This window comes from Eptesicus fuscus, chromosome 5, assembly GCF_027574615.1.
Source record: "Eptesicus fuscus isolate TK198812 chromosome 5, DD_ASM_mEF_20220401, whole genome shotgun sequence".
NCBI lineage: Eukaryota > Metazoa > Chordata > Mammalia > Chiroptera > Vespertilionidae > Eptesicus > Eptesicus fuscus.
In genome coordinates this window covers 76,021,616-76,093,704 of record NC_072477.1, presented here as the reverse complement: position 1 = coordinate 76,093,704, position 72,089 = coordinate 76,021,616, and the positions used below count along the sequence as shown (strand labels likewise).

Below are 72,089 nucleotides of genomic sequence, written 5' to 3'. Positions count from 1 at the left end.
CCCTGAGCACAAAGACTGAAGCCCCACCCACTGAATCCACCACACCCACCAAAGAGATATCCCAAAGGAAGGTCATGGCTGCAGAAGGACAGTCTAAAGGGGCTCCACGAGAACACCGAGTTAGGGAATTAACTCCTACAAGGTCAGATCTAAGAAAAAAGACAGAGGTTCAAAAATTAATATTCAGATAGGAAGAAAAAAAGGAAAACTGTCAGAGATGAAGCATTAAGGAGAAACTTAGATTTATAGAATGGAATGAAACTAAAATTAAGATAATTCTATAGCATAAGAAAGCCAACTGTTAATAACAACTTCTACATTTTTATCAGTTGTCCCTCAACCTTCATTCTTTTACAATTCAGAATCTTTTATGAACTATTTCCAAACATTCATTTCTACACCCTCTAAAAACACATTAAAAGAAGATGGGAAATGCTCATCATCAAAACTGTGTCGGCCTGCAGACTGAAAGGTCCCAGGTTCTATTCCAGTCAAGGGCATATGCCCGGGTTGTGGGCTTGATCCCCAGCAGGGGGTGTGCAGGAGGCAGCTGATTAATGATTCTCATCATTGATGTTTATATCTCTCTCTCCTTCTCCCATCTTCTCTGAAATCAATTAAAAAAAAACCTTAAAAAAAAACTATGTGTAATAATTTTGTGCTCAAGGACTTAGTAAAAAGTTGAATCAAGGCAGGCTTTAACTGTCTTCCTTATAAACCTCACATTTATTTATTAGGAGGGCCATTTTTAATATCCTATTATATTAACTGTATCACAAAAAGAAATGTAGAAACATACCAATACGTATAATATATATCAAACATTTAAATAATTTATTATTTTTATTTTCAGGTTTTAGTGCATTGTTTCCTAAATAAAAGCCTTCCTTTGTCTTAGATATCCCTGTACATATGGAAGTCTAATTATCCTAACAACTCTATTAATGTGCATAAAATATTGGAAATTTTTATTAAATGTACTTTGTATTTGATATTTTATAATAAAATCTGCCATGGTGATCAAACCGTCACAGACACTCAGCAGCCAGGCTCCTTGCTCAGAGTTTGTGCTCAGCTCCCCCTGCAGTGTCTGTCACTATGTCACCCAGCACACAGTAGTACATGGCAGAATCTGACTGGTGGACTGAGGTTTTCTCCAAGTGGAAGGCATTTGGTTGTTTTTGGTGTGTGACTACAAATCCTTTGCTGCTTCCGTTCTCATTGATCCTTGAGGCTTTCAGGAGGAACTGTGGACCTTCTCCGGGATACTGAACATATCAGAAAAGAGCGGGGTACAGTGTGGTTTCATAGGAGCAATTCACAGTCAGGGGAGCCCCTTCTGAGAGACTCACTTGGCCTTTTGTCTGGGTCACCGAGTCGCCATAGGTTTGTCCTGAAGAAAAAATAAAAGAGAACTCTGTCACCGTGGGCATGAAGCTCTTCAATAAAATTAAAGTTAAAGAATTTGCTGACATAATAGAAGAAATAATTTATATTTTAAGAGGTGTGTTACTTACCAAGCACTAAGAGTATCACAGCCACTAAGCCCAGAGAAGACTTCATCTCTACAGTATCAACTAAATAATGTTCTTTACTCTTAACATGAAGAAATGCTGAAGTCACCGCGAAATTATAAATCTTAAACCTGCATTTCACACAGGAAATGTGTTTGTGCTGGGAAGTTGCACCCCCTGGTGGACAGGGACTGAAATGTTTCTTAGGTTACTGCCCAAATAGCAATTCTCATCTGTGACTTTAAGAGGCACATGTCAGTTTTCAGCTGCGTTTAGAGATCTAAACAATGACTATCCTAAGCTCTCAGGTCATTTTTTTTCCTTAGGACAATACCTGTCATGGTAGTACTTTAACAGAGCATGCAGGGTATTCCTGCAGTTGGAAGATAGCAACTTTTTGGAGCATTTTAATACATATATTCTCATGACCTGTTGTGGGCCTGTCTAGAATCCAGTGAATGAGAAACGATTTGGGGTTGAAATCAGAGGAAGCAATACAAAGTCTTTATTGAATGAGTCTTCACTTTTCAGTACTGTACCCCAATATAGAACAATGACTGACATTTATTACATGCCTACTAAATATTTGCTAAATTGAACTGAAATAAGCAGTCTTTCATTGAAAATTCACCACTACATCACATACAATATTTCCTGAGTCTTAAAATATAAACAATTGTAAGATATGCTATCTTTTTAATAAAAATTTTCAGGAGAAAAAAATCAAATGAATTTCAGAATCATTTTTTTAAGTATGAATCCTAGACAGAAGAAACATCATAATTGAAGTTAGAAAATCAATAAAGAGTGATCTCAGATCAATATCTTAATCTCCCACTATTTTGTTCATTCCAAGATAAGATAACTAAGCAATGTGAGTCAGACCAGGTGTACAAACCCTATAGCCTTGCTGCAGATCTAGCATAAAAAAGGCTTTCTACTTTGGAAATTAACCCCTTATCAGATGTAACCTTGGTGAATATGTTTTCCCCTACACTGGGTTCCCTTTGCATTTTGAGGATGGTTTCTTTTGCTGTGCAGAAGCTTTTTAGTTTTATGGAGCCCCATTTATTTTTTTATGTACCTGTCCAATTTTCTCAACACCATTTATTGAAGCACTTGCATCCATTGTCAAATATTAATTGATCATATTGGCGTGGGTCTATTTCTAGGGTCCCCATTCTGTTCCGTTGGTTTATATGCTTGTTCTAGTGCCAATACCAGGCTGTTTTGATTACAAAAGCTTTGTAGTATAACTGGATATCCAGAATTGTGATCCCTGCAACTTTCAACTCATATAACTTAACAAAAGACCAACAATCCAATTTAAAAATGTGCAACAGACCTGAATAGACACTTCCTCAAAGAAGACATACAGATGACCAATAGACATTTGAAAAAAATGCTCAAAGTCACTAGTCATCAGAGAGATGTAAATTAAAACTACTATGAGGTATCACCTCACACCTGCCAGAATGGCTACCATCAATAAATCAACAAACAACAAGTGCTGATGAGGATGGAGGAAAAAGGGAACCCTAGTACACTGCTGGTGGGAATGCAGACTGGTGCAGCCACTGTGGAAAACAGTATAGAGTTTCCTCAAAAATTAAAAATGGAACTGCCGTTTGACCAGGGATCCCACTTCTGGGAATATATCCTACGAATCTCAAAACACCAATCAGAAAGAATATGTGCACCCTGTGTTCATAGCAGCATTATTTATATTAGCTAAGATCTGGAAACAGCCCAAGTGCCCATCAGTGGATGAGTGGATAAAAAAAGTTGTGATACATTTATACCATGGAATACTATGGGGCTATAAAAAAGGATTTCTTACCCTTTGTGACAGCATGGATGGAGCTGGAGAATATTACGTTGAATGAAATAAGCCAGTCAGAGAAAGACACATATCACATGATCTCACTTATATGTGGAGTCTAATGAACATAATAAACTGACTAACAAAACAAGCCCAGAAGCATGGAATCATGAAACATGCTAACATATTTCTGAAGGGGTTGGGGGACAGTGTCATGGGAAGAGACTAACCAAAGAACTTTTGCACAACCTATCTAATAAAGAGGGCATATGCTAATTAACCATCACTCTGTCACAAAGATGGCTGCACCCACAGCCGAGGCCAAGTTCCCATAAGGAGCCTTAACAAGCAATCAGCACGGACCTGAGGTTACACCCTCACCTGCCCCCATGGGACTTGACAGGGGACCTCAGGCCGAGTCCCCCACCTGGCAGAGTTTGACAGAAGATCTCAGGCCATGAGTCCCACCTGGCAGGGCTTGACAGGGGACCTCAAGATGCACTTCCCATCCTGGTGCTGGGCTAGGGGACCTCAGGCTGCTCCCCCAGCCCCAGCACCAGGCCAGAGGACCTCAGGCCGTGCCCCCCACGAGGTGGGGCTTGACAGGGGACTTCAGGCCATGCCCCCTACACCAGCACCAGGCTGGGGGACCTTAAGTCGCACCCTCCGCCCAGTGGGGCTTGACAGGGGACCTGAGGCTGTGCCCCCCTTCCTGGCAGGGCTTGACGGGAGACCTCAGGCCATGCTCCCCACCCAGCGGGGCTTGACAGGGAATCTCAGGCCGTGTCCCACACCTGGCAAGGCTTGACAGGGGACCTCAAGGCAGGCCCCCCCATCCTGGTAGCGGGCCAGGGGACCTGAGGCTACGTCCCCTGCCCAACGGGGCTTGACAAGGGTGGGACTGGCCGGGTCAGGATCTAGCCCAATGAGGGAGGCCGGCCGGTTCTGGGTCTTGCACAATTTTTAGGTGCATGTGGGTGGGCGGGGACTTGATGCTGTGTCCCATGGTGTGCCCAAGACTCTGACAGGAGGAAGGTTTTCATATACATTTTACTAATTTTCTTTCATCTCTGACACTTCTATTATAGAGAAAGGACAAATAACAGTATTAAATTATTTCCTCTAATTGATCCTCTTTTCATGTGCACGAATTTCGTGCACCAGGCCACTAGTATATACATAACAAACAGACACAGACAATAGTGTGGGGAAGGCCTGGGGTGAGGTAGGGGCTTAGAGGAGGGGGACTAAAGAGTGTGGGAATTGGAGGACATCAATTTTTATTATTTACAGTAAGTCAACAATAAAAATAAAATAAATTTTAAAAAATGTTTTCTACTACCATCTATCTGCCACATTTTGTGGACTTTAACTTTAATCAAATAATGTTCCCCCACAGGTAGACCAGGAGTTGAGGATTTGTATCAAAAGCCTGGAGCATAAATTTGAACTATCCTCTTTATCAGTTATCAAATTGTGGAACATATACCAGCTGATATTCATACAACAGCTGATAATACAATCAATGTGTGAGTGATTTAAAATGGCAGATTCTGGGATCAATCTCAACACTAATTTCATGAAACATTTCCAGGACTGAGACCCACTAATATGAAAATTTTAAAGTTCCCGCAGGTGATTTTGCTGCAGCCAGCGTGATACCTATTTCTAAGATTTCATTTGTGGTAACTGTCCTAGACCAAGGTGGTTCTCAAAGACCAGAGAGAAAGCTCTGGAATCAGCATGGGGAAATGTCCCTATGACTACACAAGTTTTTTAAAACTAGTCATTTTTGTCCAGCAGTGTGGCTCAGTTGGTTGAGCCTTGTCCCATGCACCAGGAGGTCGTCTGTTCAATCCCCAGTTAGGACACATGCCCAGGTTTCAGGCTCAATACCCACTCGGGGGCAGGCAGGAGGCAATCAATTTTTCTCCTTCATAGATGTTTCTATTTCTCCTTCTCTCTTCCTCTCTCTGAAATCAATAAAAACATATTTTAAACAAATAAATAAACTAGTCATTTTTATGAAGTGCCAGCAGCAAAAGCAAACACTTTTTTAGTTCTCTATTTATGACCATTCATTTTATAAAACAAAACAAAAAACCTCTGAGGGTTATTAGGATAAAGTTCTAGAGAAAGCCACATCTTCTGCAAAGCCCTGCAAACATTTATCTGTAGACATGTAGATGGAAGCTTAGCTCAAGCTGTTCCCTGGAATTCTCTCTACACAGGTTCAGGTCAAGGGACTTCATGAGTCATCTGAGTGAACATGTGAATAGTCTCCCAGATGTGGACTTAAGCAATTCAGGCCCATCCCTGCCTGGTAATCAGTTAGTTAGAGCATCCTCCTGATAAACTAAGGTTGCAGATCCCATCCCCGACAGGGCACATACAAGGATTAACCAATGAATGCATAAATTAGTGGGACAATAAATTGATCTCTTTCTCTCTCTCTCTCTCTCTCTCTCTCTCTCTCTCTCTCTCTCTCTCTAATACACACACACACACACACACACACACACACACACACACACACACAAAAAAATCAATCATAAATCAATTTCTAAAAAGAAATTCAGACCCCGATGCATAAATTCTTCTCCACCTTCTAAGATATAATGTCAGAACCTGCCACAAAACTATGCTTGAAAGGAATTTGAAAAAGCAGCCACAAACTTCTATTCTGATATACAAGGAGAAAAACAAAATAAGTTGAGAAGATGTTGGGTTGAAAATAAACAGTACAGCACATGGATATAGAAAGTTGTTATGTATATTTTAAAAAAATGTATTTTAAAGCAAATGAGAACCTATGGGAGATTTATTTTGCATTTTGTGTCACACAAGAAAAGTTAAAAGAACTTTAAGGGGAGATATTTGTTACATTTTTATTTTAATGGCTTTTTAAATGCATGATTTTCATAAAAACAAATTGTACCTGTTTAATGTAAACAATTTTATAAGATTATACATTTATAGAAACCTGTGAATCCATTACCACAACCAAGATAATGAACATACGCATCTCCCCCAGAGTTTCACCATGTTTGTTTGTAATCCTTCCCTCAACCTTGTTCCCACTACCTATTCCTGTTTTCAGGCAACATCTCTGTCACATATTAGTTTGCATATTTTATAATTTTGTATAAATGGAATCATTTGTACTCTTTTGTCTGGCTTCTTTCTCTCTGCATAATTATTTCGAAATTCTTCCATGGTCTCATGAGTATCAATGTTTCATTCCATTTTGTTGCTGAGTTACAAGTATTCCATCACAGAAATATAAAACAAAAAATAATAAACAATTGTTTATTTATTCATCTATTGATGTACATTTCATTAGCCCCTGTTTGGGGTTGTTACAAATAAAGTTGCTATGAACATTTGTGTATACGATTTTTTAAAAACATATGCTTTCATTATTCTATGGTCAATATCTGAGAGTGGAATGACTAGATCATATGATAGGTGTACATTTGACTTTGTTTAACTTATTTTAGTAGCATTTTTGTAGATGCCATTGGATTGTCTCCTGGACAATTATGATTTCTTTTCAAATTGTATGTCTTTTATATTTTTCTCTTGCCTTATTGCACTAGCTAGAACATCTAGTACAATGATAAATACAAGAGGTATGAGCCAAAATTCTTGAGCTTAAATTCAGTCTTTCACCATCAAGTATGACATTTGATGTAGGTTTTTGTAGAGGTCTTTTATGAAGTTGGAGAAATTGCCTTGGATTCTGGATTCACTTGGAATCTATAATGAGGAACAGATGCTGGATTTCTCAAATTCTTTTTCTGTGCCTACTGAGATTACTCTCATTAATTGATCAACTGTTGATTATCGGTCTCTTTGTATACATTATTGATAAATTGTCACAACAAAATATTAAAGACGATATAATTCTTCCATTTACCAAATAATGAGACAAAGTTCCCAATTGCTTAGAAAGTAGTTTTTAATACAGTTTCCTCTGATAGCAACAATCTGTTTCCTGGTTTTTTCACCACTAATTATTTTCAGAGAAAATTTGAGAGAAAGCCTAGAGGGTAGAAAAACTATTTCTTCAACCTTTGAAATATCTTAAGTCAAAAGAGAAACCAAGATGGCAGCATAGGTAAACATCTAAACTGCTGCCTTGCACAACAATTTCAAAACTACAACTAAAAGACAAAACGGACACCATCCAGAACCACAGGAAAGCTGGCTGAGTGGAAATTCTACAGCTAGAAGGAAAGAAGAAAGCACACGGAGAATCAGAGGAGCTGAAAAAGGCTGAGGTACAGAGACACGCACGCAGGCAACTGAGTGCCTGGCTGGCTTTCTCTAGTGGAAAGGAGACAAAAGCTACGAACTGCACTGAACCCCAGTTCTGACTGCACTGAACCCCAGTTCTGACTGCACTGAACCCCAGTTCTGGGCAAGACCCTGGGGACCCAGGCTTATAGGGGGGGAATCTGGACTGTCAGGCAGAAACTCAGGGGAGCCACGAAAGGCAGAGGTCTGGAGGCGCACACGCAAGGGTGCGAAGAGAGGACTGACTGCTGACTGCACTGCTGGCTTTCTCTAGCAGTTGGGAAACAGAAGCTTCCCCACTACGCTTAACTCCAGTTCTGGGCAAGAATCTGGGAATCCAGATTCATTGGGGGAGACACTGGACTGTCTGGCAGCGGGCGAAACTCTAGGGTGGCTTACTCTTAGAGGTGCTTGCAGTGACTACCGAGGGACACTGAGACCCAGGAGCATCATAGGGCAGGGCTGACGGGAAGCCAAGACTGTCTGCTCAGCCCTAAGACTCCTCCCCACCCAAGCTGAGCACAGAGGCTTTTGCAATTTTGCAAATCTTGTCTCATAAGTCTGTCTACATCACAGAAGTTCTCCCAGGATAGACACAGCTGATTCTCAGAGCCAATTGGCCTGGAGGTCAATTCCTCCCAGTGATACCAACAACAATCAAGACTAACTACAACAAGGCTGTGCACACAGTCCACAAAGGGGTGCCCTAGGAGTGTCCACCTCAGGTAACAGGGGAGGCCGAGCCATGGGGCCATATAAAACACCTAGCACACAAAGCTACCTTACCAACGCAGGGAAGCAGCGAAAATGCAGAGACAAAGAAACAGATCACAAATGAAAGAAATGGAGGAAAGCAAATGACTGGATATAGAGTTCAAAACCACAGTTATAAGGTTTTTCAAGAATTTCTAGAAACCACCGATAAATTTAGCGAGACCCTTGAGGACATGAAAAAGGACCAACTAGAAATTAAACATACACTGACTGAAACAAAAAATATTATACAGAGACCCAAGCAGACTAGAGGAACACAAGAATCAAGTCAAAGTTTTGAAATACAAGGAAGCAAAAAACACTCAACCAGAAAGGCAAAAAGAAAAAAGAATCCAAAAATTTGAAGAGAGTGTAAGAATCCTCTGAGACAACTTCAAGCGTACCAACATCAGAATAATGGGGGTGCTAGAAGAAGAGAGAGATCAAGATACTGAAAACCTATTTGAAGAAATAATGACCGAAAACTTCCCCCACCTGGTGAAAGAAATAGACTTACAAGTCCAGGAAGTACACAGAACCCCAAACAAAAGGAATCCAATGAGGACCACACCAAGACACATCATAATTAAAATGCCAAGAGCAAAAGACAAAGAGAGAATATTTAAAGAAGTAAGAGAAAAACAGTTAGTTACCTACAAGGGAGCACCCATACGATTGTCAGCTGATTTCTCAACAGAATCTATGCAGGCCAGATGGGAGTGGCAAGAAATATTCAAAGTGATGAATAGCAAGAACCTACAACCAAGATTACTTTACCCAGCAAAGCTATCATTCAGAATTGAAGGTCAGATAAAGAGCTTCACAGATAATAAAAAGCGAAAGGAGTTCATCACCACCAAACCAGTATTATATGAAATGCTGAAAGGTATTCTTTAAGAAGAGGAAGAAGAAGAAAAAGATAAAGATAAAAATTATGAACAACAAATATGTATCTATCAACAAGTGAATCTAAACATCAAGTGAATTAAAAATCTGAGGAACAGAATAAACTGGTGAATATAATAGAATCAGGGCCATAGAAAGGGAGTGGATTGACAATTCTCAGGGGGAAAGGGCTGTGGGGGGTGCGGGAAGAGACTGGACAAAAATCGTACACTTATGGATGAGGACAGTGAGGGGGGAGGTAGGGGCAGAGGGTGGGATGGGAACTGGGTGGAGGGGAGCTATGGGGGAAAAAATAGGAACAATTGTAATAATCTGAACAATAAAGGGTTATTAAATTTAAAAAATATAAATTAAAAAAAGAAATATCTTAAGACAGTATTTTAACAGGTTCTTTATTTATGCAAAAGGAACTAACAACAAAGAATTAAATAATTACAGGTTTGGCTTTTTCACACACACAAAAAAAAAAAAAGAGAGAGAGAGAAGAAAAAACAAAGACACAAACTGCAATTCAGGGGCAGACTACTAGGTTGTTTCTTGACAATTCCTTTTAGACCAAGTAGTAGACACTTGATTGAGCAATGCACTATAGTAAAGGTGTCAAACTCTTCCAGACTTTTGTGAATCTACAGGAAATGGAAGCTACCTACATGGCTAGTTATCACTCTCTTCTTCTGTTCCTTTCAACTTTCTTGTAATAAAGCAGCCTAGACCATAGTTCTTCAAATTATCCAGTATAAATTTCTAAAAAACACTTTTATACCTAAGTGTTGATATATGTATATACATTTTTCCACCAAAAGTTGGAAGCAACACAAATGCCCATCAACTGATGAATGGATAAACAAAATGTGGTATATACATACCCTGGAATATTAGGCTTAAAAAGGAAAGAAATTCTGACACATGCTGCAACATGGGTGAACATTATACTAGGATATAATACTAGATGAAATAAGTTACAATATGACCAAGAGTGCATTAGTCCACTTTTATGAGGCATCTGAAATAGTCAAATTCATAGAATGAGAACTCAAATGGTAGGTGCCAGGGGCTAGAGGGATAGGGGGAATCAAGTGTTACTGTTTAAGGAGTAGAAATTTTCAGTTTTTCAAGATTAATAGAGTTCTAGAGATAAGATAATGGTGCTTCTTCTTTTTAAAAAAAAAAATTTCTTTATTGATTAAGGTGTCACATATTTGTCCTCATCCCCCCATTCCCATCCCACACCCCTCCCCACGGATGCCCCAACCCCCTGTTGAACTTAACCGTTGGATAGGCTCATATGCCTGCACACAAGTCCTTTGGTTGATCTCTCCCCCCTCCCCCCACCTCCCCTATTCTCCCTCTGAGGCCCGATAGTCCGATCGATGCCTCCTTGTTTCTGGTTCTGTTCTTGTTCATCAGTCTATGTTGTTCATCATTTCCCCTAGATGAGCGAGATCATGTGTCACTAGAGATATACTTATAAGAACTGAATGTGAGACGAGCAATAATAGTTATGCTGACAGGCAAATGAATCAGTCTGTAGTGAGTTTCTTTCTGGTCCAACAGTTCTTTAGAGACCAAATTTCAATGTCCACCAGTTCCTTAGGTGTACATGTCAGCACTGACCCCTCAGCTCTGGATGGTGGACAAATGGTGGTAACGGATGTCCGACTCCCTCTGGTTTGTTCTCGGCCAGACCCAGGGGCACGGCCTCACCCAGACCCAGGGACACATGGCCTCACCCGGACCCAGGGGTGCGTGGCCTCTCCCAGGCCCAGGGTCGCGTGGCCTCACCCGGAGCTAGGTGCGCGAGGCCTCACCCGGACCTGGGGACACATGGCCTCACCTGGACCCGGGGGCGCGTGGCCTCTCCCAGACCCAGGGGCGCGTGGCCTCACCCGGACCTAGGTGCGCGAGGCCTCACCCGGACCCGGGACCCAGCCTCACCCGGATCCAGGGACACATGGCCTCACCCGGACCAGGGCTCCAGCCTCACCCAGACCCAGGGGCGCGTGGCCTCACCCGGACCCAGGGGCACATGGCCTCCCCCGGGCCCGGGACCCAGCCTCACCCAGATCCAGGATTCAGCTTCACCCGGACCCAGGGGCGCATGGCCTCATCCGAACCCAGAATCCAGCTTCTCCTGGACCCAGGGGCGCGTGGCCTCACCCAGACCCAGGGGCGTGAGGCCTCACCTAGACCCAAGGGCGTATGACCACACCTGAGCCCAGAGGCTCGCAGCCTCGCCTGGACCCGGGTCTCAGCGGGGTTTCGTCTTCTTGATCCCAATTCCTATTGGTCAATTCCCTCTCAGCAATTCCTTCGGTCATTTTCTCAGAGCTCCAAGGCGGCTGCCGCAGAACTCGTTGGGCGGCGAGCTCGGCGAAGCTCCGGTGTGCCCGGTGCATGGCAGCGGGCTGGTCCGGTGTCGCTGCGTCGGCCCTTGGGTCTGCAGCGGTGGCCAGTTGCCGAGCGTGCGCACCTGGCCGCTTCCGGGGCGTTGAGATTCTTGAAGGACTCAGAGGTCAGAAAGCGCGGAGTCTCCCACCCCATGTCTCCCAGGGGCTCGTCTGTCCATGCTCGTCAGCGAGTGGAGCTGTCCCCTCAGCCGGAGACCACCGGGGGAACTGCGCCAGGCACGTTCCAGGCCGCCATTGTGTCGCCTGAGCCGTAGTTCTTAAAGTGTGGACTTTGGGTCACCGGCGTCAGCATCATCCCACGTACCCCTCTCTTTTATTCTAGTTGTAGAGCATCTGCTCAACCAGCCCTCCGGTGGTTCTGGATGGTGTCTGCTCTGCTCTCCCGTCGTAGTCTCAAAATTGTTGTGGTAGGCAACGATCAGGCTTCCGCCCTATGCCTCCATCTTGGTCCTCCTTTGTATAGTTAAGTCTTGATTGTTGTTGGTGTCACTGGGAGGAATTGTCCTCCAGGCCAATTGGCCGTGAGGACCCTCTTTGTCTATATAGGAAGAGTTGCTGTGCAGGAGACATGTTTATGGGCCGGGTCTTGATGCAGCAATGCTTTGGCCCTCACTGAGTCTGCCTCCTGAATGTGACCCTTGTGCGCGTGGTTGAAATCTGGTGTCATCTCACACCAACCACTAGATGCCCTCGTTTCTGGGTCTCCAATGTAGTGTAGATCAGCTACTGCCTGAGGCACTCAGCAGGGAAAAGCCTCTGCTCAGCTTGGATGGGGTGGAGCTACAGGGTGGAGCCTACAACCTTGGCTTCCTGTCAGCCCCGCCCTATGAGGTTCCTGTGTCTGTGTCCCTCTGTACTCCTTGCAAACACCTCTGAGAGAAACGCGCCCTGGAGTTTCGCCCGCTGCCAAACAGTCTAGTCTCTCCCCTAATGAATCTGGATTCCCAGATTCTCGCCTGGAACTGGGTTTCAGTGTAGTTGGAACTGGGTCTCAGCACAGTCTGGCACTTCAGCAGCACAGGCAACCTTCCCTCTTCTGCGCACCTTCCCGTGCGCGCCTCTGGAGCTCTGCCTTCCACCGCTCCTCTGTGCCTGTGCCCCACAGCCCAGATTCATTCCCCCAGCGAGCGCCTGGCTTCCCAGGGTTTCGCCCGGAACTGGGGTTCAGTGCAGTCGGAGCTGGTGTTCAGCGCAATCTGGAGCTTTTATCTCCTTTCTGCTAGTGAACGCCGGCCAGGCCATCAGTCGCCCCTTCCTCTCCGGCTCCGTCCTCCCCGCACGCGCGCTTGCTCGTGTCTCTGCCCGTGTCTCCATACCTCAGGCTTTTATGGCTCCTCTGATTATCCTTGTGGTTTTCTCTTTCCTTCTAGTTGTGGGCATTTCAGTCCGCCAGCTTTCCTGTGGTTCTGTATGATGTCCGTTTTGACTTTTAGTTGTATTTTTGAAATTGTTGTGCCCGGCTGTAGGTTAGGTGCTTAACCTATGCCGCCATCTTGGTTTCCAGATAATGGTGCTTCTTGATCGACAATGTAAGCATACCTGATATGACTCAATTGTACACCTAAAATGGTAAAAATTTACATTAAAATGGCAAAATGTTAATAACTTAAACATTTTAAAGACACTCCTTTTCTGATTTCTACTACACACATCTGCTTTCCAAATCCTAATTAATAAAAGACTAATATGCAAATTGTCCCCTCCACCTGAAGCTCAACCAGGGGGCGAGGCAAGCCTGCCAACTTCCCTCGGCCCCACCCCCCAGCTGGCCCAGCCTGATCGGCCGAATCGAGGCAGGCTGGCCGAACCCTACCCGTGCATAAATTCATGCACTGGGCCTCTGGTGTAAATATAAGAGTGAGTATAATACAAGGTCACATATGAAACACCCATTACCATTCAAACTATAAGGCACTAAAAAAATGGCTTTAGACATAGAGGGAGGAAATATTAGAGGATGAGAATTTTGGATTATGGATTGTGGAGCACTGATAAAGGAAGAGGGCAAGGAAGTGTGCAAATGTGCAACATGATGGCAAAAAGCTTTTAGAAAGGTGGTAAGGTTAAGGATAAGAGTAGAAAAAAGTAATTCACACTCTGCTTATTCACAATGTTTCTCTAGAGCCACTAATTATTGATCATTTTATGAGTAAGACAGGAGGGTGGCAGGTAAATCTGAAATGAGCTCTTCCATGCTAGATTATTAATAAGATGGAAGAACACCAAGTTTGTCACATAGTAGGCACCTTAGAAAGTAAATGAGGGTATCGTACCTCAGCTAACAAATATAAATTAAACTAACTTATTAAACAATATAAAATTGCATAATGTAAAAAAGCAAAAAACAGAAAGATTTCATAGCCTTCATTATTAAAAACAATGCCTTTAAAATAAAATATACTCAATAAATATTTATTCAACAAATTGATAGGAAAAATCTGACAATTTTACATAGTTTTACTGATTTTTGAGTCAGATGTTTCTGAATTTCCTTAGTCAATTCTTCTAGTTCAATCTGTCACCAAATGGTAAGTTGTTTATTGTGGCTCTTCTTTGTCTCCAATAAATGATTTCAACCCAAACTTTCAAAGATATGGATTTTTTTAATTAATGATAACTCTACACATGGTCCATGAACCTAGAGAGGTATTTTCATAGAGTGTTTTCCCTCTAACCCTACCTACACCTGTGCTGCCACAGCCCTGGCCACTTCCTGTCTGTGATTACAGTTCCCCGCCTTGGTCCCTACAGCAGGTGGATGCATGAAGCAGAGTCCTGGGGTTTTGGTACACTTCCTTCTAACACGCCTCTCACTGTGGAATCACTCAGGGCACAGAAATACACTGCTGAGTCCTCCAGCTGTGAAGCTGAGATGACAAGGTTGGCAGAACTCTTTGCTTTCTGAAAATTCACTGAGTAGCGGCCTCCTGTGGCATTTTGCTGGTTGTAAGAGTCCTGACGAAGAAGGAAAATCATAGCCCCACTGCTGAGCTGTTTGTACCAGTATAGACTATAAGTTGTAACACTTGTGTCATATGTGCAATCCAGGCTCACAGCCTCCTTCTCCTGCACCAATATTGCTTGATTGCCTTGAGTTACCTTCTCAGCAATACTGGATGCTGAAAAAAAAACAAATAAACAAACAAACAAAAAAAAACATGAGGCTATAGGAAAAGTGAGGTGGGACAGAAAAAAATTGTTATATATATATATATATATCTCCTTTTCCCCCAATTGACCCCCACCCCGGGAAAGCCCCAACTGCCCTGGTGTCTGTGTCCATTGGTTATGCTAATATGCATGCATACAAGTCCTTTGGTTGCTCTCTAACACCCCCCTTTCCCCTGCCATTTTCTCTGGATCTATTTTTGTTCATCAAATTAGGTTGATCATTATATCCCACATATGAGTGAGATCATGTGATATTTATCTTTCTCTGACTGGCTTATATGGCTTAGCATAATGCTCTCCAGTAATATCCATGCTGTTGCAAATGGTAAAAGTTCCTTTTTTTTATAGTGGAGTAGTATTCCATTGTGTAGACGTATTACACAGAAAGATTTTTTTTACACCCAGCCAGCTTTCCTTCCCAGGGTACCCTTAAAAGACTGCCTGTACCCCCTGTTGTAGGCCACAGAGAAGACCCATTCCCACTGGGGCATCCTTACCTAGCCACATTGAAGTTAAGACCACCCTCAGAAGACTGGAGACCAACATGTTCAAGTTCTTCCACTGGGTGGAAAATATCTTCTTTTCCTTCTTCAGTGTCAGGGCTCTGCAAGGTGAGGTGACTGACAGATGGAGAGGAGAAATGCTGAGCTATGTGCTGCTGCTGCCCCAGAACAGGAAACAGGGTTTCTGGTGCAGCACGTTGCTGTGGGTCACGTCAAACTTTCTATGTATTGGCTGAGAGTCTCACCCAACCCAAACTTCCTTTTGAATTAACCAACTCTTTTTTAATTTTATTTTTCAATTACCCTTTATGTTCAATATTATTTTGTTTTTATTTCAGGTATAAAGTATAGTGGTTAGACAATCATAAACTTTACAAAATGATCTCTCCAATATTTTCAGTACCAACCTGGTACCATACATAGTTATTAGAATTTTTTTACTATATTCTTTATGCTGTACTTTACATCCTAGTGACTATTTTATAACTACTAATTTGTACTTCTTAATCCCTTCTTTTTTTTTCACCTGGGTCTGCAACCACGCTCCTCTCTGGCACATTCCTAGGTTGCAGGTTTGATCCCAGTTGGGGTCCCTACAAAGGCAACCGGTTGATGTTTCTCTCTTACATCTATGTTTCTCCCTATCTAACTATCTCTCGCTCTCTCTAAAATCAATAAAAAAATATCCTGGGTAAGGATTTAAATTTTGTTTTAAATATTAAGATCAAAATAGTTAAATGGGAATTTTTCTACCATCTCTCCCCCTCTCCCCCCCAAAATAAATCATTTTCATAATTAAACACTAAATAGCGTGCCTGAGGAGAAGTTCAGGAATCTAGCACAGAAGTTACACTGTGTGAGAAGCACATTGTGAGAACAAAAATGTCTGAGATTGGTAGCATGTTAAAGGGTAAGAGGACTGATTTCATTTTTCCCTAGTCATGCCTTCCCCTGTGCAGCATAGTGCAGTGCCAATAGAAATCTTCTGGGCCTTGATTTTTCCATAGCGGACAGTGAAAGTTTGTGAGTGAGCCCCTGGCTCTCCCAACTTTAGGGGAAGCTGCCAAAGAGACTCGCCTCATCAAAGAGATTCTTGCCCCATCCATATACTGAGGTGTGCTGTCCAGCTGGGAAGTGGGAAGCACCTAGAACAGCATCCAGGGCTCTCAGTGGGCATTAAAGGGGCACAGATCCTATTAACTGCAGCACAGACAGACGACATCAGGAATCTGCTCACGAGATGCTGGGGACACCTTGCCTGCAGATTCCCACTACTGGTCCACAAGCACCCCCAATGCTCAATGCCTCACCCAAACACCATTCCCCTTGGTGGACAGCTACCAGTGCACACAGGAGGGCAACAAGAGTCAGCCTCTACAGATGGCTAGTTTGTAGTCTCAGAAAGGGTCCCACTCTGCGGGACTGGGTGAAACCAAACAAATTTGAGCAGTCAGCACCACCCTGCAAGCAATAGGGAAGCTGTCAACACACAGTCTGATTTTGCAGGATGGAAAAAAGGTCATAATGTTTGTAGTGAATTGTCCAGAAAAGGGAGGAAACCAATACTGCAATGAAGGTTTAATGTTTGAATGAGTCTAAGTATGTACTGACTCTGCATCTCTGACCAGCAGATTTATTATTTCATTAAACAATTCCCATGTATAGGTGATAAAGCAGTTAAGTGCATAGTAATTGTGCCCTCTCTCCCTCACTTCTGACTTGGTTTAGGAAGAATAAACCAATAAATAAAAGCCATCCCTCTCCCTGTCTTCCAGGAAATGGACCAATCAACAGGCACCTTGCTTTTACTGTACTGGAGCTAGTGGTTACAGTGAGGAGATAATGAAAGTCATTGAGGTGTTGGGCTACAATACTGGCCTTTCTTGTTCCCATGTTATGTATCTAGTTTAATGTGATGCATTTCCTTATAAGAAAAAAAAACAATTAACTAATAACTGACAACCATCACTCAACCAAGAGTAATTATCTCACCACACCTGACACCAATTATTTAGGAAGAATATAAAAGATCTCAAAAATCACCTACCCAGGACCACCTGTAGGATAATTGGGAAATTAATGATTAATGCAACATTTTTCATTCCATTTATTCATCCATAACATTAAAAGAAGTAACTTTAAAAAAAGGTTGCGGTTAGTAATGTTTATTCAGTTGAAACATGAAGATGAGGCAAGGAGATTTGTCACAAGCTATCTGTAAATTATCCATTCATCTAATGCCTTTGTGCACTCCACTAATAATAGTAGGTAACTAATAAATACTTATAAATATTTTCCTATATAGCCCAGAAAGAAATATTTGAATCATAATGGAAGCAAAAAATTACAAGTCTAAGAATAGATTTAATTGTCTTAAAATAACAGAGTTTTATTGAGAAAGACATGTAGTATAAATAGAAAGAAACTATATGTTCTTAAATAATGACATAATCAAATACACACATTAGGAGTCTTGATCCTCACAAATCAATATGTAAATTTAATTCTATCACAAAGCTTAAATTAAAACTCACCTTTCTATCTTTAACAAACATATACTAATTATCAACTATGTGGGAAAGTTAATGCTGAGTACTGAGGCTATAGCAGTGAATAATATACAACTCAATCTTTTAAATTCTATGAGAGTATATGTGTAAACAAAAATGTACAGAATTTGGTAAAAGAGAATTGCTTTGTGTTTAATCAGAAGCTCACTTTCTAAAATCATGTCCTATCCTGATTTCCTCAAACACACACATAGTACATACCACCAATGGACTCTGAAAAAACGTGTCACATATTTTTAAAATAAAGTGGACAAAACACATAGAAAAAACTGCCACATTTTTGCCACAAATGTAGAAGAAAATTAATATAAATCTGTAATTTACTAAAATTTCTCATAGAACTATTAAATAGCAGGTGTTGCAGGAGAAGGCTTGATGAAATGGAAATGCTCAATTCAAGATATACAATTCAATGAAAAAATCATGATTCTAATTACACTAAAAATGGATGGAAATGTAATTTAACTGTTAGCAATGCTATCTGCTTACATAATTATCAATTTCTCATTTTTGCATTATACATATTTTCTATAATTGGAATGTAATAATTTATAATCAGAAAAAAATAACAAATGCTGTTTTCAAAACACAACATTTAAAAGCCCAATCATAATAAAGATTGTGATATTGATGCTAAGGGGTTTTTTATCGGACAGGAGATTGAATAGCAAATATAAAGTCATCTTTAAAGCCTAAGTTTCAAAATTAAACATTACTAACTCACTTCAAGAATCCATTATGCAACAATCACCCAACCATATGTTCTAACCCTTTCTGGGTCACCTTGAAACTGACCTCTTTTTAAGTGTTTTTATACCAACACATTATTTTCCATTTGCAAATAAGCAATAAGACAAATGCTGTGGATGAAGGTCTGTCCCAGGCAGAGGGGACTGCCTCACTCGCAGGTTTGTGTACAGGATGCAGGTGCCTGGGAAGCAATGTGTACCCGCTGCACAGAAGTAGACGGCTGAGTCTCCAGGGTGGGTGGCTGCGATGTGCAGGGAGAGATGTTTGGCCGTCTTATTCAAGAAAGCAGTGAGCCTTTCAACTGGGTTTTTGTCCTTATTTGAACGAATGTCTATAATGAACTGGGGACCTTTTCCAGGTTCTTGCTTATACCAAGGAAAGTAGTCTGAACCACTGTCGGAATAAGAACAGGTGATAACAGCGGTGTTTCCCTCCTGGACACTCAGGGTGGAAGAATGCTGATCCACTTTCTCTCCATGGCTGACCCCTGTGCAGAAAGAAAGAGTCAGAGAAAGAAGAAGAGTAACCAGATCATTAAACTTCATCATTTTCTTTTTCCACAGTAACTAAGGAAACCTGAATAAAGCCAGTGTTGCTTCTACAGAATACCCACTAATATATTGTTTCCCATAAACCCTCAACTCACAGTCCAGCTGCAGCCACAGGAACATGAACAAAGCTCCAGTGGACGTCTTCATCGTTCTTCCCACTCAGGGTCAACTGTGGACCTGCGATCACAGCCAGGGGAGCTACTGCTATTGTCAAGTCACCCCTCCTTTCCTCTGACAGTCAGAGGGCCTGCTCACATCCTACCCAGCCAGTAAGAAAAAGACTGTGCTTCTGCCAAAGCCCATCATTCAGAATCCACTCAAATGCACCCTCCACATGTCCTGCATCAGCAGAGGTGCACTGCCACCTTGTGGTTACATTCACAACTACTGAACTTGCTGTTAAATGTTCTTACCCTGTTTCCTATGAGAGACTCAGACATGCAAAGTCAGCTATAAGTGAAAAAAATTAGCTTTTAGACCAGAGATTAAGTAAGAATGTAGAGATCAAGATTTCTATCCCTGCACGCTACTGAGTCATTGTTAATATGTTGTAAAGAGGCAGATGCTGCTGGTATTTGTTCAACGATGGCCTGGGTTTACATGTTTGAAATCAGGGAAGCAGTCTCTTCAACAAAGAAAATATAAAACATTCCTTTTTAGCTAAATCTGTCATCACTATTTTCTGTTATGAATAAAAACTCTTTTAAAAAAGAACATGTAAGTCAAACAGCAGAGTACAAGGGAGGAGATCACTCGATATTTCAAGTGCCTACTTGCTCACGCTGTTCCTCTAAGCTGGTCTTGCCTCTGACCTTGCTATTCCCAGAGAACTGACAGTATCAACAGTCAAAATGAGGCATCTTCCATCAATAATGACCGTGATGAAAAGTAAAACATTTAATCTAAATGATAAGGGAGCAGGGGGATATCTTCCATGGATTATTACATTTCAACCATAGGAAACAATTTGACCCATTCATTGGGTTGATTTGCAATGAGAAATCTGACATGCTTTAAGAAATATTTTCCAATGCTATGGTTTATATTCTTCAAAATATTAAAAGAATACAGCATCTGAGAAAACATCAGGATGCAGATTCAGAAAATACAAACACATGTATGTCTATTCTTGAAGTGGCTTCATTTTCTCATATCAAAACTGGTTGTATATCCTAAAACGCAATTACTGACTCATATCTTTAATAGAATTTTTTCTGAAGTATAGGCCCACTCTTCTAGCATATACTCCTACTTCCCTGGCCATTGCTGGCTCAAATTCCATAACCTATCACTTTATTTCCAAACTCCAATACAATGTTCTTTCCCCAAGTCATTGATAACATCCCTCAGTCCTGTGAACTTCCAGAATTATCTTTCTCTGCCAAAACCCCTTCTTGTCCACTTTATTTTCTTGAAACTTTATGAATTACTTCAGTGAAAATAAATCTAGTGGAAAGTTAATGTCGCCTGTGTCTACTAAGGAACAAACAGAAAGTTGACCTAAAGAACTGGTCATGAGAAATGGTCCCTGGAAAACCAAGAATACCTCATTTCCAGAAGTGGAGCTCCTTTCCTGTGATTTTAACTCTCTGTTCCTCTGGAATTACAAATAAATCAGATCTTTCTTCCAAATCTCAAACCTTTAAAGATTTATAAAGACAGCTGTGGTGAAGAATATAAGATCAATATCCTACATAATAAAAGACTAATATGCAAATTGTCGCCACAGGCAGGAGTTTGACCCACCAGGAGTTAGATGTGCGCTGACCAGCAGGGGGCAGCGTGGAACATGGTGGGCATCAGTGACACAATACTGGCAGTGAGCAGCAGTAGAGGCAATGCTGGCTCTAATGGGAACCGAGGAAAGCAGGACCATAGCAGGAAGGTGGAGCAGGTGAGCGGGCGCCACCAGGCCAAGGCAGGTGCGAGCAGAGGCCCTGATCACCCCGCAGGTCACCCCACAGACAGTGACCGGTGGTAGGGGGCAGGGCCAGTGAGCGGGCAGTGCCAGGCCAAGGCAGGTGTGAGGGGGGCCCCCCTATCACCCAACCGGTCGCCCCACAGATCACCCCACTTAGGGACCCTACCCGTGCATGAATTTCATGCACCAGGCCTCTAGTATAAATATAAGTGAATATACATAATGTATGTTTTTATGTAGATAAAACTTCCTGGTTTTGAAGATCTTCCATTCTCTCACTCATTGCCCTGCAATATGATTTCTCAACACTTCTTTGGGCATATTTTCCTCTTTTTAGAGACAGATACTTAGGTCAATATTTGCCCTTTTGAAGTATGGCATACAGAACTAAATGAAATGGTGCAAAAGTGACCATTCATATGAAAACCTGTGTGTTTCTTGTATTAATCATAGCACAGATACAGCCATCCCTTGGGCAATATTCACAGTTTCATGATTACTTCATAGGATATTGTTTTACTTATTGTTAACGTGTTGACCTGGAAAGCCTTTATCTAGCATCTCCATGGACTTCAAGCTGAATGAGATCTCCAACTCCAATTATTGTTTTGGCTGACAATAATTGGAGTTGATTTATTCTTGTTATACTCATATCCTGCCTTCAGCGAATGTCCACTTGGGATAATGAATATATTTGCTACTTCCAGGGAAGTCCTTAGAAATACATCTGTGTGTTGAAGATGACACCATCACCTTTAGCTTCCTCTTACAGAAGCCAGTGAGTGGTGGACTGGTTACTGATACAGTAACGATGGCTCAGCCTTAGTCTCCTTTCCTGCCCAAGTTATCAAACAGCTACACAAATTGGAATTCTCTATACCAATTTTCAAATGATTGACCATGTTTTCCCACACACAGACTGCAGAGATCTAAGTAGCTGGGCTTGCATTACACAGCTTCTCTTTGCTAAAAAATGTGGTCCTGCAAGATGGTAGCAGAATAAAGAATGCTAAAGAGGAAGTGAGATCATCTAATTTCTTTCTACTCCCAACTCATTTAATAATTGTTTCATATTTGCATCTTGAATTATGTCTTTGTCTTTGTAAAATAAGATTGGGCCAGCAGATATTTAAGCATTCTTGAAGCTCTAAAATTTTTATATCATTTTTATAGTCTTCCTCAGTAGGAGCTATTTTTTTCCTTTATTTGAATATATTGGGGTGACACCGGCTAACAAAATTAAACAAGTTTCAGGTACGCAGTTCCACCACTCATCATCTGTACTCTGTATTGTGTGTTCACCACCCCAAGTCTCTGTTCATCACCATTTATCCCACCCATACCATCCTCTATCTTTCCCTATTTCCCCTCCCCCATAATCACTACACTGTTGTCCATGTCCATGAGTGCTTTTTTTTTTCACTTTTTTCTTTTTTGCTCAATTCCTCCACCCCAAACCAGCCCGCCAGTTCCCTCCCACAGCTTTCAATATAGTCTCTCTCTATGATTCTGTCTCTATTTTGCTTGTTAGTTCATTTTGTTCATTAGATTCCACATGGTGAAATCTAATGAATGAAATCATACGGTACTGTACCCCTATATCATTTCAGCATTACTCACAAGACATGGAAACAACCTAAATGTCCTTCAACAGATGATTGGATAAAGAAGTAATGGTACATAGATAAAATGGAATACTACTCAGCCATAAAAAGGATAAAATATTGCTTTTTGCAATAACATGGATGATGTTTAGAGTGTCATGTTAAGTGAAAATGTCAGATGGAAAAGGACAAAAACCATAACTTTATTTATATGTGGGACATAAAACAGAAAGCAACAAATGAATAAAGAAAACAAATAAACAAACTTATAGACACAGACAACAGAATGGTGGTTACCAGAAGGGAAGGAGATTGGGGGGAAGATGAGCAGGGTAAAGGGGGTCAAATATATTGTGACAGAAGGAGACTAGAGTCTGGGTGGTGAACATGCAATACAATATACAGACAATGTATAATAGAATTGTACACCTAAAACTTTTATAATTGTATTAATCAATGTTACCCCAGTAAATTTAATTTTTTAAAATAGAAATTACCTAAATGGATATTTTTGTTAGTGATGTATGTAAACATGTTGTACAAATGTATCAATAGAAATCTTTTCAATTAGGTGATGCAAAACAGTGTTCCATACCAGGTAGCTCAGGATATAAGTCTCAGGTCACCCAAACTTCACTAATTTAGCAATATTGTGAGTTCATACAATTCATTTGTGCTCTACAACCCTCACTGTATTCAGGCATGAAAGGACAAAGAGTACTTATTTACAAGGTGTTATCAGTACTGAAATAGATAATATATGTGATAATCTAAATTGAGTTCCTGATCTTCAAACAAATTATTTTTCTTATATTTGTTCTTTTCAAGAGTCGATAAGCCTAATATAAACATTAAAAACTATTACATAGGCTCCTTTCTTTTTCCTTGAAAGAAAAATCTGTCATCTAAAAAAAAACAAAAAACAAAAAAAACAAAAAAAAAAAAACGAGTCATTTCTTTCTACTTCTTGATGACATCATATTTTTCCAAACCTTTTCCAGTAGAGTAATTTATGTGTTATATATGTACTACCTGCAAGGGGATCTATTTTAGGAGGACATTGGATGTTGGTATCTTTATCAATTGTTTTCATTGTTGCACATTAAATCTTTTTAACTAGAAAGATATTTCTGGGAAGAAAAAGGGCAGGAAATCAAATGAAATGATAGTACTGAAGAGTCTAATTTTAGGGAAAAAATATGCTAAAACATAAATTTGAAAACCCAAAGATGTGCAAAGCCTAAAGAGGGGCAACATGCCTGCTCGTGGAAGGGGTCGGGCTGCAGGCCCAGCTGCAGTTTGGATACAGGCTGCAGATCACCTGGCAGCACTGTGCTGTGCACAGAGGTAGATGGCTGAGTCCTCCATTTGGGAGGCTGTGATGTTCAGGGTACTGTACAGGTCCTTAGAATGCAGTGTAGAGCTTAACCTTCCATTGTGCATCGTTCCTGAAGCTAATTTAAATAGACTGATGAGGCCTCCCCTGGGATTCTGTCGGAACCACTGCATACTGAGCACTGTGGTAGAAAAGGTGCACCTCAGAGTAGAGTTGGTTCCCTCCTGGAGGCTCAGGACTGAAGGACTCTGCTCCACCTTCATCCCTCTCACCCCTGCTTGGAAAGAGAAAAGCAAACATATATGAGGTCAATGGAGGTGATAGATGTACTTTTCAAACCTGTACAATATCCCAAGAAACACCAAAGTAGGAGCTCTGTGACAGCTCCCCCTTCGCCCTCCTATTTCTGCCTCTCCCCTCCCCCCGTCAGCTGTGGAACACTCCCCAGCTCCCCATCTGGGACACCCCAACTCACAGCAAACCTGGGCCCACAGAAGCCCCAGCAGAACCCCCAGGTGTCTCTCCATGACTTCTTGCCAAGGTGCTGTGGTGCCTTTGCCCCTGCTCTGGAGGGAGTAGAGTCCTGGACCAAGGCAAATTTTGTTGCTACACTCAGTATGTTTCACCATTTCTCTGAGGACCAATCACATCTCAGCTCTGTCATTCATCTTAACAGCAAACTCCACCCACCATTGGCCCAGTGAGATGGCACAGTCATCTCTCCAAAATTGTGAATACAAACAGTGCAGGACTGTAGCAGTCAATGCTTCCGACAGATGAAAGTATAAGCTGGTGATTTTTCTTAAAACACATTATATAAGAAGTTTGTGGCATAGTGTATGAGGAAGGGTAGATGGTGTTCCTACATTATCAGTGTTTCAATGGATTATTAGAAACTTGAAGAATCCTAGGAAGAATGACCCAGTTCCTAAATTGCATAGTTTGACAGAGAACATTTTGAATTCAGTTACATGAAAATTCTGATAAAGGAGAACGATAGGATAGTATGTATTGTGTATTGCAGAAGTAAATGATTTTCTTGAAATCAGGATAGGTCTAGAAGCCAGGACAAACAATCACCATCTGCAGAGAAAATATCTCCAACAAAATCTTCTTGATGAAAATAGAATTTGTATATAATTTCCACTTTGACTTAATTTCCACCTCTCCCCTTCTCCTGTCCAACTCATGGGCACCCTGCTGACCCATATAGCTGATTCTGATCCAACCACATTTTACTGGTCTATTTTAAATAGTGTCCTCTCTCTTTTCTTCTATTTTTGTTCCTTATTTTCCTTATGTTTTCTTCTTTTCCCTTTATTTTTATTCCTTCTACTTTCACAGAGATATATTAAAAAGTACGTTCTTTCGAGTATGGGCATAATTTATGGGTAGTAGATTTTGGAAGTTTAGTCATAACAATTAAAAAACTGAAACAGGTTATGGTGATGTTTACTGTTGAGCTTCCATGCTCACAATGACCAGTAATAGTCTTACTCCTGTACCTCTGCTCAGAGAATCATTCTCACAGTAGATTTTTAGAGTATTAACTCCAGCTTTCTGAAATTTGCATAGCGTGGCAGAGCCAAAAAACTGAGGTGAACTCTACACAAACACTGTTAACTATCTCCTCATTTTTGCTGTCTACACTTTGACTTGTTCACATGCTATTGCTTTCCTTACTTAACTGCTCAACCCTCAGAACCATAAGAAAGTCATCTTCTGTTGAGCCTACCTTGCCCCCTAGTGGGCCAAAGTCATCAATAAAGAGGACTTTAGAACAGCTAACTCAGCAGTCACACAACTCCAGCCCCATTCCCTCTGCTTACTGGTTAACTAAATGCAGATTGTTAGAAAACAAAGTGACTGCCAAGGTTGAATGGAGATTAAAAATGAACCAAATTCACCTACATGGTCTTATTAAACAACTAGAGGCCCAGTGCACAAAATTCGTGCAGTGGTAGGGTCCCTAGCAGCTGCTGGTTGCCGGCCAGGTATCCTCCCTTCCCCTGGCCACCTGCCACCGCTGGGGCCTCCCTCCCTTCCCCCAGCTTGCACCACCCCCTGGTCAAACTCCCAGATGAATTCCCAGTCAAGGGGATAATTTGCATACTACACTTTTATTGTATAGGATGTTACCCCAATAAATAGAATAAAAAGGAACCAACTTCTACTTTTAAAGTGTCATTTCATGAAAATAATTATGCTATCTAATAATAGACAAATATTCAAATTGACCATACCTCTGACACACCCACAAGCCAAGCCCATAAGCCATGCCCACCATCCAATCAGAGCGAGTATGCAAATTAACCCAAACCAAGATGGCTACAGCCACAGAGAGCAAGGTTTCCTAGGTAACAGAGGAAGCCAAGCTTTCCACCTGCCCTTGCCAGGCCTAAGCCTCCACTCGAGCTACAAAGTTTCAATTATAGAAGGTAAACAAATTCAAACAAATGGCGGCAGAATGGAGCTTGAGAGAGCAGGCCAGGGTTGCCACCAGCAACAGGGAAAGCAAAGCTTTCCGCACACCCTGGCCGTGCCCACCCGCTTAAGGCAACAAAGTTTCAATTATAACCCCAACACAAATGGCTGCCTGCCTCGGAGGGAGCCCCAGGCTTGGCTCCGCTCCAGGCTACAAAGTTTCAATTGTAGAAGGTAAATAAATCCCAGATACCAGGGCCTCGCTTGGGTTGCCAGGGGGCGTGGCCAGCCTACAAACCACCACAGGCCCCTCGCTCAGGCCGCCCCACACCCCAAGGGAACCCCCACCTGATCCGGGATGCCCTTCAGGGCAAACCTGCTGGCCCCCACCCCTGTACCAGGCCTCTATCCTATCTAATAAAAGAGTAATATGCAGATTGATCATCACTGCAACACACAATATAGCTGCCCCCATGTGGTCAAAGATCCTGCCCCCATGTGGACACAAGATGGCCACCACAAGATGGCCAGCAGGAGAGGGCAGTTGGGAGGCACCCGGCCTGCAAGGGAGGGCAGTTGGAGGTGATCAACCCTGCAGGATAGGGCAGTTGGGAGGCACCCGGCCTGCAAGGGAGGGCAGTTGGAGGTGATCAACCCTGCAGGAGAGGGCAGTTAGGGGTGACCAGGCCAGCAGAGGAGGGAAGTTGGGGGAAAACAGGCTGGCAGGCAGAAGTAGTTAGGGGCAATCAGGAAGGCAGGCAGGCATGCAGTTGGGAGCCAGCAGTCCTGGATTGTGAGAGGGATGTCCCATATTGGAGAGGGTACAGGCTGGGCTGAGGGACAACCCCCTCTCCGTGCACGAATTTTGTGCACCGGGCCTCTAGTCTTAAAATAATTTGATAAATCTCATCTTGTGCTATTTATTGATTTATTTACCTTCAGTTGCAGTAAATACATAAAAATTTATTGAAGTTTTAGTGTAAATGAGGTAAATCACTAAATCTTAAGAATACACAAAAGAGACATACTAATTTACGGGCTACTGGGGAAGACAAAAATATACATAACTATAATACAGTCAGAGTAGGAGCCTGAGAGGAGTGAAAACTAAAACTTACATGATCCCAGAGGAAGAAAACTGCTTATACTTGGGGGTGATTGAACAAAATCTGAAGAAGATGTCATTTTCTTCTTTTCTCCTTTATTGGTGAGAAGAATAAAGAATATGAATAGCCGAGACCAGTTTGGCTCAGTGGATAGAGCGTCGGCCTGCGGACTGAAAGGTCCCGGGTTCGATTCCGGTCAAGGGCATGTACCTTGGTTGCGGGCACATCCCCGGTAGGGGTTGTGCAAGAGGCAGCTGATCGATGTTACTCCATCATCGATGTTTCTAACTTTCTATCCATCTCTCTTCCTCTCTGTAAAAAATCAATAAAATATATTTTAAAAAAAAGAATATGAATAAATGTTTATATGACAATGACTATTTATTAATTTTAACAATAGGAAGAATTCATGAACATATGAGTTATTAAAAGTAATAAAACATTGCATGTAGACTAAAATCCCCTTTGAATACTGCTCCAAATTTGCACTCTTCCATCACTTATTCCTCCAATTCTTTCTTCATCCTGATCAATTTGCAGTAGGTGGTTTGGGGGTTTTGTACTATAGGTTTAAATCAATGGAATATGTATAGTGGAGTATTTCATTTATACCTTATTGCAATACAAATAGACACATTGTGCCTATTTGTAACTTGTTTTATAAACTCAATAATAAATTTAAGTCTTATGTTAACACACATAGGTCCTTCTGCTGAATTATATCCCATACTATGGATATACTACTGTCCATATAGTCCTTCTCCTATGAACAAACAGTTAATACGTTGTTTTTTTAATCTATAAAATACAACAAACCTTTTTGAACATTCATCTTCATTCACATGCATGCATGTTTCTTTAGGAACAAAGACTAGGAAGAGTGAAGGAACAGGCTATGAGGATAGTAAGTGAAAATCACTCCAGGCAGAGCGAAGATCAGGGACAAATGCTCTGATGGAGAATGGAGTGAATACTGTTCTGATTATCATGCTGGATGTTTTTCTATTTTATTCTTCCTAATTTGCATTGGAACTATAATTTATGGGATGATTTGATAAACTTTATCTGAAATTATTATCCTAAAATGCTACTAGTATGTCATTTATTCAACCAGCCTCTGAGGTCATTCTAAAGATCCTAAATTAGCAAGAGAAAAAGTCCTCTGAAGGACAAGAAGTGAGATATAGCAGGGGAAAATATTATAGAATAACACACACACACACACACACACACACACACACACACACAAATAATTTAAGGGTACTGGAGAAAAAACATCTCACATTTTTCACAGCAGCAGAGAGAAAAAAAATTTTCAATGCCACAGAAGACAGATAAAAAGAAAACACCAAGAGCATGTAGAGCAAAACCAAAATATTAGAAATAAGTCCAAATATATCAGAAATCAAAACATATATAAAACGCAATTATTTGATTGAATCAAATTTTTTAAATCTTGATATATATCACTTAAGAGAAAATCCTAAAAGAAAACAACCAAGAAAGCTGAGCACATAGGATGGGATTCTTCCTGCTGCCCTGAGCACAAAGACTGAAGCCCCACCCACTGAATCCACCACACCCACCAAAGAGATATCCCAAAGGAAGGTCAGCACTGCGGAAGGGACAGTCTAAGGGGGCTCCACGAGAACACTGAGTTAGGGGATTAAGTTAACTCCTACAAGGTAAGATCTAAGAAGAAAGACAGAGGTTCAAAAATTAATATTCAGATAGGAAGGAAAACTGTCAGAGATGAAGCATTAAGGAGAAACTTAGATTTATAGAAAGGGATGAAACTAAAATTAAGATAATTCTATACCTTATATAGCAGAGCATAAGAAAGTCAACTGTTACTAACAACTTTTACGTTTTTATCAGTTGTCCCTCAACCTTCATTCTTTTACAATTCAGAATCTTTTATGAATTATTTCTAAAAGTTCATTTCTAAACCTCTAAAAACACATTAAAAGAAGATGGGAAATGCTCATCATGAAAACTGTGTGTTGCCCTAGCCCCATGGTCTGCAAACTGCGGCTCCCGAGCCACATGCAGCTCTTGGGCCCCTTGAGTGTGGCTCTTCCACAAAATACCACTGCCTGGGCGAGTCTATTTTGAAGAAGTGGTGTTAGAAGAAGTTTTAATTTAAAAAATTTGGCTCTCAAAAGAAATTTCAATTATTGTACTGTTGATATTTGGCTCTGTTGACTAATGAGTTTGCTGACTACTGCCCTAGCCATTTTGGCTCAGTGGATAGAGCATCTGCCTGCAGACTGAAAAGTCCCATATTCTATCCCAGTCCCGGGCTGTGGACTTGATCTCCAGTAGGGGATGTGCAGGAGGCAGCTGATTAATGATTCTCATCATTGATGTTTATATCTATCTCTCCTTTTCCCTTCCTCTCTGAAATCAATAAAAAACACTGAAAAAAAACTGTGTGTAATAATTTTGTGCTCAAGGACTTAGTAAAAAGTTGAATCAAGGCAGGCTTTAACTGTCTTGCTTATAAACCTCACATTTATTTATTAGGAGGGCCATTTTTAATATCCTATTATATTAACTGTATCATAAAAAGAAATGTAGAGCCATGCCAATAAGTATAATATATATTAAACATTTAAATAATTTATTATTTTTATTTCCAGGTTTTAGTGCATTGTTTCCTAAGTAAAAGCCTTCCTTTGTCTTAGATATCCCTGTACATATGGAAGTCTAATTATCCTAACAACTCTATTAATGTGCATAAAATATTGGAAATTTTTATTAAATGTACTTTGTATTTGATATTTTATAATAAAATGCATAACAGTGATCAAACCGTCACAGACACTCAGCAGCCAGGCTCCTTGCTCAGAGTTTGTGCTCAGCTCCCCCTGCAGTGTCTGTCACTGTGTCACCCAGCGCACAGTAGTACATGGCAGAATCTGACTGGCGGACTGAGGCTTTCTCCAAGTGGAAGGCATTTGGTTGTTTTTGGTATGTGGCTACAAATCCTTTGCTGCTACCATTCTCATTGACCCTTGTGGCTTTCAGGAGGAGCTGTGGACCTTCTCCGGGATACTGAACATACCAGAAAAGAGCGGGTACTGTGTGGTTTCATAGGAGCAATTCACAGTCAGGGGAGCCCCTTCTGAGAGAGTCACTTGGCCTTTTGTCTGGGTCTTCGAGTCGCCATGGGTTCGTCCTGAGGAAAAAAATAAAAGAGAACTCTGTCACCTTGAGCTTGAAGCTCTTCAATAAAATTAAAGAATTTGCTCAGTTTTTTGGCGAAGTTTGACACACCAAGCTCAAAAGGTTGCCCATCACTGTATGCACCCCTATGTTCACAGAAACATTATTTACAACTAGAGTCCCAGTGAACAAAAATTTGTGCACTTGGAGGGTCCCTCAGGCCGGCGTGTGCCCTCTCCTAGTCCAGGAGCCCTTGAGGGATGTCCAACTGATGACTCAGGCCTGGAGGAGCAGGCCTAAGCCACAGTCTGGCCTCCATCCATGGGAGGTGACCAGCAGGCCAATCAAGGGGTGGCGCCGGCCAGCAAGAGGCCAGCCCCACCCCTTATCGCCCCGCCACTGCCACCTGCTGCTGATGGCCTCCCTCTGTGGGAGGTGACCGGTAGGCGAGGAACAGAGAGTGGCCAGCCCCACCCCCCCATCACCCTGCCACCACCAGTCACTGCCGCCCCCTGATCACCATCCACTCCCTCTGCTCACTGGCACCCGCCTTTGCTGTCCTGGCGCTGTCCGCTTGCCAGCCCCGCCCCTTGTCGATTGGTTGTTCCACCATTCCGCCGATTTGCATATTAGGCTTTTATGATATAAGATAGCTAAAATTTGCAAACAGCCCAAGTGCCGATCAGTGGATAAGTGGATAAAAAACTTGTGATATATTTACACCATGGAATACTATGAAGCCATAAGAAAAAGGATTTCTTACCCTTTGTGACAGCATGGATGGAGCTGGAGAATATTATGCTGAATGAAATAAGCCAGTCAGAGAAACACACATATCATATGATCTCACTTATATGTGGAGTCTAATGAGCATAATAAACTGACTAACAAAACAGGCCCAGAAGCATGGATTTATGGTACAAGCTAACATATTTCTGAGGGGGGTAGGGGAGCAGGGAGATGGGAAGAGATTAACCAAAGAACTTTTGTACATATTTGCATAACCAACAGACACAGACAATAGTGTGGGGAAGGCCTGGGTTGAGGTGAGGGCTTAGAGGAGGGGGACTAAGGAGGGTGGGAATTGGAGGACATCTGTAATATTGTCAACAATAAAAATAAACTAAATTTTAAAAAATGTTTTCTACCATCTATCTGCCACATTCTGTGGACTTGAACTTTATTCAAATAATGTTCCCCCACAGGTAAACCAGGAGCTAAGGATTTGTATCAAAAGCCTGGAGCATAAATTAGAACTCTCCTCTTGATCAGCTATCAAATTGTGGAACATATACCAGCTGATATTCATACAACAGCTGATAATACAATCAATGTGTGAGTGATTTAAAATGGCAGATTCTGGGATCAATCTCAACACTAATTTCATGAAACATTTCCAGGACTGAGACCCACTAATATGAAAATTTTACAGCTCCCGCAAGTGGTTTTGCTGCAGTCAGCGTGATACCTATTTCTAAGATTTCATTTGTGGTAACTGTCCTAGACCAAAGTGGTTCTCAAATACCAGAGAGAAAGCTCTGGGATCAGCATGGGGAAATGTCCCTATGACTACACAAGTTTTTTAAAACTAGTCATTTTTGTCTGGCAGTGTGGCTCAGTTGGTTGAGCCTTGTCCCATGCACCAGGAGGTCGTCTGTTCAATCCCCGGTCAGGACACATGCCCAGGTTTCAGGCTCAGTACCCACTAGGGGGTATACAGGAGGCAGTCAATCAATGTTTCTCCTTCATAGATGTTTCTATTTCTCCTTCTCTCTTCCTCTCTCTGAAGTCAATAAAAACATATTTTAAACAATAAATGAACTAGTCACTTTTATGAAATGCCAGCAGCAAAAGCAAGCACTTTTTTAGTTCTCTATTTATGACCATCCTACCTAATAATAGACAAATATGCAAATTGACCACACCTTTGCTACGCCAAGCCACGCCCACCAGCCAAGCCACGCCCACCAACCAATCAGGATGAATATGCAAATTACCCCAACAAAGATGGCTGCTAATTTGCATATCAAGACAGCATAGAAAGAAGCCAAGAGCTGCAGAAGGGAGCAAAGCTTCGGAGAAGCAAGCAAGCCGGGCGGGGGGGAGGAGAAGGGAGGAGCGGAGGCGGGGCTGGGGGTGAAGGAAGGAGAGCGGGTGGGCTGGCGGAAAAGGGAGAAAAGCAGGGGGGCTGGTGGAGAAGGCGGGGCGGGGGACAAGGGAGGAGAGCAGGTGGGACGGGGTAGAGTGCAGCAGGAAACCCTATTGCAGGATTTTTCCTGCAACGGGAATGCTAGTTCATTTTATAAAACAAAACAAAAAACCTCTGAGGGTTATTAGGATAAAGTTCTAGAGAAAGCCACATCTTCTGCAAAGCCCTGCAAACATTTATCTGTAGACATGAAGATGGAAGCTTAGCTCAAGCTGTTTCCTGGAATTCTCTCTACACAGATTCAGGTCAAGGGACTTCATGAGTCATCTGAGTGAACATGTGAATAGTCTCCCAGATGTGGACTTAAGCAATTCAGGCCCATCCCTGCCTGGTAATCAGTTAGTTAGAGCATCCTCCTGATAAACTAAGGTTGCAGATCTCATACCCGTCAGGCCACATACAACCACATACAAGGATTAACCAATGAATGCATAAATTAGTGGAACAACAAATTGATCTCTCTCTCTCTCTCTCTCTCTCTCTCTCTCTCTTCTCTCTTTCTCTCTCTCACACACACACACACAAATCAATCATTAATCAATAAATCAATTTCTAAAAAGAAATTCAGACCCCGATGCATAAATTCTTCTCCACCTTCTAAGATATAATGTCAGAACCTGCCACAAAACTATGCTTGAAAGGAATTTGAAAAAGCAGCCACAAGCTTCTATTCTGATATACAAGGAGAAGAACAAAATAAGTTGAGAAGATGTTGGGTTGAAAGTAAACAGTACAGCACATGGATATAGAAAGTTGTTACGTATATTTTTTTTAAAAAAATGTATTTTAAAGCAAATGAGAACCTATGGGAGATTTATTTTGCATTTTGTGTCATACAAGAGAACTTAAAACAACTTTAAGGGGAGATATTTGTTACATTTTTATTTTAATGGCTTTTTAAATGCATGATTTTCATAAAAACAAATTGTACCTGTTTAATGTAAACAATTTTATAAGATTATACATTTATAGAAACCTGTGAATCCATTACCACAACCAAGATAATGAACATACGCATCTCCCCCAGAGTTTCCCCATGTTTGTTTGTAATCCTTCCCTCAACCTTGTTCCCACTACCTATTCCTGTTTTCAGGCAACATCTCTGTCACATATTAGTTTGCATATTTTATAATTTTGTATAAATGGAATCATTTGTACTCTTTTGTCTAGCTTCTTTCTCTCTGCATAATTATTTTGAAATTCTTCCATGGTCTCATGAGTATCAATGTTTCATTCCATTTTGTTGCTGAGTAATAAGTATTCCATCACAGAAAGATAAAACAATTAGTTTATTTATTCACCTATTGATGTACATTTTAATTAGCCCTTGTTTGGGGTTGTTACAAATAAAGTTGCTATGAACATTTGTGTATACAATTTTTTTAAAAAAATGCTTTCATTTCTCTGTGGTCAATATCTGAGAGTGGAATGACTAGATCATTTGATAGGTATACATTTGAATTTGTTTAACTTGTTTGTTTTAGTAGCATTTTTGTAGATACCATTGGATTGTCTACTGGACAATTATGATGTCTATGAACTAAGATAGGTTAGCTTCTTTCTTTTTGAATTGTATGTCTTTTATACATCTTTTATATTTTTCCCTTGCCTTATTGCACTAGCTAGAACATCTAGTACAATGTTAAATTCAAGAGTTATGAGCCAAAATTCTTGAGATTAGGGGGAAGCATTCAGTCTTTCACCATCAAGTATGACATTTGATGTAGGTTTTTGTAGAGGCCTTTTATAAAGTTGGAGAAATTGCCTTGGATTCTGGATTCATTTGGAATTTGTAATGAGGAACAGAGGGTGGATTTGTCAAATGCTTTTTCTGTACCTACTGAGACTACTCTCATTAATTGATCAACTGTTGATTATCAGTCTCTTTGTATACATTATTGATAAATTGTCACAACAAAATATTAAAGAAGATATAACTCTTCCATTCAACAAATAATGAGACAAAGTTCCCAATTGCATAGAATGCAGTTTTTAATACAGTTTCCTCTGATAGCAACAATCTGTTTCCTGTTTTTTTCATCACTAATTATTTTCACAGAAAATTTGAGAGAAAGCTTAGAGGGTAGAAAAATTATTTATTCAGCCTTTGAAATATCTTAAGACAGTATGTTAACAGGTTCTTTATTTATGCAAAAGGAACTAACAACAAAGAATTAAATAATTGCAGGTTTGGCTTTGTCACACACACAAAAAAAAAAAAAAGAGAGAGAGAAGAAAAAACAAGGACACAAACTGCAATTCAGGGGCAGACCACTAGGTTGTGTCTTGACAATTCCTTTTAGACCAAGTAGACACTTGATTGAGCAATGCACTATAGCAAAGGTGTCACACTCTTCCAGACTTTTGTGAATCTACAGGAAATGGAAACTTCCTACATGGCTAGTTATCACTCTCTTCTTCTGTTCCTTTAAACTTTCTTACAATAAAGCAGCCTAGACCATAGTTCTTCAAATTATCCAGTATAAATTTCTAAAAAAAAACTTTATACCCTAAGTGTGGCTATATGCATATATATTTTTCCACAAAATGTTGGAAGCAATAGAAATGCACAAATGCCCATCAACAGATGAATGAATAAACAAAATGTGGTATATACATACCCTGGAATATTAGGCTTAAAAAGGAAAGAAATTCTGACACATGCTGCAACATGGGTGAACATTATACTAGGATATAATACTAGATGAAATAAGTTACAATATGACCAAGAGTGCATTAGTCCACTTTTATGAGGCATCTGAAATAGTCAAATTCATAGAATGAGAACTCAAATGGTAGGTGCCAGGGGCTGGAGGGATAGGGGGAATCAAGTGTTACTGTTTAAAGAGTAGAAATTTTCAGTTTTTCAAGATGAATAGAGTTCTAGAGATAAGATAGTGGTGCTTCTTGATCGACAATGTAAGCATACTTGATATGACTCAATTGTACACCTAAAATGGTAAAAATTTACATTAAAATGGCAAAATGTTAATAACTTAAACATTTTAAAGACACTCCTTTTCTGATTTCTACTGCACACATCTGCTTTCCAAATCCTAATTAATAAAAGGCTAATATGCAAATTGTCCTCTTGACCTGGAGTTCGACCAGGGGGCAGGGCCGGCCTGCCAACTTCCCTTGGTCCCTCACCCCAGCCAGCCCAGCCTGATCAGCAGGATCAAGGCAGGCCAGCCAGACCCTACCCATGCACGAATTCATGCACCAGGCGTCTAGTGTAAACATAAGAGTGAGTACAATACAAGGTCACTTATGAAACACCCATTACCATTCAAACTATAAGGCACTAAGACAATGGGGTTAGACATTGAAGGAGGAAATATTAGAGAATGAGGATTTGTGGATTGTGGAGCACTGATAAAACGAAGGAAGAGGGCAAGGAAGTGTGCAAATGTGCAACATGATGTCAAAAAGCTTTTAGAATTGTGGTAAGGTTAAGGACAAGAGTAGAAAAAAAATAATCCACACTCTGCTTCTTCACAATGTTTCCCTAGAGCCACTAATTATTGATCATTTTATGAGTAAGACTGGGAGGAGGCAGGTAAATCTTGAGCTCTTCTATGCTAGATTATTAATAAGATGGAAGAACACCAAGTTTGTCACATAGTAGGCACCTTAGAAAGTAAATGAGGGTACCTTACTTCAGCTAACAAATATAAATTAAACTAACTCATTAAACAATATAAAAGACTGTTGCCTGAGTTTTCAGTTCATACCAAGGTTAAAACATCATGGTGGCTGGTACCATGGATATGTCTCACCCAGTGGGGTGAGCTGGGCCATCCCTGGAGAAGAAACCTGGGTTCCCCAAGATATGTGATCAGTGCTGGGGCCTCGCCAGCAGGCAAGAGGATCCCAAGGCAGGTGCTGGGCTTGGAGGCCATGGGGGCATAGGCTACCAAGGAGACAGAACTGAACCTCACATCACCCTGCTTGGCCCCGGAGGATGGCAGGTTAGCCAGAGATGGGTAAGATTCCTCAGGAAAGGAACAACCTAAGACAGGCACAGTCGCAGAGGGGCTGTCAGGAGAAAACTTGGCGGTCAACATAGGTGGGGCACAGACCCTTACCCCCCCCCCCAACTTTGCAGGGGCCTGAACCTTCACCCCTTCTGAGGGAGGTCTCTTGCCCCCATGGCTGCTTCGCTTCCCATGCACAGCTCAAATCGGGACCCAGGCAACAGACAGAGACTTGGCCAACAGCAGCTGTCCTCTCACTGCAACAAGACTTGTTGGAGATGCCTTGTACCCATGGTGAGGGGAAGCGGGTGTTTGATATCCAAATCCAGCCTAGTACCAGGAATGCTTAGGGCCTACTCAAGAAGGCAAATAATCCTTTCCACTAATATACAAAGGGTAAAATAAGATTGCTGGTAGAGTGTTGAGTTTGACTGTACAATAGTAGTCAAGTTTTCAGAGTAATTTAAATTGGCTAATTGAAATAAGTGAATATTCTAGAAAAATTGATTGTAATGTATAAAAAGTTGTCCTAAAGTATTAACAAAAATATTTATTGGCAGTTCATCTCATGGTAAAATTGCATAACATGTAATGAACTTAAAGTAGTCATATTTTAGCGCAAAAAATTAAAATGTAAAAGCTATCAAAACTACATTATAAATTTCCAAAAGCCTCCTAATATTTAAATAAAAAAGGGGGTGATAGTAGAAGAATATCATGTAAAGAAAAATATCATGTAAGTAAATTACATATAGAAAATTTGTACTTTAGAAAATTAACTTTCATTTGTAATGCTAATAGCAAGACATCCATGAAAAACACACATGGTGTCAAAACAAGCCAGAGGAAAATCATTTGGACAAAAAATGAAAAAGGATCCCAAGTCAAAGTTATAGAAAGTATTCCTTTATTAACTTTTGGTCGAGAATATGTTTGTATATTTTCAGAAAACAACTCCAGGACAATGTGGATTCCTGCAACACAGAGGAATTGACAGGACTGCTCCAGCCATGAAGACAGAAGAGAAAGAGTCCAGAGATGGAAGACGCTGACAACACCTTGACATACTAGCAGACAGCAGCTGTGCTTCGCTGAAGGATGCCCAGAACCAAACCAGAGACGGTCGGACCTGCATCACCACCATTTGTCCACCATCCAGAACTGAAATATCAATGCTGACATCTACACATAAGGAACTGTTTGACACTGAAATAAGGACTCAAAAGAACTGTTGGCCCAGAAAGAAACTCACTACAGACTGATTCATTTGCCTCTCAGCATAACCATTATGGCTAGTCTCATTTTCGGTTCTTACAAGTGTATTTTTGTATCAAATGATCTCATGCATCTAGGGGAAATAATGAGCAACATAAACAGATGAACAAAAACAGACCCGGAGACAGGGAAGCATCGATCAGACTCTTACCTCAGAGGGGAGGGTGGGATGGAGGGGGAGAGATCAACCAAAGGATTTGTATGCATGCATATAAACCTAACCAGTGGTCATGGACAACAAGGGGGTAGGGGCATACATGAGAAGGGGTTTGGGGTGGGATGGGGGGATGAGGACAATTATGTGATACCATAATCAATAAAAAAATTTTTTTAAAAGAAGAAGAAAAAAATATAAAAGAGCATAATGTAAAAAAGAGAAAAACGGAAAGATTTCATAGCCTTCATTATTAAAAATGATGCCTTTAAAAAATATATACTCAATAAATATTTATTGAACAAATTGATAGGAAAAATCTGACAATTTTACATAGTTTTACTCATTTTTGAGTCAGATGTTTCTGAATTTCCTTAGTCAATTCTTCTAGCTCTATCTGTCACCAAATGGTAAGTTGTTTATTGTGGCTCTTCTTTGTCTCCAATAAACAATTTCAACCCAAACTTTCAAAGATATGGATGTTTTTGATGAATGATAACTCTACACATGGTCCATGAACCTAGAGAGGTATTTTCATAGAGTGTTTTCCCTCTAACCCTACTTACACCTGTGCTGCCACAGCCCTGGCCACTTCCTGTCTGTGATTACAGTTCCCCGCCTTGGTCCCTACAGCAGGTGGATGCATGAAGCAGAGCCCTGGGGTTTTGGTACACCTCCTTCTAACACATCTCTCACTGTGGGATCACTCAGGGCACAGAAATACACTGCTGAGTCCTCCAGCTGTGAAGCTGAGATGACAAGGTTGGCAGAACTCTTTGCTTTCTGAAAATTCACTGAGTAGCGGCCTCCTGTGGCATTTTGCTGGTTGTAAGAGTCCTGACGAATAAGGAAAATCATCGCCCCATTGCTGAGCCGCTTGTACCAGAATAAACTATAACTTATAGAACTGATGTGATATGTGCAATCCAGGCTCACAGCCTCCTTCTCCTGCACCAATATTGCTTGTTGGCCTTGAGTTACCTTCTGAGCAATACTGGATCCTGAAAAAAAAAAACACAGAATGTTATAGGATAATTGATGTGGGACAGAAAAAATATTTTTTATATATATGTCTCCTTTTTCCCCAATTGACCCCCACCCCGGGCAAGCCCCTGCTCCCCTGGTGTCTATGTCCATTGGTTATGCTAATATGCATGCATACAAGTCCTTTGGTTGCTCTCTAACCCCCCCACACTTTCTCTGCCATTTGTCTCTGGATCTATTTTTGTTCATCAAATTAGGTTGATCATTATATCCCACATATGAGTGAGATCATGTGATATTTATCTTTCTCTGACTGGCTTATTTGCCTTACCATAATGCTCCCCAGTAACATCCATGCTGTTGTAAATGGTAAAAGTTCCTTTTTTTTATAGTGGAGTATAAATTCCATTGTGTAGACATATTACACAGAAAGATTTTTTTTTACACCCGGCCGCCAGCTTTCCTTCCCAGGGTACCCTTAAAAGACTGCCTGTACCCCCTGTTGTAGGCCACAGAGAAGACCCATTCCCACTGGGGCATCCTTACCTAGCCACATTGAAGTTAAGACCACCCTCAGAAGACTGGAGACCAACATGTTCAAGTTCTTCCACTGGGTGGAAAATATCTTCTTTTCCTTCTTCAGTGTCAGGGCTCTGCAAGGTGAGGAGACTGACAGATGGAGAGAAGAAATGCTGAGCTATGTGCTGCTGCTGCCCCAGAACAGGAAACAGGGTTTCTGGTGCAGCACGTTGCTGTGGGTCACGTCAAACTTTCCATGTATTGGCTGAGAGTCTCACCCAACCCAAACTTCCTTTTGAATTAACCAACTCTTTTTTAGTTTTATTTTTCAATTGCCCTTTATGTTCAATATTATTTTGTTTTTATTTCAGGGGTAAAGTATAGTGGTTAGACAATCATATAATTTACAAAATGTTCTCTCCGATATTTTCAGTACCAACCCGATACCATACATAGTTATTACAATATTTTTTACTATATTCTTTATGCTGTACTTTACATCCTAGTGAATATTTTATAACTACTAATTTGTACTTCTTAATCCCTTATTTTTTGTTCACCTGGGTCTGCAACCACGCTCCTCTCTGGCACATTCCTAGGTTGCAGGTTTGATCCAAGTTGGGGTCCCTACAAAGGCAACTGGTTGATGTTTCTCTCTTACATCGATGTTTCTCCCTATCTATCTATCTATCTATCTATCTCTCCCTCTCTCTCAAATCAATAAAAACATATCCTAGGTAAGGATTTAAAATTTGTTGTAAGTATTGAGATCAAAATAGTTAAATGGGAATTTTCTACCATCTGCCCACCTCTCCTCCCCCCCAAAAAAAACCAATGTTCACAATTATACACTAAATAGCGTGCCTGAGGAGAAGTTCAGGAATCTAGCACAGAAGTTACACTGTGTGAGAAGCACATTGTGAGAACAAAAATGTCTGAGATTGGTAGCATGTTAAAGGGTAAGAGGACTGATTTCATTTTTCCCTAGTCATGCCTTCCCCTGTGCAGCATAGTGCAGTGTCAATAGAAATCTTCTGGGCCTTGATTTTTCCATAGCGGACAGTGAAAGTATGTGAGTGAGCCCCTGGCTCTCCCAACTTTAGGGGAAGCTGCCAAAGAGACTCGCCTCATCAAAGAGATTCTTGCCCCATCCATGTACTGAGGTGTGCTGTCCAGCTGGGAAGTGGGAAGCACCTAGAACAGCATCCAGGGCTCTCAGTGGGCATTAAAGGGGCACAGATCCTATTAACTGCAGCACAGACAGACGACATCAGGAACCTGCTCACGAGATGCTGGGGACACCTTGCCTGCAGATTCCCACAACTGGTCCACGAGCATCCCCAAAGCTCAATGCCTCACCCAAACACCATTCCACTTGGTGGACAGCTACCAGTGCACACAGGAGGGCAACAAGAGACAGCCTCTACAGATGGCTAGTTTGTAGTCTCAGAAAGGGTCCCACTCTGTAGGACTGGGTGAAACGAAACAAATTTGAGCAGTCAGCACCACCCTGCAAGCAATAGGGAAGCTGTCAACATACAGTCTGGTTTTGCAAGATGGAAAAAAGGTCATAGTGTTTGTAGTGAATTGTCCATAAAAGGGAGGAAACCAATACTGCTGTGAAGGTTTAATGTTTGAATGAGTCTAAGTATGTACTGACTCTGCATCTCTGACCAGCAGATTTATTACTTCATAAAACAATTTCCATGTATAGGTGATAAAGCAGTTAAGTGCATAGTAATTGTGCCCACTCTCCCTCACTTCTGACTTGGTTTAGGAAGAATAAACCAATAAAATAAAAGCCATGCGTCATGCATCCCTCTCCCTGTCTTCCAGGAAATGGACCAATCAACAGGCACCTTGCTTTTACTGGACTGGAGCCAGTGGTTACAGTGAGGAGATAATGAAAGTCATTGAGGTGTTGGGCTACAATACTGGCCTTTCTTATTCCCATGTTATGCATCTGGTGTAATGTGATGCATTTCCTTATAAGAAAAAAAATTAACTAATAACTGACAACCATAACTCAGCCAAGAGCAATTATCTCACCACACCAGTCACCAATTATTTAGGAAGAATATAAGAGATCTTGAATATAACCTACCTGGGACCACAAGTGGTATAATTGGGAAATTAATGATTAATGCAACATTTTTCATTCCATTTATTTATCCAAACATTAAAAGAAGTAACTTTTAAAAAAAGGTTGTGGTTAGTAATGTTTATTCAGTTGAAACATGAAGATGAGGCAAGGAGATTTGTCACAAGCTATCTGTAAATTATCCATTCATCTAATGCCTTTGTGCACTCCACTAATAATAGTAGGTAACTAATAAATACTTATAAATATTTTCCTATATAGCCCAGAAAGAAATATTTGAATCATAATTGGAGCAAAAAATTACAAGTCTAGGAATAGATTTAATTGTCTTAAAATAACAGAGTTTTATTGAGAAAGACATGTAGTATAAATAGAAAGAAATTATATGTTCTTAAATAATGAAATAATCAAATACACACATTAGGAGTTTTGATCCTCACAAACCAATATATAAATTTAATTCTATCACAAAGCTTAAATTAAAATTATGAGTAAATACCAGAACTCACCTTTCTATCTTTAACAAACATCTACTGATTATCAACTATGTGGAAAAGTTAGTATTGAATACTGAGGCTATAGCAGTGAATAATTTACAGTTCAATCTTTAAATTCTATGAGAGTATAAATGTGAACAAATATGTAAAGAATTTGGTAAAAGAGAATTGCTTTGTGTTTAATCAGAAGCTCACTTTCTAAAATCATGTCCTATCCTGATTTCCTCAAACACACACATATAGTATTATACCACCACTGGACTCTGAAAAAACATGTCACATTTTTAAAAAATAAAGTGGTCAGAACACATAGAAAAAACTGCCACATTTTTGCCACAAATGTAGAAGAAAATTAATATAAATCTGTAATTTACTACAATTTCTCACAGAACTATTAAATAGCAGGTGTTGCAGGAGAAGTCTTGATGAAATAGAAATGCTCAATTCAAGATATACAATTCAATGAAAAAATACACTAAATATTGATGGAAATGTAATTTAACTGTTAGCAATATTATCTGCTTACATAATTATCAATTTCTCATTTGTGCATTATACATATTTTCTATAATTGGAACGTAATAATTTATAATCAGAAAAAAAATAACAAATGTTGTTTTCAAAACACAACATTTAAAAGCCCAATCATAATAAAGATTGTGATATTGATGCTAAGGGGTTTTTTATAGGACAGGAGTTTGAATAGCAAATATAAAGTCATCTTTAAAGCCTAAGTTTCAAAATTAAACATTACTAACTCACTTCAAGAATCCATTATGCAACAATCACCCAAACATATGTTCTAACCCTTTCTGGGTCACCTTGAAACTGACCTCTTATTAAGTGTTTTTATACCAACACATTATTTTCCATTTGCAAATAAGCAATAAGACAAATGCTGTGGATGAAGGTCTGTCCCAGGCAGAGGGGACTGCCTCACTCGCAGGTTTGTGTACAGGATACAGGTGCCTGGGGAGCAATGTGTACTCGCTGCACAGAAGTAGACGGCTGAGTCTCCAGGGTGGGTGGCTGCGATGTGCAGGGAGAGATGTTTGGCCGTCTTATTCAAGAAAGCAGTGAGCCTTTCAACTGGGTTTTTGTCCTTATTTGAACGAATGCCTATAATGAACTGGGGACCTTTTCCAGGTTCTTGCTTATACCAAGGAAAGTATTCTGAGCTACTGTCAGAATAAGAACAGGTGATAACAGCGGTGTTTCCCTCCTGGACACTCAGGGTGGAAGAATGCTGATCCACTTTCTCTCCATGGCTGACCCCTGTGCAGAAAGGAAGAGTCAGAGAAAGAAGAAGAGTAACCAGATCATTAAACTTTATCATTTTCTTTTTCCACAGTAACTAAGGAAACCTGAATAAAGCCAGTGTTGCTTCTAAAGAATACCCACTAATATATTGTTTCCCATAAACCCTCAACTCACAGTCCAGCTGCAGCCACAGGAACATGAACAAAGCTCCAGTGGACGTCTTCATCGTTCTTCCCACTCAGGGTCAACTGTGGACCTGCGATCACAGCCAGGGGAGCTACTGCTGTTGTCAAGTCACCCCTCCTTTCCTCTGACAGTCAGAGGGCCTGCTCACATCCTACCCAGCCAGTAAGAAAAAGACTGTGCTTCTGCCAAAGCCCATCATTCAGAATCCACTCAAATGCACCCTCCCCATGTCCTGCATCAGCGGAGGTGCACTGCCACCTTGTGGTTACATTCACAACTACTGAACTTGCTGTTAAATGTTCTCTTAACCTGTACCTCTAAGGGACTCAAAACAGCAATTGGTCAAATAAATTAAGTCAGATCAGAGAATAAGGAAGAATATAGAGATCAAGGTTTGTAACTCTGCACACTACTGAGTCATTGTTAATATTGTGGAGTCAGATGCTGTTGGTATTTATTCTACAATGGCCTGGGTTTACATGTTTGAAATCTGGAAAACGCAATGGTTCACTCTCTTAAGCAAAAAAATATAAAATCTTCCTCTTCAAGCTGTCATACATAAACACAATGGAATACAACTCAGCCGTAAAAATAAATTAAATCTTACTTTTACAACAGTGTGGATGGACCTAGAGTGTATAATGCTAAGTGAAATAAGTCAGACAGAGAAAGACAATACTATATGATTTCACTTACATGTGGAATGTAATGAACAAAAAGAAACAAACAAAATAGAAACAGACCCATAGATTCAAACAACAGACAGACAATTGTAGGCTAGGTAAAAAAAAACAAAAGGTGAAGGGCTTAAGCAGTACAAATAGTAGTTACAGATTAGTCACAAAGATGTAGATTACAGCATAGGGAATATAGTCAATAATATCGTGATAACTATGTATGGGACCTGGTGGGCCCTTGAAGCAGCATGAGGACCACTCTATAAAGTACATGATTTTCTAAGCCCTTTGTTGTACTTCTGAAACTAATACAAAATAATATTGAATGTAATCTATAATTGAAAAATTTTTTTAAGTTTAAAATCCCTTCCTTTTTAGCTAAACCTGCCATCCTCATTTGTCTGTTATGAAGAAAAGCTCTTTCTAAAAGGAATATGTAAGGAAAAGATTAGAGTTTGAGGGAGAAGATCATTGGATATTTCAAGTACCTACTATCTCAAAGTCTGCTCCTCTAAGCTGATCTTGCCTGTGACCTTGCTATTCCCAGAGAACTGACAGTACCAAAGTGAATATTAGGAATCTTTCCTCAAGATGACTGTGATTAAAAGTAAAGGATTGAATCTCCATGATAAAGGAGCAGGGGATATCTTCCATGAGTTATTAATATTTCAACCATAGGAAACAATTTGACCCACAGGTTGGGTTGAATTGCAGTGAGAAATCTGACACACATTAAGAAACCTATTCGAGGCCCTGGCTGAGTAGCTCGGTTAGTTAGAGCTTTATCCCAAGACACCAAGATTGTGAGTCTGATCCCTGGGCAGGCAGGGCACATGCAAAAACAAACCAATGAATGCATAAATAAGTGGAACAACAAGTCAATATTTCTCTCTATCTTTCAAATCAATAAATAATTTTAAAAAGAAATCTATTTTAATGCTGTATGTCTTATATTCCTCAAAGTATTAAAAAAGTACAGCTTCTGAGAAAATCAAACTACATGTACGTTTATTCTTGGCATGGTTTAATTTGCTTATCAAGATGGATAACATGTCCTAAAATACAATTACTAACTCATATCCTTAGTAGAATTTTATCTAAAGTATAATCCAATTCTCCTGACATGGATCCTGCCTCTCTGGCCATCGCTGTCTCAGATCCCACACTCTATCATTTTTCTCCCAAACTCCACTACACTGTTCTTTCCCCAAGACATTGATAAAGTCCTTCAGTCCTGTGAGTTTCCAGAATTATCTTTCTCTGCCAAAAACCCTTTCTTATCCACTTTTACTTCTTGATTGCCTGTGTCTGCTAAAGAAATAGTACAAACAGGAACTGACCCAAATGGTCCCTGGGAAACCAAGACTACTTCATTTCCAAGTGGGAGCTCCTTTCTGATTATTTGAACTCACAGTTTCTCTGGAATTACAAAGAATAAATCTGATATCTCTCCCACATCTCACACCCTTAAAGATTACAGCTATGTTAAAGAATATCAACTGAATATATAAATATATGTGTACTAGAGGCCCGATGCATGAAGATTCGTGCAAGAATGGGCCTTCCTTCCCCTGGCTGCCGGCACTGCCTTCGCTCCACCAGAGCCGCCTTTCCTCCTTCTCACACTGCCCAGAGGCCCGGAGCAGCTGGAGTGGTGTGGAACGCCTGCATCGTCACCATGGCACCTGTGTATGCAAATTAACCCACCATCTTTGTTGGGTTAATTTGCATACTCACTCCTGATTGGCTGGTGGGTGTCACGAAGGTACAGTCAATTTCCATCTTTCTCTTTTATTAGTGTATATCTGTAAAATGTGCGTTTTTAAGTATATAAAATTTCTGCATTTGGAGGTTCTTTTATTCCCCATAAGATAAGATTCCTCAAATCTTTCTCTGGGCATATTTCCTTCTTTTTGGAGACATAAAGTCAATATTTGTCCTTTTGATAGTTATGGCATACAGATCTGATGGTGATGGTGTGAATGTGACCATTCATATGAAAACCAGTGTTTCATATGTTAACTATAGCACAGATATATCCAGGCCTTAGACAAAATTATCAGCTCCATGATTAATTCATAGAATATTGTTTTACCATCACCAAAATGTTGGCCTGAAAGACCTTCATGGACTGCCGCCTATATGAGTCTTCAAATTCCAATTACCATTTTTGCTGACAATATGTGAATTATGTTCATTATCCTCATATTCTCCCTTCAAAGAATGTCCACTTTGGATAATGAATATATGAGCTACTTCCAGGAAAGTCCTTAGAAATACATCTGTGTGTGTTAAGGATGGCACCATCACCTTTGGCTTCCTCTTACAGAAGCCAGTGAGTGATGGTCTGGTTACTGATACAGTAACAGTGGCTCAACTTTAGTCTCCTTTCCTGCCCAACGTGTCAAACATTTACAATAATTGGAATTCTCTATTCCAGTGGCCAAATGATTGATCGTGACCTTTCCAGAACCAGACTGCAGAGATCCTTAGTAGCTGGGCTTGCATTAGACAGTTTCTTTTTGCTCAGAAATATGCTACTTCAAGAAGGAAGCAAGGGAAATATTGCTAAAGATAAAATGAGAAAGTCCAATTTCTTTCTATTCCCAGCTCATTTACTATCTAATTGTTTTCTATTGGCATCTTAGATTTAGTTTCTGTTATAAAATAAGGTTGGACTAGCAAATATTTAAGGGCTCTTAAAACTCTGAAATTCTTTTCATGCTATGTAACGGAGAAACATTTATTGAAGACTGGTTGTGTGTAATATAGAGGGTGTGTGAGTGCTGAGAAATAGTCCTGCATCATGGAACCCTAAGACGATTTTCACATTCACATGTAAACTATTGGGTCTGAGATTTCCCCTAAACAACACTGGGGCCTCCTCAGTGACAGAGACAAGGTCCTCAGGATAAGTTTCTATTTGTGTTTTCATTTCTCCTATAAAATCAGTGATGGATCTAGATATCCATAGTAAGATGGGACTTTAACACCAGGTGTAAAAATAATCACAGACAATGTGATAAAAGTGGCTTCATGGCTAATCAGGGTAAACAGGATGTTCTTCTGGAAACATTTCTTATATGTATATCTATAACATATCATATAGAACCTGTAGGGGAAAATTTTTTTTAACACAACTAGGAGAACCAAGAGGAGGAGAATGAGCTTATTAATATGCAAAGCAAGAAACACTTTCTAAAACAACCTAATTCCATTATGCCATCTGCCATTTTTCCTTGCAAAGTTAATTTTGCTGTTCAAAATTCCCAGCCAGGACTTATTAGATGTATCATGGTGAACATGTTCATCCATTCAGTGGGTTGTCTTTTCATTTTGCTGATGGTTTTCTTTGCTGTGAAAAAACTTTTTAGCTTGATGTAGTCTCGTTTGTTTATTTTTCTTTTGTTTCTCTTGCCTAAAGAACTATATCAGTAAAAAAAAAATATGGCTGCAAGAAATGTCTGCAATTTTACTGCTTGTGTTTTCTTCTAGAATTTTTATGGTCTCACATCTGTTAAAATGGCTATCCTATATAAGAAAAAGGTAATATGCAAATTGACAATCACTCTAACACACAAGATGGCTGCCCCCATGTGGACACAAGATGGCCGCCACATGATGGTCGGCAGGGGAAGGCAGTCGTGAGTGATCAGGCCAGCAAGGGAGGACAGTTGAGAGGGACCAGACCTGCAGGGGAGGGCAGTTGTAGGGGACCAGGCATGCAGGGGAGGGCAGTTGGGGGCAACCAGGTCAGCAGGGGAGAGCAGTTAGGGGTGACCAGGCTGGCAAAGGAGGACTGTTGGGGGTGACTCAGGCCTGCAGGGGAGGACAGTTTGGGGGAACCAGGCCTGCAGGGGAGGACAGTTGGGGGGACCAGGCCTGCATGGGAGGGAAGTTTAGGGGGACCAGCTCTGCAGAGGAGGGTAGTTGTGGGGAACCAGGCCTGAATGGGAGGGCAGTTTGGGGGGACCAGTCCTGTAGGGGAGGGCCGTTGGGGGCAACCAGGCCTTCAGGGCAGGGCAGTTGGGGGCCACCAGGCCAGCAGGGCAGAACAGTTGGGGCAACCAGGCCAGCAGGAGAGGGCAGTTAGGTGTGACCGGGCTGGCATAAGTGGGCAGTTGGGGGCAACCACGCCTGCAGGGGAGGACAATTGGGGGTACCCAGGCCTACAGGGGAGGGTAGTTAGGGGCAATCTGTCCGGCAGGGGTGGACAGTTGGGGGGGACCCAGGCCTCTGGGGAGGCAGTTCATGGGGACCAGCCCTGCAGTGGAGGACAGTTGGGCGGGACCCAGGCCTGCAGGGGATGGCAGTTGTAGGGGACCAGGCATGCAGGGGAGGGCAGTTGGGGGCAACCAGGCCAGCAGGGGAGAGCAGTTGGGGGCGACCAGGCCAGCAGGGGAGGGCAGTTAGGGTGACCGGGCTGGCATAGGTGGGCAGTTGGGGGCAACCACGCCTGCAGGGGAGGACAATTGGGGGTACCCAGGCCTACAGGGGAGGGTAGTTAGGGGCAATCGGTCCGGCAGGAGTGGACAGTTGGGGGGGACCCAGGCCTCTGGGGAGGCAGTTCATGGGGACCAGCCCTGCAGTGGAGGACAGTTGGGCGGGACCCAGTACTGCAGGGGAGGGCAGTTAGGGGTGACCAGGCCAGCAAAAGAGAGCAGTTAGGGGTGACTGGGCTGGCATAGGAGGGCAGTTGGGAAAACCAGGCCTGCATGGGAGGACAGTTGGGGGCAACCAGGCCTGCAAGGGAGGGCTGTTAGGGGTGACCGGACTGGCAGAGGAGGGCATTTGGGGGCCACCAGGCCAGCAGGGCAGAGCAGTTGGGGCAACCAGGCCAGCAGGAGAGGGCAGTTAGGTGTGACCAGGCTGGCATAGGTGGGCAGTTGGGGGCAACCAAGCCTGCAGGGGAGGACAGTTTGAGGGGACCCATGCCTGCAGGGGAGGGCAGTTTGGCAGGACCAGCCCAGCAGGGGAGGACAGTTGGTGGGGACCCAGGCCTGCAGGGGAGGGCAGTTGGGAGAGACCAGTCCTGCTGGGGAGGTCAGTTGGGGGCAACCAGGCCTGCAAGAGAGGGCAGTTGTAGGGAACCAGGCCTGCAGGGGAGGGCAGTTAGGGGCAATCGGTTCAGCAGGGGAGCAATTAGGTATCGATCAGGCTAGCAGGGGAGTAGTTTGGGGGTGATCATGTTGGCAGGCAGAAGTGGTTAGGGGCAATCAGGCAGGCAGGCAAGCAGTTGGGAGCCAGCAGTCCTGGATTGTGAGAGGGATCCCAGATTGGAAAGGGTGCAGGCCAGTCTGAGGGACACACACACATACCCTCCCATGCACGAATTTCATGCACCAGGCCTCTAGTCATCAATAAATCTACAAATGACAAGTGTTGGCAATGATATGGAGAAAAGGGAACCATCATGCACTGTTACTGGGAATGTAGATTGGTGCAGCCACTGTGGAAAAACAGTATGGAGTTTCCTTAAGAATATGGAACTACCTTATGACCCAGTGATTCCACCTCTTGGAATACAACCAAAGAAACCCAAAACACTGACTTGAAAGAATATATGCACCCTATGTTCATTGCAGTGCTATTTACAATAGCTAAGATTTAGAAGTAGCCTAAGTGCCTATCACTAAATGAGTGGATACAAAAGCTGTGGTACATACACTGAGTGGCCAGATTATTATTATCTCTGAACACATAATAATCTGGCCACTTATTGTGTATCCTATATAATAAAAGGTTAATATGCAAATCGTCCCCTCGACCAGGAGTTCGACCAGCAGGCAGGCTGGCCAACCACCCATGTCCCCTCCCCCTGGCCAGGCTGGTCAGACCGCACCCATGCACGAATTCATGCACCGGGCCTCTAATACACACACACACACACACACACACACACACACACACACACACTGAGTGGCCAGATTATTATGCGTTCAGAGATCATAATAATCTGGCCACTCAGTGTATATATTATGGAATATTACTCAGCCATAAAGAAGGAAATATTACCTTTTGCAACAGTATGGATGGACCTAGAGGGAATTATGTTAAGTGAAATAAGATAGTCTGAGAAAGACAAATACCATAAGATTTCACTTATATGAGGAATCTAGTGAACAAAATAAACAAACAAAATAGAAGCAGACCCATAGATACAGAAAACAGACAGACAGCTATTACTGGATGAAATAGGTGAAAGGGTTAAGAAAAAAAACTCAGGGACACAGACAACAGTATGGTAAATACCAGAGGGATGAGAGTTGGGAGAAGGTGGAATATGGTAAATGGGGAGATAAATGGTGATGGAAGGAGACTAGAATTTGGAAGATTAAGTGCATAATGCAATGTGCAGATGATGTATTGTAGAATTGTACACTTGAAACCTATATACTTTTATTGACCAATGTAACCCCAATAAATTCAAATAAAAATAAAATAAAGAATGGAAAAAGTGCCATTAGGTAATATTTTTAGTGGATCCAGTTTTCTGAAATGCTTTAACTCTTCATGCAAATCAGTTTCATGTAAGAATGAGTTTAATGTGTTTTGGGGTGTTTTTGTTGTTGTTGTTGCTCTATGCATTTATGAGCGAATATTAATGCAGCAAAAAGAGAACAGAAGCTCACAAACACTCTGCACAGTTTCAGGAGATGCATTGCAGGAAAAGAGAGGCTAAGGACAACAGTATCCTAGGGTCATGGGTGGACGCATTCCTGGGGGAGATGGACCTCTGATCCCGGGGGTAGGGAGGAAGGGAGCATGAGGAGGAAGGAGGGGAGGGGCCTCGTTCATGGAGGAGGCATGCCTATCAGTGTCCCTTGAGTTGGAGGAAGCCCAATTGGTGGGCCCATGGGTGGTCTCATACCAGGTGGAGGAGTCATAATGCCTGGAGGAGGGAGTTGCCCAACCTGGTGCTTCTGAGTTGAGGCTCCAGCAATGGCTGCAACAGTGGCAGCTGCAACAGTGCCTCGTCCCTGTGGAGTCGTTACCTGTGGGAGGTTTCCCCAACCCCTGGGACAGGGCCTGCTAATCCCGCAGGAGCCTGCGGAATAGGAACACCACCTAGTACTCCTCTGCCAGCTCCCCTGCCAAGCCCAGGGCCTCCTGCAGCTCCTGCAAGGGGTACACGAGCGACCCCAGTATCTTTGCGGGGCGGTTCCTCCACAGTCATGGACACCAGGTTCTCCCGAGCAGCAACACCAGACCCAAAACCCACTTCTCTTCTCACTCAGGCTGCTTCGCATTCTCTGGCTTGATCTTCCTGAACTCATCACAATCACAAAGGATCAAGTTCATGATGTGCTTGTCAAAGGCCTTAAAGGTGCTGATGAAGATGCGTCCGTCCTGCAGGTTGCAGCACATGCGGTAGTCACGTGCTACAGCATCTTGCTGCTCTTCCCCATCGTCATGATTGTGGTTCCACCAAGTCCAACGTCCACATTAAGTGTCAGGATCCTTAAGACCTAAGGGAAGGCTACAGATAAAGGTATGACACAGGTTCTGCTACAGACAATGCAAGCTGGGGCAGAAGCTTCCAACAGTGAGTGGAGACTTTTTTTTTTTCTTCCCCCAGTCATTAGGGTCAGAGAAAAATTAGGAAAAAGTACAGATTTCTCCAATGTACCTCCTCCCTCCATATACATATAGCACCCCCCATTATGAACTTCCCCACAAGAGTGGTATATTTCTTACAATTGATAAGCCTACATTGACCCATTATGATCACCCAAAGTTCATAGTGTACCATCATGGGGTTTACTCTTTGTGTTGTACGTTCTGTGGATTTACACACATCCTATATAATAACAGCCTAATATGCAAATTGTCCCCTGGACAGGGAGTTCCACTGGGAATTCAACCAAGGGGTGGGGTGCTCCGGCCAACCAGGGGAAGGGAGGCCCCGGCTACGGACCCACCAGTGCACAAATTTCATGCACTGGGCCTCCAGTGTGTAATAACATGTATCCATCATTATAGTATCATAGAGACTAATTTCACCAACCTACAAATTATCTGTGCTCTTACTAGTCATCCCTCCAGCTTCCCTCAGTCCCTGGCAATCACTGGTCTTTTTACTGTCCCCATAGTTTTACCTTTTCCAGAATGTCATGTGGTTGAAATCATGTAGTACATGGCCTTTTCCAGTTGGCTTCTTTATTTAGTAATATACATTTTACTTTTCCCTATTTTTTCATGGCTTGATAGTTTTTTTCTTTTTAGTATTAAGTAATACTACATTGTTTGGATGGACCACCATTTATTTACCCATTCACTTATTGATGGACATATTGGAGGCTCCCAAGTTTTGGCAACTTAGAATAAAGGGGCTAAAAACACTGATGGGCAAGTTTTTGTGTGGAAATAACTTTTCAACTCCTTTGGGTAAAACCCAGGAACACCATTACTGGGTTGTATGGTAAGAGTGCATTCACTGTTGTAAGGAACTTCCAAAATGCTTTATTGAAGTGTCCTTTTTTAAAAATATTTCTTTATTGTTGAAAGTTCTGCATATGTCCTCTTTTTTCCCTCATTGACCGCCTCCAGCCCGCCACTGCCCCCTGCCCCAGGCCTTCAGCACCTTATTGCTTGTGTCCATGGTTTAGGCATATATGCATACAAGATCTTTGGTTGATTACCTCCCACCCATCCTCCCCCACCTTCCCTCTATGTATACACTTTCATTTTGTAGTCATTGACTGGCAAAGTTTACTGCTCCCCTTTGCTGCATGTCAAAGCCCCACATGGTGAGAGCATGCACAGGCCCAACAGGTGGCCCTGACAACTGCTTAGCTCAGACACTCCCTGCTGAGACCGTGAACCTGAGCCTGCGTGTGTTCCTGTCCTGTGTCCTGCTGCTCCATGTGCCTCCTTTGCTCACACACATGTTCCATCCCATAAGGGGATGGAACTCTAAAAGCACTAGTACAAAGGTAAAATTATTAAGAACTTCAAGACAGTGATAACAGAGCCTTAAACCAAGGGCAGGGTTCCTTCTGCAACCGCATGGGTCACATTCCCAGGGAGCTGGTCCTGCTCCCAGCTTCACTGGAGTCTGCCCATGTATCTTCATGTTAATTTTCAAAGTCCCAGTCATTCCTATCTATGCCAGATGGTACAGTTTGAAATTCAATTTGCATTGAATTATTCCACATGCAAGTTTAAGCTTCAGGTTTGGTGGCCAGAAGTCTTTATCACTGGCTGTAACAGGTAAGGGATATTTTAGGTTAATCCTGGAAGCTTTCTGCTCCCTTTCCCAAACTGTGAATGATGTTACAAAATCATGAGCAAAAATTTAGCCAAAATGCAAGAAGGGTTGATGTATTTTAATAAAACAAAATGACCATTTCCATGAGATCTTCTATAAAGGAGCTACTTAGAAATGCCCTAAATGGAACCCTTGTACACTGCAGCTGGGGATATAAATTGATGCATCCTCTATAGAAAGCATTATGGAGCATCCTCAAAATATTAAGAACAGAGCTAGCATAAGACCTAACAATCCCTCTTCTGGGTAACTACCTGAAATTTTTAAAAATATTTATTCATAAACAGGCATGTACCCCTATGTTCACTTCAGCATTACTCACAATAGCCAAGACATGAAAACAACCTAAGTTCCTTTGATGGGTGATTGGATAAAGAATTTGTGGTAATCATGTACTGTGGAATGCTTTGGGGCCATAGAAATGATGAAATGCTGCCATATGGGACGACATACCTGGTAGATGGGTGGTGAGAGTATCATCCTAAATGAATTGAGTCAGACGGAAAAGGACAACAACCATATGACTTCACTCATATGTGGGACATAAAACAGAAAGCAACAAATAAAGCAAACCAAAAAATAATAGACAACAGTATGGTGGTTACCAGAGGGAAATGAAGTTTGGGGGAGAATGAAGAGGGTTAAGGGGTCAAATATATGATGATGAAGGGAGATTAGACTTTGGAACGTTAGAACACAATGCCATACACAGATGATACAAACCTATGGGGGACCAATGATGTGAACATGATTAAAAGTGAGTCTTACATAGGCAGGCAATACAACCTGAATTGCTAAAATATGGCAGGAACATTTCTGAGGGCAGTTTTTTCCCCCAATTTTATTGCTTAGGCTTTCTTGAAGCAGATATTTATTAAAGGTACCCTACAACCAAAACTAATATATATATATATGAATGATCTAAAATAATAAAAGCATAATATGCTAATTAGACCAGAAAGCCGAATGACCTTTCGGTCGCCATTTTGCATGCCATTCCAGACGACCTTCTGGATGAAGCCACAGCAGTGGGGGCCGAGGCAGAGGCGGTTAGGGGCAATCAGGCAAGCAGGCGAGCAGTTAGGGGAAATCAGGCAGGCAGAGTGGTTAGGGGTGATCAGGCAGGCAGGCAAGCAGTTAGGGGCAATCAGGCAGGCAGGCAGAGGGTTTAGGGGTGATCAGGCTGGCAGGTGAGTAGTTAGGGGTTATCAGGCAGGCAGGCAAGCAGTTAGAGGCGATCAGGCAGGCAGGAAGGCAAGTGGTTAGGAGCCAGTGGTCCCGGATTTCAACAGGGATATCTGACTGACAGTTTAGGGATTCCTGCAGAATTGGGCCTAAACAGGTAGTTGGACATCCCCGGAGGGGTCCCAGATTGTGAGAGGGTGCAGGCCGGGCTGAGGGATCCCCCCTCCACATGCACGAATTTTGTGCACCAGACCTCTAGTATATTATAAAAATGTACACCTGAAATTTATATAATGTGAGTAACTAATGTCACCTTGATAAGTGTAATTAAAAACAAGAAATAACCTGCCCTGGCCAGGTACCTCAATTGGTTGGAGCATCATCCCATACACCAAAAGGATGCAGGTGTGATCCCAGGTCAGGGCACATATGGGAGGCAACTGATTATGTTTCTCTCTCACACTGATGTTTCTCTCTCCTTTCCTCTTTCTGAGATCGATAAAAACATGTCCTCAGATGAAGAATTTTTAAAAAAGAAATTACCTAAATGGATACTTTTGTTAGTAATATACATAAACACATTGTACAAATTAATTGATCAAAATAATTAATGATGCAATAGAGTGTTCTATACCAGGTTGCTTAAATTATAACCCCTCATGCCATACCATCTTCAAAAATTTATTAATAATTTAGTTCAAACCAGTCATTTATACACTACAACCCTCACTTTATCCATGTGTGAAATGAGAGTATTTATTTACAGTGTTATTCAGTACTGAAATAGATAATATATGTAATAAGCTTGATTGAGTGACAATCATTCAATAAAACTATTTTTCTTATATTTGGTATTTCCAGGAGAATAAGTCTAATAAAAGCTTTAAAAACCATTACACAGGCTCCTTCCTTTTGCCTTGAAAGTAGAACCATCTGCAGTTAACTGAGAAACTGACTTGTCTCCTTCTGCTTATTCACCACCGTGTATTTTTCAAAACCTTCTCAGCAGAGTAATTTATATGTCATTTCTGTGCTACTTGCAAGGGGACCTGCCTTAACAGAAAATTAGGTAGTGATATCTTTATCAGTTGTTCTAGTTGTTCCATATTAGAGCTTTTTACCTATAAAGTGATTTCAGGGAAGAAATAAGGCCAAAAAAAAAAGGTGAATGACAGAGCTGAAGAGTTCAATTTTAGGACAGAAACAAGTTTTGGAACATATATTTGAAAACCAAAGATGTGCAAAGCCTAAAGTGGGGCAACATGCCTGCCCGTGGAAGGGGTGGGGCTGCAGGCCCAGCTGCAGTTTGGATACAGGCTGCAGATCACCTGGCACCACTGTGCATCCGCTGCACAGAGGTAGGTGGCTGAGTCCTCCAGTCGGGAGGCTGTGATGTTCAGGGTACTGTACAGGTCCTGGGTATTCACTGTGGCGCTTAACCTTCCATTGTGGCTCGTCCCTGAACTCATGTGAAATAGAGTGATGAGGCCTCCCCCAGGATTCTGTCGGAACCACTGCACTTTGTACATAGTACTAGAAAAAGTGCACCTCAGAGTAGAGCTGGTTCCCTCCTGGAGACTCAGGACTGAAGGACTCTGTTCCACCTTTATCCCTTTCACCCCTGCTTGGAAAGAGAAAAATAAACACAAATGAGGTCACTGGGATAAATGATGCAGTTTCTAGACCTGTAAAATATCTCGAGAAACACCCAAATGGGACTGTATAAGAGCTCTGTGTCAGCTCTCCCTTCCCCCCACCCCCCCTGTCAGCTGTGGAACACTCCCCAGCTCCCCATCTGGGACACCCCAACTCACAGCAAACCTGGGCCCACAGAAGCCCCAGCAGAACCCCCAGGTGTCTCTCCATGACTTCTTGCCAAGGTGCTGTGGAGCCTTTGCCCCTGCTCTGGAGGGAGTAGAGTCCTGGACCAAGGCAAATTTTGTTCCTACACTCAGTATGTTTCACCAAACTCACTGAGGACCAATCACACCTCAGCTCTGTCATTCATCTTAACAGCAAACTCCACCCACATTGGCCTAGTGAGATGTCTCCAAAATTCTGGGTACAAACAGTGCATGATGTTAAGAGGCAATATATACAATTTATGGAGATATAAAGTTTTTTTCCCCTTAAAACACTTATATATGAGAAGTTTGTGGTTAGTGTTTGAGGGAGAGTGTAAGATGTTTCTGAAATAATCAATTTCTCAGTAGGTTACGAAGAACCTTGAAGAGTCCTAGGAAGAGTAACCTCATTTCCCAAATTGCATAGTTTGACAAAGAATTTGAGAATTCAGTTACATAAAAATTCTGATAAAGGAAAACTATCTCAGCATGTATTGCAGAAGTAAATGATTTTCTTGACATCAGGAGAGTTCTAGAAAACAAAACATATAGTCACCACTGACATAAAAAAATAAGTTCAATTTGCTTTGTGATAAATTAGGTATGTTTATGATGTCTGAGTTAATTTCCACCTCTCGCCTTCTCCTGTCCAACGCTTGGGCACCCTGTTGATCCACATAGATGACTCTGATCCACCCACACTTTACTGATTAAATTAAATATTGTCCTCTCCCTTTTCTGCTATTTTTGTTCCTTATTTTTTCCTCTATCTTCTTCTCTTAATTCTTGTTGCACTTACTCTCATGGAGATATATAAAAAGGTAGTCTATTTGTGATAATGCAATACTTTTCCGGTTAGTGGGTTTTAGGACATTAGTCCTAACAATTAAAAAATGAAAACAGGTTACAGAGCTATTTACTGTTGAGCTTCCATGCTCACAATGACCAGTAACATTCTTACTCCTGTATTTCTGCTCAGAGAATCATTCTCACATGGATTTATGAAGTATGGACTCCAGCTCTCTGATGCTTACATAAAGTGGCAGAGCTGAGAAACTAAGATGAACTTTACACAAACACTGTCTTCTCCCCTCCCCCCTCCTCCTTTATGCTGTCTATAATTTGACTGGCTCACATGCTCATTTTTCTCCTCTCTTAACTGTTTAACCTGCTGGGACCATAAGAAGAAGACACTAATAAAAAGCCTACAGTGTCCTCTGTACATAATGATGGTTTCCATATTTAAAAATTAAATTGAAATACATTTAAAAAAAAAAAAAAAGCCTACAGTGCCCCCTAGTGGGCTAAAATCATCAATATAGAGGACTTCAGACCAGCTAACTCAGCAGGCACACAACCCCAGTACCATTCACTCCATGTTACCTGATGAAGGAAACGCAGACAGAAAACAAAGTAACTAACTAGATTGAATGGGGATAATTAATGAACCACATTCTACTTTTAAAATATCATTTTATGAAAATTAATATCTTAAAATACTTCAGTAAGACTCAAGTTGTGCTCCTCATTTTCTGTAATTTGAAATAAATCCATAAACATTCATTAAAGTTTTAGTGTGAAGGGGATAATTTACCAGACCTTAAGAATGTATAGTGAATCCAAGATGGCTACAGAGTAGTGGCTATTACACTCATCTCCCCCCAGTACTAAACCAGAATTATAACTAAATTATAGATCAATCGACCTGAAGACCCAACTGAAGACCAGCTGAACGGAAGTCTTACAACCAAGGATTTACAGAAGGATTTACTGGTAAGAAAATCAGAGATGCACAAAGGGCTGGTTCCACACCCATGTGCAGCACTTGAGAATCTGGAGAGCTATCTAGCTGCAAAGGTCCCCCATGAGGAGCCAAGGTTCCCAACCCCATGCCAGGACCTCCTGATCAGAGCAGTAGAGCCAGGAAGAGGAGCTGGCTGTGAAAATCAGTGGGGATTCTTTCCACCAGGAAAAGGTGGGAGTCAGCTAGAGAACGAGGTGCTCTCTGAAAGGACCAGTGCACAGGATCTTGTTCTCAGCCACTCACAGGGCTTTGTGAAGGGAAGGTGACTCAGAACAAACAGATTCATACAGAGAGAACTAGGTTGGGTGGCCTGAGGAGCGATCTGGAGGATCCGCCCCAAAGATGCCTGTGTTAAATCCTTATTCTATACTGCCCACAGATGCCATCTTCCTAGGTGGAGCACTCCTATCCTTACAGCACCATCCTGAGGGGGTGCACGAACCCGGTCCTCCTGACTTCCTGTGGCCCCACCTTATCAAGCTCTCGGCCTTCAGGAAAGTCTGCTACAGCTTGGGCACAGTGTGGTCTGCCTTAGGGAACAATTAAGGAGATTCAGGTGAACCCAGTTATTATTGGAGACTCGGGGTGTCATTGGATTGTGTGGCTCTGGAACAGATGCCATTTCTCCACCCTCTGTGTGCCACGAGGGCTGCCGCCCAAAGGAGACCCACTAGCTTAAGGTGACCAGACGTCCCGCTTTTGGCGGGACAGTCCCAATTTTTAACAATTTGTCCCTCATCCCGCGGCGTTTTAAAAAAGTCCCGATTTTTGGAAAGAATGCACGACAAGCTAGGGAATGGCGGGAGAACGGGAAGGGAATATACGGTTTTCGGCGGCCATGTGGCTATTTAGCCAGGATATGAGTTTTATATTATTTTTGTTAATTTTATAATGTTAAACTTCAATAATAACAAATAATTGTTGAGAACTGATTATCGAGAACTGCTTATCAAAGTTCCCATTGTTGATCAGTTGTTAGAATTCGGCCACCATTGTTTAGACTTAATGAACAATGGCATTTTTGGGGATTGGCAACGACGAAAACATTTTGTAACTGTCTCTCAGACGATACACATCGTACTGCGTGCTAGTAAGCTAGTTAAACAAGTGATGTCATTACAAATCAGCTATTCAGATAATTTAGATAAGTAATTTATTTATTTATTTCATAAATACATAAATTTTCTTGAATTTAGCAGACGGTACTCATATTATTTATATTTTATAGTGGAGGCAAAAAGTCTAGTGCCGGCCTTGAAAGTGACACTTACGACTTACGTTACAGCAAATTCAGAGGAAAAATAATACAAGGTAGTATTGTTATTATTTAGAAAGAAATATAGGATTAAAATTAAAATAATTTTTAAAAGATAGTTACTTTATAACAATCAAATTAATTTAATTTATAAACTAACAATAAAATATGTTCATGTAATTATGTACCTACTTACTGTGTTTTTAAGCAATATGTATATAATAATTTATAATATAATTTTAAATTATTTTTTTTAGATTTTTAACATATGCATAAGAAAAGAGGATGCAAATTCAACGATGATCTAAGAAGTGAATTTCCTTTTATTAAAAAAACCAAAAGCGATTACAATATAGACCAAATTTTTAATCAAGACCCCCCCTCCCCCGGTCAGTGGTGTCCCGCTTTACCAATGTTAAAATCTGGTCACCTTACACTAGCCCCATCCTCACAACTCTCGGTGGCCCCTCCCTGCTGAGCGCAGACCCCGCAGAAAAGTCTGCAGGTTGTGCCCAGCCAGGACTTTCGTGCTTTTTTTTTTTTTTTTTTTGGAGGAGCTCTTATTGGGGACTCAGGCACTGAGTTGTGTGGCTCCAGAGCAGAGGCCATTTCCCCTCTGCACACCACCAGCACAGTCCCCCAATAGGAGGTCCACTAACCCCAGCCTCCTGACCCCCAGTGGCTCCTTCTTGCCAAGCTCATGCCCTGCAGAAAAGTCTGCTGGCTTCACCCAACCTGGACCTGCAATGTGCTCTTTTGGGGGGAGTTCTGGCCAGAGACTTGGGCAGATACTTGGTGGTGTGGATTTGGAGTAGGGGCCACTCCCCCCACCCAACATGAGTGCCTGACCAGTGTCACCCCACCTCCCAAAAAAGGAGACCCACTAGCCCTACCCGCCCAGCTCCCGGTGCCTCACTCTGCTGAGCTCACATCTTGTAAAGGAGACAGTGGGAAGTGACATCAGAGGAATGGCGGCGTAAGGGCGCGTCTATCCTCTCCCCCTGACATTTCAACAAAATAACCACCTATAATTCAACAAAGAAGTCCCTGCTCAACACAGATGCACGCCTGAGAGACCTGCACACTGGAACAACTAAGGTGGGCTCCTTGGAATAACGGGAGGTTAGAGAGGAGGGAAGCTGAACAGCGCAGCAGGGTGTCTGCAGCGCAGCAATCAACTGACGGCAACAGTCGTGGGCATCTTCCTCAGCCGGCCTAGACCACAGAGCTAACCCAGCACGTGGCTGGCTGTGGGAAAAGCCACTGGAGTGGCGGCCTTGTTTGGTGTCGCACACACAAGCAGTGAGAGAGTGTCTGAACCGTGGGGGTGCTCTGTGAATGGGGTCTGAGTTGCACGTGTAAGCTGCAAGTCAGTAGACACTCTCCCTACAGGGTCGCTCCCCACAGCCGGGCCTGGCTGCCAGCTTTCAGGCAAAGAAAGTAGATCGCAGAGCCTTGCCAGGGACTAGACTCCCAGGTCTCGCCTCCTGTTTCCCTTGGATTGTTTCCAGGAGTGTATTATCTGTAGGCCAAGAGCTGTTGCAGTAAAAACACAATTTCCCTCGGTGATTGAACCCCAGGAGGGGTGCTTGGCCTGGACCTATGGAGGTCAGGGGTCACCATTACTGTCAGGGAAAAACAAACCTCACCCCCAAGCAGCAGAGGCAGTACAGCCCTACGAAAGAAAAGTCGCAGAGGCTCAAAACTGTGAGGCCACAGAGGAAAAAAATAAATAAAAATCTTTCAATTCAGCGCCATCTACTGGAACAGAGTAGAAAGGCACCCTCAAAGATAAAGGGGAAAACAAAGGAGAACAGTGAACGCTTATGAACAACCACAACGATGACCAGAAAGAAAATGAAAAAATAAAATAAAACAAAACAGAAAATAAGCTGGAACACACGGAATTAAGCAAATTGACAGAGATTTCAAGATTGCAGTTCTGAAAATACTCAATGAGATGCGAGAAAATACTGACAGGCAATTCAGCTCACTCAGAAAACAAATCAATGAATAAAATGAGTATTTCCCCAAAGAAAATGAATTGTCCAAAAAGAATATAGCAGAAATCCTGGAAATGAAGCAGACAATTTAAGAAATTAAGAGTGAACTGATGAGCATAGAAAACAGAACCAATCAGTTAGAAGAAAGAACTAGTGATATTGAAGATAGGAATCAAGAAATGATGCAGATGGAAGAGAAAGACCTGAGAATAAAGAAATACAAAATACCCCTATGAGACCTCTCTGATTCCATAAAAAGAAAAATAATAACATCAGAATCATAGGCATAGCAGAGGAGGAAGAGAGAGTATGGAATGGAGAGTCTATTAAAACAAATAGTGGATTAGAACTTCCCAAATCTATGGAAAGAACTAGATCCACGAATCCAAGAAGCAAACAGAACACCTAGTTACTTCTATCTAAAGAGGCTTTCTCCAAGAGACTTGGTAATGAAACTGTCAAAAATTAGTGACAAACAAACAAAAAAAAATCCTCAAAGCATCCAGGGAAAAGAAGGAAGTGACCTACAAAGGAAAACCCATCAGAGTTTCACCTGACTGACTTCTCAGCAGAAACTCTACAAGCAAGAAAAGAGTGGAACCAAATATTCAAATGCCTGAAAGAGAGAAATTACCAGCCACACCTATTATATCCAGCAAAATTATCCTTTAAATATGAAGGAGAAATAAGAACATTCCCAGACATACAGAAGCTGAGCGATTTTATCACTAGAAAACCTCCACTGCAGGAAATACTCAAGGGAGTTATTCTACCTGAAACAAAGAACATACGGTCATAACACTACCAATAAGACTGCCAAAAACTTGCAGCATAAACAGTGATAATTTGTGACAACAAAAACATACAAGGGGAAGAGGGACAGGTATGAATAGGCAAAGGAAGATGAAGATCAGTTAAACTCAAAAGGGAAAAAACTATTGTATATATGCAACTTCACTTTTTATAAAACTAATGGCAACCACACACAGAAATTCCCCAAATAAGACATATAGCTTAAAAAAAGAGAAAAGATGTATGAAATACCACCAAACAAAAACAACAGATAGAAGCATAGAGGAAAAGAACCAATGGAGGCACAGAGTTACCAGAAAACAAAAGATAAAATGGCTATAGGAAGTCCTCATACATCAATAATTACCCTAAATGTAAATGGTCTAAATTAATCAGTAAAGAGGCACAGAGTAGCAGAGTGGATCAAGAAACAAAACCCAACCATATGCTGCCTACAAGAGACATCTAAACAGCAGAGACAAAGGTAAATTCTAAGTAAAAGGGTGGAAAATGATTGTCCAAGCAAATAACAGCCACACAAAAATCAGGTGTAGCCATACTTATATCTGATAAAATAAATCTCAAGATAACAAGAGACAAAGATGGACACTTTATAATGATAAAGGGAACACTACATCAAGAAAACATAACCCTTCTTAATATATATGCACCCAACCAGAGAGCACCGAAATGTATTAAACAGCTACTCACAGAACTAAAGGGAGAAACAGGTCAAAACACAATTATAGTTGGAGACCTTAATACCCCATTGACAGCTCTAGACAGATAAACCAAACAAAAAATCAATAAAGAAATATCAACCTTAAATGAAACACTAGGCCAAATGGATATAATCAACATTTATAGAACATTTCATCCCAAAACATCAGACTATACAATCTTCTCCAGTGCACATGGAACATTCTCAAGGATAGACCATATGTTGGGTCACAGAATAAGCATCAACAAATTCAAAAAGATTGAAATTATTCCAAGTATATTTTCTGACCACAATGCCATAAAATTAGAAAACAACTGCAAAAAGGAGGTTAAAAAAAAACACCTACAAATACGTGGAGATTAAACAACATACTACTAAAAAATGACTAAGTCAAAGAAGAAATAAAAAATGAGATGAAAAGATATATAGAGACAAATGAAAATGATAACACAACATATCAAAACCTCTGGGATGCAGCGAAAGCTATAATAAGAGGGAAGTTTATACCACTATGGGCCTATCTTAAGAAACAAGAGAAATTCCCAGTAAACAACCTAACATCACACCTAAAAAGACTAGAGAAAGAAGAACAAAAGCAACTCAAAGTTAGCAGAAGAAAGGAAATAATAAAAATCAGAGAAGAATTAAATGAAATACAGAACAAAAAGACTGTAGAAAATTAATAAAACAAAGAGCTGGTTCTTTGAAAAGTTTAATAAAATTGACAAACCCCTGGCTAGACTCACTAATAAAAAAAAGGGAAAAGACTCATATAAATAAAATCAGAAATGAGAGAGGAGAAATCACCACAGACATCACAGACATACAAAGGATCGTACTAGATATTATGAAAGCCTTTATGCCACCAAATTCAATAATCTAGAAGAAATGGATAAGTTCCTAGAAACAAATAGCCTTCCTAGACTAAATCATGAAGAACTGGAAAATCTAAAGAGACCGATCAGCAGTGAGGAAATTGAAACAACCATCAAAAACTCCCAAAAAAACAGAAGTCCAGGACCAGATGAATTCTACCAAATGTTCAAGGAAGAATTAAAACCTATTCTTTGCAAACTCTTCCAAAAAATTGAAGAAAAGGCAATACTTCCTAACACATTCTAAGAGGCCAATATGACCCTAATACCAAAACCTGGCAAAGATAACATACAAAAAAAGAAAATTACAGACCAATATCCCTGATGCATACAGATGCAAAAATCCTAACCAAAATACTAGCTAATTGAATACAATAGTACATCCAAAAAATAATACATCACGATCAAGTGGGATTCATTCCAGGGGCACAGGATGGTTCAACATTGCAAATCAATCAACTTAATACACAACATTAACAAAGGAAAGGATAAAAATCATATGATCTTGTCCATAGATGCAGAAAAAGCATTTGATAAGATACAACATCCATTTATGATTAAAACGTTCAATAAAATAAGAATAGAAGGAAAGTACCTCAACTTAATAAAGGCCATATATGATAAACCCTCAGCCAATATCATACTCAATGGTGAAAAACTGAAAGCTTTTTCCCGAAGATCAGGAACAAGACTAGGATGTCCTCTCTCACTACTCTTATTCAACTTAGTACTGTAAGTTCTAGCCAGAGCAATAAGGCAAGAGAAAGAAATAAAAGGCATCAAAATAGAGAAGTAAGAAGTCAAACTGTCACTTTTTGTGGATGACATTGATGCTGTGTATAAAAAACCCTACAGACTCTACCAAAAAAAAAAAAAACTGCTGGAAACAATAAACAAATACAGTCAAGTTGCAGGATAAAAAATCAATGTACAAAAATCCATTGCCTTCCTGTATACCAACAACAAAACTTCAGAAAAAGAAATAGAGAAAACAATTCCTTTTGCAATCACAACCAAAAGAATAAAATACCTAGGAATAAACTTAACAAAGAATGTGAAAGACCTATATACTGAAAATTATAAAACATTATTAAAAGAGATTGAAAAAGACACAATGAAATGGAAAAATATCCTGTGTTCATGGATTGGAAAAATCAACATAGTTAAAATGGCCATTTTACCCAAAGCAATATACAGATTTAATGCAATCCCCATCAAAATTCCAATGTCATTTTTTAAAGAAAAGAACAAGAAATCATCAGATTTATATGGAACCACAAATGATCCAGAATAGCCAAAGCAATCCTGAAAAAAAAAAAAAAAAAAGAACAAGGCTGGAGGTATCATGCTACCTGACTTCAAAATATACTACAAAGCTACAATAATCAAAAAACAGCATGATATTGGCAGAGAAACAGACACACAGACCAATGGAACAGAATAGAAAGCCCAGCTATAAAACCACACATATATGGACAGATAATTTTCAACAAAGGAGCCAGAAATGCACATTGGAGTAAAATAGTCTCTTCAATAAATGGTGCTGGGAAAACTGGAAAGCCACATGCAAATGAATAAAACTGGATTGCAGTTTTTCCCCCTGTACAAAAATTAATTCAAAATGTATCAAAGACTTAGACATAAGACCCGAAACTATAGGTCACATAGAAAAAAATATATAGGTACTAAACTTATGGACCTGGGTGGTAGATAACATTTTATGGACTTGACCCCAAAAATAAATGAATGGGACTACTAGTATATCAAACTGAAGAGCTTCTGCACAGCAAAAGAAGTGGACAACAAAACAAACAGACAGACAGCCAGATGGGAGATGATATTTGCAAACAGTAGCTCCGACAAAGGTTTCATTTCCAAAATATATAAAGAACTCATAAACTCAACACCAGACAAATAACCCAATCAAAAAGTGGGCAGAGGACCTGAAAATACACCTCTCCCAAGAAGACATACAAACAGCCAATAGATATATGTAAAGATGTCCAATCTCACTGGCAATCAGGGAAATGCAAATTAAAACTACAATAAGATGCCACCTTACACTGGTTACAGTGGCCATTATCAACAAGACAAGCAACAACAAGTGTTGGAGAGGTTGTGGAAAAAAGGGAACCCTCATTCACTGCTGGTGGGAATGTAGACTGGTACAGCCACTATGGAAAGCAGTCTGGCGATTCCTCGAAAAATTAAAAATAGAGCTACCATGTGACTCAACAATCCCACTCCTGGGTATATACCCGAAAAACTCGAAATCATTTATGTGCAAAGATATATGCACCCCTATGTTTATTGCAGCATTATTCACGGTGGCCAAGAGTTAGAAACAGCCAAAGTGCCCTATGATAGAAGATTGGATAAAGAAGATGTGGTACATATACACAATGGAATGCTACTCAGCCATAAGAAACGATAAAATAGTGTCATTTACAACAGCATGGATGGACCTTGAGAACATTATGTGAAGTGAAATAAGTCAAACAGAGAAAGCTAAGAACTATATGATTTAACTCGTATGTGGAATATAAAACTGAAACTTATGTACACAAACAGAAGTGCGGTGGTTGCTAGAGGGAGGAGGTGGGGGAAGAAAGTGGTCCTGATATGAGGTGACAGGAGAAGATTTGACTTTGGGTGGTGGGCATATGGTCTTATATACAGATCTTGCAAATTAGAAATCCATACATGTAACCTATATTTTCATGTAGACTAATGTCACCCCAATAAAATCCTATATAACAAAAGGTAAATAAATAAATAAATAAATAAATAAATAAATAAATAAATAATTTTTTAAAAAAAAGAGAGAGACAATGGGCTGAGGCAGCCTAAACTTACTCTACAGACTTTGGAAGGTTCTCAGGGAAGGCCAGGAAGCCATGGGGGTGGCAGGGAAACCCACAGGTATAAGTGATCTTGGTATGTCTTGGGCCTTTTGCTGACTTGCCTTTGGGCTTGAAGCTGGTGGAAGCTGACCTTGGTGTACAGCTTGGCCCCTCCCCTACACAACCACGCCCATCAGAGGCAATCACAAACTGTGGATCTCTTGGTAGCATCCCAAGGCTGGTTACAGTCAGCATTTGACATTGACCTGTACCAGAGTCCCTCCCAAGAGGTCCCAGAACCAATGCAACCAATGATGGGCTTAGGACCACAGTAGAGCACATAACAAAAGACACATCATAGGGGTAAAAGGAGGAGAAGAGAGAGAGGAAGGGATCAAGAATCAATTTGAGGCCCAGCCCATGTGACTCAGTGGTTGAGAGTCACCTTATGAACCAGGAGGTCTCGGTTTGATTCCTGGTAAGGGCACATGCCCAGATTGTGAGCTCGATCACTAGTGAAGACTAGACTGAGTTACTTGGGAAAGAAGATTGGTCTTGCCTATCTCCAGTGCACGGGTGGCACCCCTCATCCACCTGCTGGACAAAGGGAAACAAACAGCACTGGTCTGGAAATCTGGGCCTGCCCTGCCCAACCTGACAGCACAGGGGAATTGGGCATCTGGCCAATTCAGAGTCCCAGTGGACCTGGGAGTTTTAGCTCCAACTTGCTGTTGCCAGCTACACAGAAATATTGGATTCCAAGTGAGGGTGGGTTTTTTTTTTAATCTCTTCCTACTTAGTTAGGCAGTGCGGGGTGCCCAAGAACTATGCAATGCTGGGTTTTTGTGACTGTATCTCCAAGATGGGCTTCTGTCCGGGAGTCAGACAGGCAAGTGCTGGGCACTGTGGCTGCATTATGGGGAAGCAGATCTGAGGTCAGTCCACACAGTCCTGGGAAGAACATATAGATTGTATGCACTACCCGAAATGGGAGACTGTGTGAATCACCCTTGGACCCTCACTGAGTGCAGTTCCAAGGGGAAAGGAAGAGCAGCTCAGAATAGGGACATTCAAAGTGTGAGACCTGTGGCAAACCCAACCCTGGATTCCAGAGGCCCCAAACACCAGACTACTAGGGCCTCTGCCTTGTCTGAGATTTGGACAGGATGCCTGCCGAGGGCCAGACTGGGACAGTGTCTAACATTGCCTTTCATCAATGAACCTGACAGGAGGCAGAGACTGGCACACCAAGTGGCCAGATTCAAACAATATCAGAGGAGGATCCAACATGTTTCACAAACATCATATCCAAAGGGTGACGGGAACAGGCACAAAAATCTTCTGAGGCAAACTCCGCTTTTATCTTTTTTAACCTTCTATTTATTCTATTTCAGTTTTTTTTCTTTTATTTTCTTTTGTCTTTCATATCTGTTATTTGTCTCTTTCCTTTTCTTCTTTTATTTTTCTCTTTCCTATTTTTTCATTTTCTTTTACTATTCTTTATTTTATTTATTTATTATTTTTATGTCTATTTTTCTTTTATCTTTCTTCTTTCCTTTCATATTCTCTTTTTTGCTTCTATTTTTCTTCTCTAATTGTTTTTGTCTCTTGTCTTCTTTTGTATCTTTCTTCTATTTTGTTCTTGTTGTTGTTATTGTTGGTTTTGGTTTCGTTTTGTTCTGTCAGCACCTGAACAACAGTTTGCACAATATGATAGATGTTGAGCCTCACAGTCAGTCAGGCTCAGGATAGAGCCTACCCACTAATGGGACAACAACAATCAAGACCCAATTACAACAGGAGGGCCCACCTAACCCACACAAGAGACATTCCTAGAGCACTCAGCTCAGGAGATAAAGGAGATTACACCACTGGATCCAACAGGACATCCACTAGAGTAGGCCACGTCACCAAGACTGGGAATCATAGCAATTCTATCTAATACATAGAAACAAACACAAAGAGACAGCCAATACAGGGAGACAACAAAACTAGCCCAAATTGAAAGAATCGGAGAAGTCTCCAGAAAAGACCTAAATGTAATGGAGGGAAAGAAATTTATCAGAAACAAAGTTCAAAGTAATGGTTATAAGGGTTCTCAGCAGCATAAAACGAACATAGAAACCTAGAAAGATAACCAGTCGGAAATGAAGATGAACATATCTGAAATAAAAAAATACACTAGAAGGAATAAACAGTAGATTCAATGAAGCAGAGTGTCAAATCAGAAAATTAGAAAACAAGATGGAAAAAAATCACTTAGAGCAGCAAAAAAAAAAGTAATAATTTAAAAACATGAGGACAGTTTAAGAAAATTTTAGGTCAACATGAAACATAACAACATCTGCATAATAGGGTACCATAAGAAGAAGAAAGTGAGCAAGGGGTAGAAAACCTGTTTGAAGAAATAATGACAGAAAAATTGGTGAAGGAAAAGGTCACACAGTTCAGGAAGCACAAAGAGTTCCAATCAAGATGAACCCAAAGAGACCAACAATAAGACACATTATAATTAAAATGGCAAAAGTTAAAGAGAAAGAGAGAATCTTAAAGGCAGCAAAAGAGAGACCTACAAGGGAGTTCCTAAAAGGCTGTCAGCTGATTTCTCAACACAAATACTATAGGCCAGAGAAATTAGCATGAAGTTTTCAAAGTAATTAAAAGCAAAGATTTCACAGGCAAAAAAAAAAAAGGGAGGGGGGGTGGAGGAGCTAAAAGAGTTCATTTTCAGCATTGCAAGTAATGTTCAAGGAACTGTTGTAATAAAAAGAAATAGAGAGAACAATGTAGGTATAAAGAAAAAATGGAAATAAGTATCTATGGATAATAAACTTAAATGTAAATATATTAAATGCTCCAACCAGAAGACATAAGTTAGTTTAATGGATAAGAAAACATGACCCATATAGAGGATGTGTACAAGAAATCCACCTCAGAATAAAAGATTCAAACAGACAGAAAGCAAAGAAGTAGAAAAAATATTCCATGCAAATGGAAATGAAAAGAGAGCTAGGGCACCAATACTTGTATCTGACAAAATAGACTTCAAAACAAAAGCTATAACAAGGGAGAATGAAGGATACTACATAATATTAAAAGGATTATTCCAACAAGAGAATATAATCCTTAATATATTATATGCCTATATGTATTTGGATATATAGGCATCCAAAATAAAAGCACCTAACTATATTTTTAAAAACTCTTGGAAGACTTGAAGGCAGAGATTGATGGAAAGACAGTCATAACTTAGCATGGGACTTTAACACCCCACTGGCATCACTAGATAGATCTTCTAGACAAAAAAAATCAACAAGGAAACAGCGGCCTTAAAACACCACACTAGATCAGATGGATTTGATTGACATTTACAGAACATTTAATCCCAAAGCAGCAGAATACACATTCCTCTCAAGTGCCCATGGATCATTCTCAAAGATAGATCTCAAAGATGTTAGGTCATAAAATAAGTCTTTATAAATTTAAGAAAATTGGAATCATATCAAGCATCTTTCTAGATCACATGGCATAAAACTAGAAATCAACTACAGTTTTTAAAACACTCAAAAACATTCAAGCACATTAAGGCTACACAGCTTGTTATTAAATAATGAATAGACTATCAATGAGATCAAGGAAAAAATAAAAAACATCCTGAAACTAATGAAAATGAGCACCCAACAACCCAAAATCTAAAGAACACAACTAAAGCAGTGCTGAGAGGGAAGTTCATACCATTATAGACCTACCAAAAAAAAAAAGAAAGAAAAAGAAAAAAACTCTAATAAACTATCTAAGCATACAGCTAAAAGAATTAGAAAAGAAACAACACGAAAAGCCCAGAGTGAGTAAAAGGAAGGAAACAATAAAGATCTGAGTGGAAATAAATGACACAGAGACTAAAAAACAATGCAAATGATCAATGAAACCAAGAGGTGGTTCTTTGAAAAGATAAATAAGATTGTGAACCTTTAGCAAGACTTATTAAGATGCAAAGAGAAAGGACCCAAATAAATAAAATCAGAAATGAAAGAGGCGAAGTAACAACTGACATCACAGAAATACAAAGGATTGTAAGAAAATACTTTGAAGATTTATATGACAACCAACTGGACAACCTGGGCCAAATGGACAAATTCCTAGAAATATTCTATCTGCCAAAACTCAGTCAAGAAGAATCAGAAAACTTGAATAGGCCAATAACAGTGGGTGAAATTGAAGCAGTAATCAAAATACTCCCAGTAAACAAAAGCCCTTGACTGAATGGCTTCACAGGTGAGTTTTACCAAACATTCAAAGAATTAACACCAAGCCTCCTCGAACTATTCCAAAAACTTCAAGTGGAGAAAAGACTTCCAAGCTCTTTTTACGAAGCCAGCATTATCCTAAATCCAAAACCATAAAGACACTACAAAAAAGAAATCTATAGACCAATACCCCTGATGAACATAGATGACATTGATGCTGTGTATAAAAAACCCTACAGTCTCTACCAAAAAAAAACTACTGGAAACAATAAACAAATACAGTCAAGTTGCAGGATACAAAATCAATGTACAAAAATCCATTGCCTTCCTGTATACCAACAACAAAACTTCAGAAAAAGAAATGGAGAAAACAATTCCTTTTGCAATCATGTGCAGCTATCTTAAGCTCTCAGGTTGAATTTTATTTTAGGACAAAAGCTAACATGGAAGTTCTTTAACAGAACATGCAGGGTATTTCTGTTGTTAGAAGAAAATCAATTTTCTTGAGCATATTAATACAGTACTATATATTCTCATGTACCTATTGTGGTCCTACCTATAATCCACTGAATGTCAGAAAAAGTATCGGGTTGAAATCAGAGGA

At 40.9% G+C, this 72,089-nt stretch overlaps 1 pseudogene and 4 gene segments (V, D, J or C); all 5 read right to left on the bottom strand.

The window, feature by feature from the left end:
- Positions 1-14,447: 14,447 nt before the first annotated feature.
- Positions 14,448-15,419, bottom strand: LOC129149051 (T cell receptor alpha variable 14/delta variable 4-like). The segment is given in 2 exon segments: positions 14,448-14,821; positions 15,371-15,419. Coding segments are annotated over 2 exon segments (423 nt in total).
- Positions 15,420-16,426: 1,007 nt separating this feature from the next.
- On the bottom strand, positions 16,427-19,397 carry LOC129149050 (T cell receptor alpha variable 13-2-like). The segment is given in 3 exon segments: positions 16,427-16,521; positions 18,896-19,183; positions 19,343-19,397. Coding segments are annotated over 3 exon segments (435 nt in total).
- Positions 19,398-39,048: 19,651 nt separating this feature from the next.
- On the bottom strand, positions 39,049-40,000 carry LOC129149049 (T cell receptor alpha variable 14/delta variable 4-like). The segment is given in 2 exon segments: positions 39,049-39,422; positions 39,952-40,000. Coding segments are annotated over 2 exon segments (423 nt in total).
- A 3,384-nt stretch (positions 40,001-43,384) lies between these two features.
- Positions 43,385-44,011, bottom strand: LOC129149048 (T cell receptor alpha variable 13-2-like). The segment is given in 2 exon segments: positions 43,385-43,797; positions 43,957-44,011. Coding segments are annotated over 2 exon segments (465 nt in total).
- Positions 44,012-51,439: 7,428 nt separating this feature from the next.
- LOC103302771 (small nuclear ribonucleoprotein-associated protein N-like) lies at positions 51,440-52,060 on the bottom strand (annotated as a pseudogene).
- Positions 52,061-72,089: the final 20,029 nt, after the last annotated feature.